At 42.0% G+C, this 72,089-nt stretch overlaps 1 protein-coding gene across 1 annotated transcript; it reads left to right on the forward strand.

Moving 5' to 3' along the window:
• Window positions 1-46,126: 46,126 nt before the first annotated feature.
• LOC107120750 (vomeronasal type-2 receptor 26-like) lies at window positions 46,127-60,118 on the forward strand. The gene is made up of 6 exons (XM_015423521.1): window positions 46,127-46,278; window positions 46,760-47,051; window positions 50,018-50,872; window positions 52,390-52,617; window positions 56,226-56,352; window positions 59,217-60,118. Exons 1-6 carry the CDS (start codon window positions 46,127-46,129, stop codon window positions 60,116-60,118), a joined length of 2,556 nt encoding a protein of 851 aa, XP_015279007.1.
• The last annotated feature ends 11,971 nt before the right edge of the window (window positions 60,119-72,089 follow it).

Raw genomic sequence — 72,089 nt, forward strand, 5'->3', positions numbered from 1 at the left:
GGATGCCAGAAGAAAAGAAGATTAATTTTACCTGAATACATTCAGTAGTTCTAGGTCTATGAGTAAATGTCTGTCTGTCTATTCACATTCAAATGTGATACTGAGGTTGGGAAGCAGGATGTAATTGAAAGAGATAAAGCCCATTATTTCTGGGCTCTGGACCATAACAATGATGCCATTCATTCTTACCACATAGATCAATCATATCCCAGTATTACACACAGAGAAGAGCCTTGAATAATAATAACCACACAAAATAGTGTGTAGAGATTTACAAAGTGATAGCAGTAAAACAAGCCATATAGTTAGTGCTGTTAATTTTGCAAACTAAATAATATATGTGTGATGCAAAATATAAATCTTAATTGTAGGTTGATGCCTCAAAACTACCAGCACATCCTGGCTCTGGTCTTTGCTATCAAGGAGATCAATGAAAATCCAAGGATTTTGCCAAATACCAGTCTAGGATTCCATATCTATGACAGCTATCTGAATCCAAGATTGACCTATCGTGCAGCTCTGCAACTTATTTCTCCAAGGAACAGATTTGTCCCCAACTACAGGTGTGATATCCAGGACAATGTACAAGCAGTTATTGAGGACATTCATTCAGATAATTCACAACTTATCCATGATCTTTTGAACATCTACAAGATTCCACAGGTAGGCTATCTGTGTGGGATAGTTAATTTTGCCAAATATTTACTTGCAGCATTCCAATCCAGATACTAGTTTCTTCTTACATTATCATGATCTTACTTAATCTTCTTTATGTGAAAAGACAAAATGGCATAAGCATTTCTTTAAAGATTCTTTCCTGGCTATATACTTCGCCATGATAGTATTCAGTTTGTAAAAAAAACACCTTAAGTTCATTATCCCATATCATTTGCGTACTGTATGCTGTTCATACTCCCTCATACTCCCTCATACTCCTATGAAACCTTTTTGGATGGTTCACTGCTAGTTCAGTAGCTTCTCAGATTTAAATCATGCAACTTTGCTAAACAATGAATAGTAGAAACAGGGACATAGAGCTGGAAGGGACCTCAGGGGTCATCATCTCCAACCCCTGATTCCACTGTGCATTAATGTCACCCTTTTCTGGGGATAAGTACCATTTGAGAAAGAAAGAAAGAAAACAGTATTTTCTTTGTACGCTACTACAGATGTTACAGAAGAAGCATCACATCCAAGCATGAGCTCCCATATCAATAAACCAAGCCATGAAGTAGAATTATATTGCAGAATACTTTGAACTCTTCTTGCCTTCATTCAAACCCCAGAGGAGGGGAAGTAGGAGCTACATAATGCTAGCAATGTCATAGTCATAGTTTATTATAACAGTCATAGACCAGCAATGTATATGTGTCCACATGCCTCATTGGCATGCTTTTCCTAGCTTGTTCTGGTTGATAAAACAACTAAGCAGCAAGAAGCTGCTAATGGTTCTGGGAGCCAGTGGGACTCCTTTGCCCTGCCCCCCTCCCTATTGCTACTGGGAACATCTTTGATGCTACTCAACTACACAATCAGGCATGCTTTCAACTAGGCAGCTCACTGGGTAGGGGGACCGGCACCACCTCACATACAGCCCTCCCCAAGTGGGAATGTGGTCCCGAGTTCAAGGGTAGTATATGGAAATAGCAGTGAGTTAGGCTGGTTCTGTTGATGTTGAGAGAAATGATTGTCATTTGTTGGTATTTTTGTTGTAAAAAACTTGAAAATAAATGTGTTTAAAAAAAAGAAAAAAGAAATGATTGTCATTTACAGGCTTAAAGAAAAGCTACCTCCACTTTTGACGGCAATGAGAAAAATAAATTAGATTTACAAATAAGTATATTAAGGTAACATGAACGGGTTCTTACAGTATTGTGTATTAATCTCAGGTCATGATTTAGCAAGCTCAGCAGATGACTAGATCCTTTCCCCCTCTTATTAGAATATGTTCTTACGTACGTCTTATGGTCCTTATGAGAAATCATGAAATTATCATCACAGACCCACATGCAATTTATTCATTTTGAAAATCTAGCTCTTGTATGGTCCTGCTCCAATGATGATGGATAACACCCAAGTACCATTGCTCTACAGTATGATCCCAAATGAAATACATCAATACATGGGAATTCTCCGATTACTCCTCCATTTCAACTGGACATGGATTGGATTCTTTGCGATGACTGGTGTGAATTTAGAATGGTTCACACAGATGATGTTTCCAGTCTTCTCCCAGCATGGCATTTGCTTTGCCTTCATGTATTCACAATCCAATATAGGAGGCTATGATTATAAGACAGACTATATGAAAAGATTTTCAGAATTGTATGAAAAAATGATGGCGAGCACTGCAAATGTAATTCTCTTCAAAGGACAAGCTCGTTGTATGATGGCCTTCAGACTCACACAAAGTAGATACAAGATGCCAAAATCAAAAGGTAAAGTCTGGATTGTGGCAGCCCAGATGGAATTAAAAACCTATGACAAGGAAAGAGACCGGAATGTGCAAATGTTCCATGGCATGATCTCAGTTGCAATTCAGTCCAATGAACTTCAGGGATTCCAACAGTTTTTTAAGAGCAGAAAGCCATCCAATGCGGAAGGAGATAGTTTTCTCAGGGAGTTCTGGGCATACACATTTCGTTGTGCATTCCCAAATTCTGTTCTGGGCAATGTGAATCAGGTTAACTGCACTGAAAATGAGACACTAGAGGACCTTCCTGCATATGAAATGAGCATGACTGGCCATAGCTACAGCATCTACAATGCGATCTATGCTGTTGCTTTTGCTTTGCAAGCAATGCAGTCTTCCAAAGCTACAACAAAGATGCAAGGAGAGAAAAAGAATCTTAAAAAACATCAACCCTGGCAGGTAGTCCATCCCCTTTGTAATCTGGAGAGCCTTATGTTGTCACCGGGTGAAAGTAATCAAAACACATGTTTACCTTCATCACTGCCTGAAGGAACTTTATTATATGCATAATGCTGGAGATGTGGTTGTTTCCCCACTAGCATTTCATCCCTGTAACCTTGGGAATGATGTAGGAATCTCTTATGAAAGAGTTAAAACTCTGTGCCGATTGGAGCCAACACTTCAAATTAGAGGGAAATCTGTTTAAGCATTGCTATAAAGGATGGATACCTGTGGCTGTTTTGGCACAGTACAAAACACATGGCGGCAGAGAACAAGATCACTTAGTGCTACTGCAGTACGCATCAGATTAGGGATGGGCTCGGCCAGTCCACAAACCTAATTTCATTATGAACTGGGGTCTGGTTCATGGTTCATTTGCTTGGTCTGTGCAGCACCCATGGACCATAATTTTTTTTTTTACAGTCCCTTTGGTTCATTGAGGTGGTCTGTTGGGGCTTTGCAAGGGAGCTCAGGAGGCATTTAAATGCCCCCTGAGCCCACTTCTGGATAGTGCTGCCACTGCCTTCTGAGCCCACTTCCAGGTTGCACCCATCATGGACCTCACAAAGTATGAAGTTGTTCATAAACCGGGAAGGTCTGTGGAAGTTTGTGGTTCATAAAATTCTTGAACCATGGACTTCCACGTACCTCCATTTTTCTGGTCTGTGCCCATCACTACACCTGATCAGGATCGGACTCTTACAGTAGTAATTTTTGAACATTGAAGTCTCCCACTAAAATAGAATTGCCTAACATGGGCCATACTTTTATCCACCAAAAATGTGTTTTCATAACAGAAGCTTCATTTTTGTGAAACAACAATCCAAAGGAAATAAGAAAATCTCAAGTAACTATTCCAGAAAGTTTATTAATTAAATTGTCTAAGATACTTCATCACATGTATTGGAGGCAACTTTTTTTAAAAAAGGTAACTTTTTCCTAATCTTCCTTTCTCAATGAGACTTTAGACAGATTGTACAGTGTACGTCAACGCAATCAGAAACACAAGAAATCTAATATGCAGTGTGATAGAGCTGTTGGGTATAGAAATCTGGAACACATCATGAAGTACTAGTGATGATATTTATTTTATTTATTTATTTTATTCAATTTATACCCTGCCCTCCCCGCAATGATTCATTACACGTACAGAAAATAGTATGTCTTAAGTATTAAATGATACACTGAGAGCAGTAACGCATGTAGCAAACGGATAATACATACTGTATGAAGTTTACATTCACCACAGCAGCACAACCGAAGGGCAGGAGCTGGGACAGGTCCCAGTCCTCCTGCCCTGCTCACAGAGGAAAAGTGGCAGTGGCAAACCTGGCCTCAGTAGGGTGAGCAGGGGGCAGAGGTGCTGGCATAGACATCATTCCTCTTTGGGGGAATTCAACATCCTTCCATGTTTGGTCTTTTTGTTTTTCTGCAAACCTTGGAGGTCTCCCAGGTTTAAAGAATTTATTAAAAAAAACAAAAAACTTTTCCCTAAAACTACATGGCCCTGATTCATGGATGTAACTATTCACAGTTGGACCACATTGAACATTACATATATTGATAACCTCAAGGAGGCCAATCTTAACTCCTTTTCCTGCTTTTTTCATTATTAACGGTCAGCTACCATCTAAATTCCATTATTCATTTATTTATTTTTGTGGGAAATAATTATACCAGCTTCCTATGCTAGTCTCAAATCGTATTCCAATCATACTCTAATGAAAACTAGATGCAATAAAATCTCATTACAAATAGGATATGAGAGAAACAGAGAAATGGTGCAGTACTAACTGGTGCTCACATACAGCCACTAGAGCTTGCTGAAAGAGTGCTACCATGGATGCCTTTGGAGGCATCATGATCAATGGAGCTGTCTGCATAATGTATGACGTGCAAGATGGGTGCTAGGAAGTTTTGGTAGGTGGGACTGCCATCCAGAATATCCACTTTTTCCATTAAGGCTTTGCCCTGTGCTTAGAATCCTACCTGTATTGAAACTTTCATCAGATTGGAGGGAGGTGTCCAGTTGGGTGCCTCAGGGCTCAGTTTTGGGCCTGGTACTTTTCAATATTTTTATCAGTGATCTGGATGAAGGGGTAGAAGGGCTAATTAAATTTGCTGATGATACCAAATTGGGAGGAGTAGCAAACACCCAAGAAGATAGAGTTAAAATTCAACAAGACCTGAATACTCTGGAGAAGTGGGCAGTTGCGAACAGGATGGAATTCAACAAAGATAAATGCACAGTATTACATCTGGGCCACAAAAATGTCAAGCACAAATACTGGATGGGGGATACGTTTCTGGGGAGTAGTGTATGCAACAGAGATCTTGGGGTAAGAGTGGACTGTAAACTAAATATGAGCAGTCAGTGTGATGCGGTAGCAAAAAAGGCAAATTCAGTCTTGGGATGTATTAAAAGGGCCATAGCATCAAAATCTTAGGAAGTCATAGCCCCTCTGTATACTGCCTTGGTCAGGCTGCACCTTGAGTGCAGTTCTGGAGGTCTCACTTCAAAAAGGATGTGGGCAAAATCGAGAGGGTGCAGAAGAGAGCGACGAGGATGATCAGGGGTCTGGAGACTGAGCCCTAGAAGGAAAGCCTAAGGGTCTTGGGAATGCTTAGTTTGGAGAAGAGGATATTGAGGGGGGACATGATTGCTCTCTTTAAATATTTGAAAGGATGTCATTTGGAGGAGGGCAAGGAGCTGTTCCAGTTGGCAACAGAGGATAGGTCCCAAAGCAACCAGTTTAAATTAAATTAAATGCAGAAAGGTATCGGCTGGATATTAGGGGGGGGGGAATTCATGGTCAGAGGGGTTCAACGGGGGAATCAGCTGCCTAAGAACATAAGAACATAAGAGAAGCCAATGTTAGATCAGGCCAATGGCCCATCCAGTCCAACTCTCTGTCACACAGTGGCCAAAAATACCATATGATATCAGGAGGTCCAGCAGTGGAGCCAGGACACTAGGAGCCCTCACACTATTGACCCCCCCAAGCACCAAAAATACAGAGCATCACTTGCCCCGGAGTTTCTATCTATACTTTGTGGCTAATAGCCACTTATGGACCTCTGCCCCATGCCTAGGGAGGTGGTAAGCTCCCCTTCACTGGCAGCTTTCAAGAAGAGGCTGGATGAATATTTGTCAGAGATGCCTTAGGCTGGTCCTGCATTGGGCAGGGGGCTGGACTAGATGATCTGTATGGCCCCTTCCAACTCTATGATTCTATTATTCTATAAGCAAACATTTTAATTTAAGCACTGGGAGTGAAGCAACATATATCCTTCCATACATCCACTGCTCTCTCTATCTTTTCTATCCTTATTTGTTCTACTGTTTGTGAGCGGAAAAGTCTCTGAGTGGGCCTCTGTCACCTTTACAACTCAGTGTAGAATAATTGTGTGAAATGTTATTTATTTATGGGACAACATCAAAATATATACACTTGTCACAATATGTATCACTCAGCCTCTTGGAATTCACTGCTCATGGCCATATTCAAATGTAATCTTTCAATGCCATCTGACAAAAGGGTTTTGGTCTAATCAAAAATACAAGTCTGTTGACTAATCAGATGTAAACTTGCATCCACCAAGTGAAAAATAATGAATGACATTTCCAGCCCATTAAAAAGCCTACTTAACCACTTATAATCACTAGTTCATTTTAGATAGACGTAGGATTCTTTCTTTCTTTCTTTCTTTCTTTCTTTCTTTCTTTCTTTCTTTCTTTCTTTCTTTCTTTCTTTCTTTCTTTCTTTCTTTCTTTCTTTCTTTCTTTCTTTCTTGTTGCAGAACTGTTTCTCTTTTTTCAATTTAGCTCCATCACTTTCTGAGACATGTCTCATTTAACAACAACGTGGGAGACCAGATTTCCTTTGACCAGAATGGAGAGTTGATAGCAGGATTTGATGTGATCAACTGGGTAACATTTCCGAACCAATCTTTTGTTCGAGTGAAAGTTGGAAAGATCCATCCCCAGGCTCTTTCAGACCTAACACTTCAGATAGATGAAGAATCCATGGTATGGCACCCCCAATTTAACCAGGTAGGACTGGAAAGCAGCCTTTTAATGAAGTGTGCTAATGCAGAATGAGGGTGTGTTCAGGGAGGATTTTTTTGTCACTGTTTGGAAATCAGAAACAACAACCTTTGGACTTTCAAGCCATTCTCCACCCCAAGATAAATACTCTGTTCTTTTTATTTAGGTACAGCCTCTTTCTTTATGCAGTAAGAATTGCAATCCTGGGTATAGAATGATAAAGAGGGAAGGGGAGCCATTCTGCTGCTATAATTGTAGCCTATGTCCAGAAGGGACAATCTCTGATCATCAAGGTAAGAGTTGTACAGTACAGAGTAATCAAATGGGTGGGCTGTGGCCTAGATGAATGTGCCTGTAAGATATAACAAGATATATAAAGAACAGAAAGGGTTTAGGATTAGATGACAAGTTACAGAGAACCCGAAAGATGGTAGCAAACATTGTTGCCCTGTATCAAGTACAATACTAATTCCCTACAAAAAAGAAAAATCCAAATGTAAATATACATGCAAAAGTGTTTGCAGCTCAATTTACAACCTGTTCAAATAACTGGAAAAGAGCAATTTTTAAAAGATCATTGATGAAACATCTTATTATTAGTAACCAACTTAGAAACTTATTGAATGAATGAATTTATTATTACAGCGCATAGCCAGCAATATAAAACCATACATGCAAATATTTATCATATAAATAAATTACAATGTCAAAAGTATCCAGATGGTGAATCTATTAATATAAAACAAGGTTAAATAGAAATAAAAAAACAGTCCTAACCCAAGTGGCTGCCTGGACGCTGATGAGCTTTTACAACCAAAAAACAAAATTTCGCTATCTGATGTAGCGCTATATGGTCAGAATTTGAAACCAATTTCTCTATCTTATCCTGATCTGAGGAGCCAACCAAGAGAGGGCCAATACGTTTTGTGCGAGCTTCGTTATATAATGGGCATCTCAGGAACACATGTTCCTGGGATTCGATCTCCCCAGACGCACACAAACATAGCCTCTCATTTCGGGGAGTTTTCTTGAATTTGCCCTCAAGAACTGCAGAAGGTAAGGCAGAGCATCTAGCCAGAGTATACGCCCTCCTAAGTTTATTTGACTCCAAAACAGATAAGTATGGGGCTTGAGCAACAATATATTTACTACTGTATGGCGCTAAAAAGGCAGGGGTCGCCTGTACATCCAGTTGGAGTTCGATGTCTTTAATCCTCTGCCTGACCATTAGCTTAGCTTGATCGCCACCCCTTTCCAAAAAGCTCTTGGGGGGAAAACCCTAGTAGCTTAATTTTCCGAATAGTATAGGTCAGCCATTCAGATTGGTAATCGTCAGTCAGGATTAAAGGCACAAGGCCACATGGATTTAGATTTATCTTTAACCAGAAAAAATAGAGTGCAAGGTGATCTTGGCTTCAACTTTCATCATGCCAGTCTCTAGCCGTACCATTGCATTGGTGACACACCTTGGAACTTGGAGCACTGATCTCAAAAATTTCGATTGAACCAACTCTAATGGGGCATAACAAGAAGATGACGCTCCAAGTAGCGTCCCATAGAGCATCTGGGCTAATGTTTTAGCCTTAAAGAGTTTCAGTGCTGCTGGCATGAAATAGCCCCCTGTAGAGCAAAAAAATTTGAGTATACCTTGGGCGGATTTATCACCCGTGCATGCTGCTGCCTGACTATGAGCGAACTTAGAGCCCGAGGCTCGGATAATCATGACAAGGTAGCGATAGTTACCTGTTCAAGATTCTGGTCATTTACACTCCACTTTCTTAACTTAAGTCTCCTGCCAAAGGCCATCACCTTCGTCTTCTGATAGTTAATAATCAATTAGAAACTTATTGATGTTCACCCACCATTAAATGCTAGTTATGTGAGAGGAAATATTTTAGCATGTTTGTTTAGTTTATGAATTGATTTATGTTTCTACAGAAGTGAGTTCACAAACAAAGTAACAAGGTAACCAATCTGCTTGACTTTTCTCCTTTTTGCAGACATGCCTGAATGTTCCCGATGCTCAGCTGGTTATTTTCCAAACAAGAACCAGAATTATTGCATTCCCAAGACTGTAATATTCCTGTCTTATCAAGACCCTTTGGGAATTAGTTTTCTACTTACTACTCTGTCCTTTTTTTTCATCACAGTCCTAGTGCTTGGAGTGTTTATAAAGCACCACAGCACCCCCATTGTGAAAGCCAACAATCGTAACCTCACATACATTCTTCTCATCTCCCTTCTGCTCTGTTTCCTGTGTCCCTTGCTGTTCATTGGCAAACCTGAGAAAGTAATGTGTCTCCTTCGTCAAACTGTTTTTGGTATCATTTTCTCAACTGCTGTTTCTTCTGTGATAGCAAAAACCATTACAGTGATAGTGGCTTTCATGGCCACCAAGCCTGGAAGCAGGATGAGGAAATGGGTGGGGACAAGACTGTCCATTTCCATTGTTGTTTTCTGCTCCTTTATTCAAGTAGGCATTTGTATCATTTGGCTAGTAAACTTCCCCCCATTTACAGACATTGACATGCTTTTAATGATTGAGGAAGCTGTATTAGAATGTAATGATGGATCTCCTATCATGTTTTACTGTGTCTTGGGCTATATAGACCTCTTGGCTAATGTAAGCTTCATCATCACATTCTTTGCTAGGAAACTACCTGACAGTTTCAATGAAGCCAAGTTTATCATTTTCAGCATGCTGATCTTTTGCTCTGTTTGGTTATCCTTTGTTCCGGCCTACCTTAGTATTAAAGGAAAATATGCGGTGGCTGTGGAGATCTTCTCTATCCTAGCCTCCAGTGCTGGCTTACTAAGCTGTATCTTTTTGCCCAAATGCTACATTATTGTACTGAGACCTGAGCTGAATAACAGAGAACAGCTAAGAATTAAAAATCAGTGAAGTTCTATCCACCTCAGTAAATGAGCTATATACTAGTTTCATAACAATAAAATCATTCCACAATATTGACACTCATTACCATCACTGTTATTAAGCAACTTCTCACAGCTCAAGATGCTTTCATTTTAACAGTACAAACTTGAAAGGTCACCAGGCATTTCTGCTTCTGGTGGTTTAAATGCGTGGATATGAAAATTTATATATACTGTTCCTCTGTGGTACTTTGACAGAGAGCAGCCGACAAGGAAAAATATCAGTGAAGAAGCCACATCCACATCAGTAACTGGGCTCTAAAATAGCTTCATGAAAATGGTTCCTCAGGAATGTAAATATTACCACTTCCATATTGCTCGAACTAAAATTAAATCACTGACCTTTCTAAAATAGGATTCTTTTCCCTTTCATGGATACTTAGTGGAGAGGTTGCAATATATTTCTGCTTCCAATAGTTTAAATTCACAGATATCTAAATCTATAGACACTGTTCCTCCTTGTTGCCCCTCTCATCATGAATTGTGAATTTATATAAAGTGAATTTCAAAAATCCTTTAGCAGTGAGACTGGCTGAAATGACCTGTTTCCATAGTCTCCTTGGTAAAATGTTGTAAAGTGATCTTGAATAGCCTTCTTTCCTAGCTTGGGTTATTTCTGTAAGGGGGATGAAAAATAATGCCAATAGTTATCTTTTTTAAAAAAAGTTCAAGGGCTGCTATATAATTTTATGGCTATATTCATAACCTAAAGACACTGCTATGCATACTGTATCAAAGTCTAATTTAATGGAAAGTTAATTATGAAGAGTTAGAATTAAATGGCTGTTCTGTTTCTTGTTCATAAGAATGGTTAGCACTAAAAATAAAACAAAATAATTTTAAACTCACCCCCATACACACACAAATACAAACAAACATGCATGCAAACACTGGTCAGGAAGCAAAGGAAAGACACAATTCAAATAGATCCAGGTGTCATGTTCAGTGAAATAGCAATGCTGAGCATGTGCTTAACATTCTCATTCATCAATCAGATAATTTTTACTGATGATGGTTTAGATTTGTTGAGTTGTCCAGAAAAAGAAAAAGACCTCCTGATGCCATGATAACTAGGAATGTCCAGTCAGAAATTTGCTAATCCAGATCAGATCCTAAAAAACCAAATCAGATCCTAAAAAAGCCTCCAGACTATACTATTTTTGACATTTTTGAATGGCCAAAAGACATTCAGTCTGGTGGTTGTACTACCATGTCCTTTGACTGAATCCACCAGAATATTTCTTCAGATGGAAGGATATCCACTGACAGACCATGTTTTTCTCACCTCCCCCAAGAGCATGGGGTTTTATTTATTTTATTTATCATTCGATTTCTAGGCCGCCCTCCCCGCAAGTGGGCTCAGGGCAGCTAACATCAGGGCACACATGCGAAATACATAAAAACAAGATAAAAACACGGTTTCAATAGTACAAAGTAAAGTGCTTCAAGATGGTCACAGATGATAGTCTTCAATTTCAGATGGTATACGAAGGATATTCAGTCAGATCTCCTCAGTGGTATCCACACACCATACTGCTGCAGTTCGATCATCACAGGGTCGCTCCCATACCCCACTGTTTCGAAACTCGTTGTTGTCGTGGGTAGTGGCGGCTCCTACTCAAAAGCCTGGCGGAAGAGCTCCATCTTGCAGGCCCTTAGGAACTGTGCAAGGTCCCACAAGGCCCTGATCTCCTCTGAGAGCTCATTCCACCAGGTAGGAGCTGCCACTGAAAAGACCTTGGCCTTAGTCACAGCAAGCCTGGCTTCCTTGGGGCCTGGAGTCACCAGCAGATGTTGCATCCCTGACCGTAGTGCCCTTTGGGGTATATATGAGGAAAGGCGGTCCCTCAGATATGTCAGATCTTGGCCATATAGGGCTTTAAAGGTAAGAACCAGCACCTTGAAGCGAATCCGGTACGCTATAGGGAGCCAGTGCAGCACTTTCAGCACAGGACGGATGTGCTCCCACCTGGGGAGACACATCAAAAGCCTGGCTGCAGCATTCGGCACTAGCTGTAGCCCCACATAGAGAGCATTACAGTAGTCTAGCCTCAAGGTGACCATCGCATGGATCACTGTGGCCAGGTCATTGTGGTCAAAGAAAGGAACCAACTGCCGCCAGCCTAAGATGGGAAAAAGCCGAACTGGCAGTGGCTGCAACCTCGGCCTCCATAGTTAGAGAGGAGTCCAAGAGCACTCCCAAACTCCTAACCTCCAACATAGGCATCAGCAATGTCCCATCGAAGGTCAGGAGAGGGATCCCCAGACCAGCACGACTCAAGCCCAGGACCTCCATCTTTGCCGGGTTTAGCTTCAGCCGGCTCAGCCTGAGCCAACCAGCCACGGCCTGCAATGCCAAGTGTAGATCTTCTGGGGTGGAGTCCAAATGGCCACCCAGCATCAAATAGAGCTGGTTGTCATCTGCATATTGGTGACACCCAAGCCCATACCTCTGGGCAATCTGGGCAAGGAGGCGCATATAGATGTTAAACAACATCGGGGAAAGCACTGACCCCTGAGGCACCCCGCATTCAAGCGGGTGTCTCTGGGACTGCTGTTCCCCTAGCACCACCCTCTGTCCCCAACCCTGGAGAAAAGAGGCAAGCCATTGAAGGGCAAGCCCCTGTATCCCCACACTGGCAAGGCGGCAGGTCAGCAACTGGTGGTTGACCATGTCAAACGTGGCCAACAGATCTAACAGATTCACTCCTGACCTGGAGAGTGCTCAGCAAGCACAATTAGCAATGTTCCCTCATAACCTGATTACCCCAAATTAGGTTTTTGCAAATCATTGCACCATCTCACCTTCTTTGGAAGTCCATTCTGATTCTGAATACACATGGCTCCTGTATGTCATTCTTTGGGACTCTGTTGCCCCCAAGGCATGCTTACAAATGTTTTAAAAGCGGGGGATAGAGATGGAGACTGGGTTTTATGGTGCATCCCCCACAAACAGCCATGGTGATAGGAAGTCAACCTGCAGTGTCAAGGAGAGGCTCGACTTCTACAGGCTGCAAGGAAAACACTGGCATGCAACAGACTGCACAGTGGAAGCACTAATGGCAGAAATTCAAATAATAGACCGCTTGCTTGCTCACCGGACTAAGGATGATGGATTTAAGGATATTTCCTATACACATACACACACTGTGATAGAAAAGAGCAAGCATACACAACTACACTTAGGAAACATGGTAGATCAGTGATGTCACAGAAGAGTCAAACACATCTACATGAGAGAGCACAGCTGATTCATGGTCTGGCATCTCTTGGATGTTTTAATTGCCTTTAAAGGCACTATAGCATAGTGGGATCTAATATGCACAAGTATACCCATTTACATATAAAACGAGTACTTCCATTCACACATTAAACCCAAGTATACAGATGACAGGAGACAATTCTTCTACCAACCCACTTTATTTCACTGTGTTTCACTTTCAGAAGCATATTTTCTTTCAGACTGTGCAAATCAGCCAGTCTAGGAGAAAAAATTCTGACACTGCAGTATGTGAGGGGGCAGTATTTTACTAAGGAGTGTTCACCAAGGAAAAAAAAAGTGTTATACTTTTGTATTCAGGATTTGGGGGGATTTCCCCCTGTAATTACTTATGTTCATGTAGGACATTGCCAGTTTGGGATTTAAGGCCTTGTGGATTTTGGGGAAGGGGGATTCTGGTGCTTCAGAACCATTATTTTCAATGGGGAATCTGTTGGATGATCTAGGACAGGTATTTATAAAAATTATAGCAGGCAGGGGTCATTTCGTAGAAAAAGAGCTAGGGGGACTCATTAGCATAACTCATTATCATATGCCACACACCCTGACATCACCGGAAGTGTGTCCTCCCCACAGCCGGCGGCGACCTCCAGCGGGCACCAGCAGGGAGCTCCAGGCCCCGCCCTCCCGCACCTCACCCGGGGGGATGGCGTCCCCCCGCGTCCCCCCCCAAATGACCCCTGATAGCAGAGGATGTGAAACATGCAGCCTGGGGGCTGGATCAGGCCCCTGGTGGGCTTCTATCAGGCCTACAATGGAACTGTCTGTCTTCTGCTTCTTCTTCCAGTGCTGCTGCTGCTGCTATGTCATTGTAGGTTTGCAACTTACAGATACACACCTGAACAGCATAGTCAAGATTGCAACAGTTTTGATGCAATAATTCAGAGCAAGAGGTGTCAGCTATCAAACACTGTTAAATTAAAAAAATATTGCAAGAGTGTTGGTGTTTTAAGCATGTTTTTATTTTAAGTTAAAAAAAAACCCGTTTGTGTTTGTGTCCTTTATAAAGTTTATATCTGCGTTCCCTGGCATTACATTTTATGACACATGGACCAGCCCAACAAGGTCTCATTTATGTCAGATCTGGCCCTCATAACAATTGTTCAAAACCCTTGGATTATAGCATCAAATTAGCACAGAACATAGTCCTCCCTCTAAGCTAAAGAGTTTCAAGCAAACTGAAGAAAGGGGTTCACTTTTATAGTCCACCAAAGTAAATGCCTCTAACTTGAACCTAACTTTTTAAAATTTATTTTGAATTTTTAAAAGGGACACAGAGAGAAAATAGGAATAGGTAAAAACTTCTTCAATGGTTCCTCTTTATCAATTATTCCCTGTTATTCAGGTCAAGGCTCAATAAGCGAATGTAACATTTTTTGGGGAAAGATGGCACCCAACAGGCCAACACTGCTCTAAGTATGTTTATGTTTCTGCTTCTGCATCACTGGATCCAAGTGGAAATGATTGACACACTAATGGGATGGAGGAAAAAGTAGAAAAGAGGGCAGAAAGAACTTCACTGTGTTTACAAGGACATAAAATTAGGAAATTATTAATCTGAAAGGGAGTGTTCATCTAACTCTGAAAGTTGTAATGCGGTGAATTAAAACAATTTAAGTGCTGCTGCTTCTTTCTGTACCACCATGCCTTGCTTTAACCTTCTGGTTGAACTTTTCTGGATGAAGAACCACTTTGATGAGCTTCTATCTGGTATCATTTCTACACAGGTTATTGTTTCATGGTCCAGACTAAGAATGCCTTAGTTATAGTAGCAGGCAACGATTCAAGAACTAGGAAAAACATACTCTGCGAAAAATGAAGTTTTGACTTCCTGATGTTTGGAAGAATGTGCGGAGTAGACATAACCACTTTGTACATAGGGATGGATTCCAGAATATAATCTTATCTCAGTGATGTCATTAAAAAAGGCCGATTATTTCAATGTTATTGACCACAGCTAGAACATTATTAGCGTCAAAATGGAAACGCTCACATATCCCCTTGCTGTCAGCATGGAGAGAGAAATTATGGGAATATTTCATTCTAAGTAAGATTTCAATGTACTCCAACCCTCACACTCTAGACAACACCTACATGAAAATGGTGGAGATTTGGTACCCCATAGTTCAGTATTTAATGGAAAACAACACCTTGCCAAAAAATCCATGCTATCATGATTTGATCTACTTTTAACATAACTTGAGGATACTATACATAATTGCTGAAACCCTTACTATTCTGAGTCATAGCCTTTGATTTTACTTAGGATTGAACCATTGTACATTAAATGGAGTTTGATTTATAAGTGATTAATTTTATACATTTGACACTGTGTTGTGTAATTGTGCTCTGTAACTGGAATGGATCCGTGTTTATTATATTCACATATTGTATTTCTGCAAACCAAATAAATTTATTTATATTAAAAATTATATTATTTATATTTAAAAAAATATTTATATTAAAAAATAACATTTGGATGCAGTGCAAAATTTCTACTTGCATTAAAAGCCTTGCCCATGTGGAAAAGCAAGAAAAAGACTGTGGTACTCACTAGTGCTAAGTCAGACTTGCTGTATCTCCGCTTGTGTTTCTGCTTGTGCAAGATCTAGTGCAACCAATTTCTGGGCACTATAACATAGAAGGGAAGAAAAACACTAGATGTAGCATGAGATCTTGAACAAGCAGAACTGCATGATCCATTGATTTTCTACTTGTGTATTCATGGATCCAAGCCATTATTTAGAGCCTTGTATTCAATGGGCACTCCCTATAAGATGCACATTTGTTGCTGTCTGTCTATCTATCATCATCCAACTATCTTCTGCTTTTTTACAGATTGTCTACCAAAGAAATTTACAGTTAAAATCATGGTTGCCATGGTTGCAGAGCTCCAAATGACTGATAAAAGTCATGTAGAAGTAGTGTAGATTGTCTTTTAGAAAGAAGACAACCTTGCCCAGAAGTGGAGAGATTCCAACTGTTGGTACACCAGGAAAAGGGATCTCATGACACAAAAAGTGGTGCTTTCACTTTCTGTCCAAAGCAGAAACCAAAAGTTCTAGGCTGATTTCGCACTAGGGCTGCCTCGATGTTGTGCCGCCGTTTGCCCCGATACTATTGGTCAATTTCACACCCGAAGCTGCGGGGCTGCATTTTGACTCGAGGCTTTGCCCGATTTTCCCTGCAGTTTTGTGATCCTGTTTTTTTGAGGATCACGAAACTGCAGAGGAAAATGGGCGAAGCCGTGGGTCAAATGCAGCCCAGCGGCTTCGGGTGTGAAATTGACCAATAGTATTGGGGCAAACGGCGGTGCAACATCGAGGCAGCTCTAGTGCGAAATCAGCCCTAGTGTTGGACCCACTGCTGTTGCCTGTGCCACTGTCCCACAGATGCTGGCAATTAAAATTTATATTTTGGATTTTATTATTGATAAAAAAATACAAATTTCTAGTTATAAAATTGTAGTTGGGTTTTCAGCCCAAGTTGTTAATGTGGGGAGGCGTTCTCTCCTCTCCAGTCCTTCTGTATCTCAACAACAAGAAGGAGACTTGGCAGTGTATGTGTGTTGTATGTGCTCCCTAACTACTTTGCCACAGAGAGGGAAACCAGAGTAATAGAAAACAATGCTTCACAACACTGGGAAGCAGAAGTGATTGTTTAAATACTTCACAGATTTTTGTTGATTAAAACAAGCAGATTTTTGACATGTTTAAACCAATTATAATAGTAAGGCAACATTAGCATAGGAAATTACTAGAATCTGGATTTCTGGGGGGGGGAGAATTCAGAGAGGGATAAACAGCCCCCTCTTTAACTAATGAAGGTTTGGTTAGCCCTACTATTCTTGCTGTAGGAAATGGGTATCCAGTTAACAGGATGACAACACTTCTGTTCAGATTTCACAAAACTGTTTTTCAGCTATACTCCAGAGAATATACAGCATCAAGCTGAGTCCCCAGCAATTACTAAATGTTCTGCAAATAATTCTGTTGTTTGCTAACCCCCTTAGGGAGTTCCAAGGGTCAATAATAAAATTGATGACACAGACAGTGAAGAGGGATATAAACATATCTCCATGTTTTCACAAAACTGCAGCTAGTGACGAGGGACAGACAAGGTTTTGCTATTTCATATTCCATATTGTAAGCATATTACCAGACTGAGCAGTGGTTCAAATGACATTATTGTATTCTTAAGATGCTAAGAATTGTTTTAAGCATTCTAGCTGCAAATATTGAACTGTGTGCAGAGAGATTTGCATTCATGGTACTGGTGCTGCTGCTTCTATTGCCTCATGTACTGTGCAGGGGTCATGGTGTTAAATACAGCATAGAGAATCCCCATCTTCCTTTTCACAAATATTTTCATTCAGGAGATCTGAACCTTGGTTGCATCACTTCTCAGATTAGTCTTTTTTACAGTTCACTGCATTTTATGGAAAAACAAGAAATATCTGGTTACAAGTAAGGAATTTTTTTTTTCTTTCTTTCTTGTATACCTCCATCCAGGCTTCAGCTTTGGGAATACATGCAGCCTTCGCCATTGTTAGACTTTGAGCTAGATACCACGTCTGCACCCAAGTTTACTCCTCTCCTCAACATGCCTTTCAAAGGGGGCCATACATACTATGAGCCTTCAGTATTTTGACCACAACTCAACAAGGTTGTTGTATTTTGAATGCACCTGTTAAGCAGTGCAGGATCAGAGGTTAGGCCTGGACACAGATCCCCTGGTTTCAGCGGGGATGAGTCTTTAAATAGAGACTTATAATAATCCATGTTCCAAGTAACTGTCATAAATTGAACTGAAATGTTAAGTCATTGAGAGTGCATTAAGGATGTGGAAATGTTTAGTGCATTTTTGTGTGGAGGGGGGACTATGGCTCAGTGGTAGAGCATCTGCTTTACATGCAAAAGGTCCCCAGTCAAAGATCAAGCCCTGGCATCTCAAGTTGAAAGTATCAGGTCATAGATCATGTGAAAGATCCTGAAATCTTAGAGCACCACTGCCAGTTAAAGTACACAGTACTGTCCTCAGTAGACAAATAGTCTGATCCAGTGTAGGGCTACTTTCTTGTGATTTAGGACTTTTTATTGTTGATAACTTTACATTTTTATTCTCTTTCCACTTCTGGCTCCCCTCACCAAATTCTCTTCTATACTATATCTGCATAAAAACACTGGCAATTTCATGTTACCTTATGTCTCATCCCTTGCTCATTCTCATGTGCCACCCCCCCAAAAAACCCCTCTCCTCTCTAATTTCAAAGTGTGATTTCATACACCAGTTCCATGTGGAACAAGGGCTGCAGTAAGAATGAAATGGAAGAGAGTTGGAGTGGATAAACTGGTAAATCACACACACTAAATAATACACTTTCAATGTACTTTCAGTCCACTTTCCAACTGGATTTTATTGTGTGAACTGGCAAAATCCACTTGGAAAGTGGATTGAAAGTGCATTGAAAGTGGATTATTTAGTGTGCTCGATCAACAGCCATTGTCATGTTCCTTCAGTATATGAGACCTGTCTCCATGTAAAGACTGGGGATGGGGGAGGGAGATTAATTCCTTCTTTCTATTTTTCAATATATTGTAAGCACCAGTAAAATTTAGAACAGCAGCACAAAAAGGGTGTTGATAGTGGGGGGAAACTGTGAGCTTCATCCAGGTTTTTCATTCAATCATTCCCAATTCCCATCCTCAGGACAGCCCCATCTCACAGGCTTTTGTACATAAGATCCCATGATCCACATAATAGCTTTCTTGTGATCAAAGGAAACCTCTGTTTCTTTTTTCACCAACAGAAAAGCTGGTTGCATCCAACCTTTTTTTTTTTTTTTGCCTCAGAGGCATTATTTCACTTTGCATAGTCTTTGAATCACACTTCACTTTTCAGACCCAATCAGTGCCCCGGGAGAGATGCTTGGAGAGCATGCCTATTTAAACTAAATAGCTGCATTTGTCCTTTGTGATCCCATAAATGCTTGTAGCTGGTGTGCTCTGTCAATGAGGCAAATAGATCTTCTTTTTGAATTTCAAATTTAAAACTGCAAATGGTGTTGCCTACAATTGAAAGTTAGGTAAAAAACAAACAAACAATAGGTTTTGATTCTGAATGTGAGCTCATATAAACAAGGTTAGCAGCACTCTCTGATGCAGCATTATAGAAAGGGATTACTAGAGGAATTTAAAGAATGTAGTTTAGAACATTCATCCAGTTATAGACAGGGTCTCCGAAACATGTGTCTTACTTTAGATTGATTCTGGTTGGTTTATTCCTAGCTAATCCCTTCTTGACTGTAGGTTGTCTCATAAAAATATAGCTATTAATTAAAATCAGTGGGAAAATGCTCATCAGTATCCAAGTACAAACGGAGCTGCGGTGGCTCAAGTGGTTAAGATGCTGAACTGCAGGCTGTGGAAGGTCAGTAGTTCAGCAGTTCGAGACCTGGGTGCCGCATGATGGAGTGAGCTCCCATCTCTAGTTCCAGCTCCTGCCAACCTAGCAGTTCGAAAGCAAGAAATTGCAAGTAGATAAATAGGTACCACTTCGGTGGGAAGGTAACAGCGTTCCGTGCGCCTTGGCGTTTAGTCATGCCGGCCACATGATGATGAGATGAGATTGGATTTATACCCCGCCCTTCACTACCCAAAGGTGTCTCAGAGCGGCTTACAAACTCCTTTCCCTTCCCCTCCCCACAACAGACACCCTGTGAGGTGGGTGGGGCTGAGAGAGCTCTGACACAAACTGCTCTTTTTCAAGGACAGCTGTGCCAGAGCTTGTGACTGACCCAAGGTCACATCAGCAGGTGCAAGTGGAGGAGTGGGGAATCAAACCCAGTTCTCCCAGATTAGAGTCCGCACACTTAACCACTACACCAAACATGACCACGGAAACGTCTTCGGACAGTGCTGGCTCTTCGGCTTTGAAACGGAGATGAGCACCGCAACCCTAGAGTCGGATTCGACTGGCTTTTGAGCAAGGGAACCTTTACCTTTACTTATCCAAGTACAAAATGTAAGCCAGTGTGGTGTAGCAGAGTGCTGGAGTAGAATATGGGAAACCTAGATTCAAAGCCCTGCTCGGCCATGGAAGCTTGCTGGGTTACCTTGGCCAAGTCACACATTCCCTGCCTAACTTACCTCACAAATTTATTATGTGAATCGAATGGAAGAGAGGAGAACAATATAAGCTACTTCACAGCCCACTAGGGAGAAAGGTGGGGTGGGATAAGAATGAAAAATAAAATAAATGCACTTGTGACACTAATATGAATTTTATTTTATTTCAGTCTCATTACAAATAATTACCAGCATGTCTTGGCGTTGGAATTTGCTATCAAGGAGATTAATGAAAATCCCCATATTTTACCCAACATCACTCTGGGATTCCATATCTATGACAACAAGATGGATGCTAGGGAGACTTATTATGTCACAATGCAACTTATTTCCACAAAGAATAAATTTGTCCCCAACTACAAGTGTGACACTGAGGATAATCTAATCACTGTCATTGGGGGACTTAACTGGGAAACTTCCTATCAAATCTCAGACATTTTGGGGACCTATAATATACCACAGGTAGGATGTGTTTATATGGAATATAGAACTGTGTATCTCCGCCCCCCAGATGTACTTTGTGGTGTAGAGAAAAAGATCGGCCCATTTTTATACGAATAGGAAATCCAGGGAAATAATTGTTATAATGTTTTACATAGCTAAGGGGAAAATATACACTGGTTGTTAATTTATTCATGTTGGTGTCTATTGATCTCTGGGCGGGGGGAATACCATATTTGCAGCAACTCAGACCATGACCTGTTAAGAATTGTTTCTGTTTTTCAAACATTCTTTACACCCCTGTTACATTTCTGTACTATTGACAATGACCACCAAATCATACATTGGCACAATAGTTCTTCATAGCTTAATCACATGACACTCTGGTGGCATTTCTGAAAAAGAACTCTGTGAGTTTATTGAAGGACAGAAGCAGGCAATAATAAACAACCTCGCCTTGAAAATCCTACCGTTTCATCTTAAATCAGCTGTAACTTGATGACACTTTCTACCATCACCATGGTTGCACATATTAACACACTGAAATTATCTCTCACAAAAGCTAATGTTTATTTTTGAACTTTCCATGTCTTCCTCTCCAAATGTTTCTTTAGCTCTTGTATGGATTTGCCTCGGGGATGGTTGAAAAAGCCCAAGAGTTTTCCTTCTATGGGATGATCCCAAATGAAGTTCTTCAGTACATGGGGATTCTTCAATTACTCCTTCATTTTAAATGGACATGGGTGGGGTTGATTGCTGTCAAAGAGAATGGAGACAGGTTTGTTCAGATGATGCTTCCATTCTTTTCCAGGAAGGGCATATGTTTTGCCTTTATAGAAATGTATCCTAAATTCTATTCTATTGAAAGGACACTGGATTTATGTGATAATGTCATGAACAGCAAAGCCAATGCTTTGGTCTTCTATGGAGAAACTAATTCCATGGTATTTTTCCTAAACCTACTAAAATTTGCAGATATTATACAAAACTTGAGAGGTAAGGTGTGGGTTTTGACAGCACAGATGGAGTTCACATCATTTAGTTTTCAAAGTGAATGGGATATTCAAGTCATCCATGGAGCTATATCTTTTGCAATTCACTCTGATGATGTGCCAGGATTTCAACAATTTCTTCAGAGCAGAAACCCTTACAGCAGCAAAGATGATGGCTTCTTCAGGGACTTTTGGGAGCAGGCATTCAAGTGTGTGTTCCCAAATTCTGGCTGGGACACCATGTATGAAAATATTTGTACTGGAATAGAGAAACTAGAGGACCTTCCTAGGTCTGCTTTTCAAATGAGTATGACTGGCCACAGCTATAATATCTATAATGCTGTCTATGCTGTAGCATATGCTTTACATGCCATGTATTCATCCCACTCCAAAAGAACAGCAATGACCATGGGAGAGAAAAGGCATCTTCTGAATCTGCAGCCATGGCAGGTAATGGCATAAACATTAAAGTCTTGCTAATCAAGAGAGCAGTAGCAGACCAACTCTAGGTCTTCCTGGATAACTCACAAGTTCCAGACCATTTTCAGTTTGGTTTCAGGCTGGGCTATGGGACAGAGATGACTGTGGTGGCTTTAGCTGATAATCTCCTGAATGTAGACAAAGGTCATGTGTCTCTGTTGCTCTTCCTGAATCTATCTGCAGCCTTTGATACAGTAGGTTATGCCATTCTATTGATGTATTTGGAATCAGAAGTAGGTAGCAGGGGACTTGCCTTGGATTGGTCTAAATCATTCCACATGGATCAGACACAAAAGGTTGTTATTGGACATCAGTTACCTTCAGTGTGGGAGTTGTTAAATTCCCCATGGTGTTTGAACTCTATGCACAACCTTTAGGAGGAATAATTTGTAGCTTTGGAATTGGATGTCATCAATATGTGGATGACAGTCAGCTTTACATCTCTCTAACCAAATCAACACAACACATTGGATCCACTTGGAGTTTTAGTGTGAAAGGTAGACTGTAAATCATGTAAATAACTAAATAAACGTTTTCAGAAAGTGGGTGGGGCCAGGTGGGCCTTTTGTGCACAAGAGTTTCTCATTGGCCATCAGAGATTTGATTGGCTGTGCACATTTTTTTTAAAAGTGCTTCAGCAACAGCTCCCACTACAGCACAAGTATCTTTATTGCATGACTGAAGATAAGTAACACATAAAGAAGAGCATACTTCTAAATAATGTGTTCATATTGAAAAGGAACTCAGTTAAGCAGAAGTTCTGCTGAAAATGGTGAACAGTTACTGCTACAGTTACATATAACCTCACTCCCTAACATTTTGTGGTTGACTCCACCTCCCATGGCAGCCATTATGTGGTTGTGCCCACCACCTTGTCTCACAATTCCAAGGGTGCTCACAGGTTGAAGAAGGTTCTGGCCCCACATTCTATAGAATTAGTGGATTCCCTGTCTCCTGTTGTTTTATGGTTATGTCATTTCACTGCTCTTGATCCACTCTTCCTGAGCTTTAACCAAGAGAATGAATAAAATCAGTTTCAGAACTAAAACACACCATTTCGCACAAGTTTTTTTCTTTTTTTTAATGTTTTATTGAGTTTTTAACAGCTTTACAATAAGCAACATATTGTAACATAATAACATAATATGACAATAAATTGACCGTATACCATGGTCTAACTAACTAGTAACTATATAACATGAAGCACTTATATATGTCATTTAGGAGGGATTGTACCCTTGGGTAGTCTTGTGCGTTTGGTGTGTTTTCATGTGTTTGTTCTGTTATTTTCTGTATTGTGGGTAGCCTATAAGTGTAACCTTTATTTTTGTTGGTAGTATGTCATTTGTAGCCATAAACATCCTTTCTCCTCTCTGTGGGCTGGATACTATCAAGCTACCCAGCTAGTTGTGACACCTTCCTCCAGCACTGATGGAAGACAACACATTAGCTGAATAAAGTGAAGGAATTGAATCCCACTTACCTGTTCAAATCATAGAATCATAGAATTGGAAGGGACCTCCAGGGTCATCTAGTCCAACCCCCTGCACAATGCAGGAAATTCACAACTACCTCCCCCTCCACACCCTCAGTGACCACTGTTCCATACCCAGAAGATGACAAAAAACCTGCAGGATCCCTGGCCAAACCGGCCTGGAGAAAAATTGAACATACTTCCAATTGTGCACATAGATGAAATCTTGGGTTTTCTGAAGTGCCTTTGCATGTTTCCCTCCTCTCAGCTAACAGTATGCTAGTGCTCTTTAATAAAAGTTCATACAAGCTACCTTAATGTGATTGTACATAAGATTGCTTTGTTCACTTCATAGTCCTGTGACATTACCTTAGTCAAAGAAAAAGATCTACAGCTCAACAGGAAAGCTTCAGTTCACAAATGTATATTTTAATATTTCCTATCTGCCTTTTCATTCTAGCTCCACCACTACCTGAGACGTGTCACTTTTAACAACACTGCTGGACTCCTAATTTCTTTTGATGAAAATGGGGAATTAATAGGAGGATTGGATGTGATCAACTGGGTCATTTTCCCAAACCAAACTTTTGTTAGAGTGAATGTTGGAAGGATGGTTCCCCAGATTTCTTCAGATCAAGCACTGACTATTAATAAGGATGCCATTGTGTGGCACAGCTGGTTTAATCAGGTAGGATTTGAACACTGGTATTTTGAAAACTCTGCTGGTATGGAATGCACACTAAGTTACTGAAAGATTAGCAAAGACCTTTGAAAAGTAATTGGGTTCAATGCATGGAGAACTCAGACTACGACATGCATTCAGATGCATTTATTGTACTTCACAACAAGACAAGAAAAAATGGCCCTGCAAGGCCAACCATATACACTCCACCTGGCACACCTCTGTCCCCATAAGGAGGGTTTGAATTTCCCGCCAAGGGTGCTATTGGTGGACTTGAGGTGGACTAGAATCCTAGGTCCCCTTTGTGTTTGGGGACCAAGCTCCTGCATTAGCTGCGGACCCCTAGCAGCAGTCCACATACATGACACCCCTTCCCCCTTAGTTCCGACTCAACCTATGTTACACAGTCCTGCAGACAGGTGAGGGGTCTGCACTCTCGGTGGGAATGCCGGGGCACTGGAACGGGGTTGCTTACAGCTGCCTCTGGCTGGCTGGCCGTGTCTGGCTGCGGCGAGGGTGGTGGCAGCTCTTTGGGTTCTGGCGGTGTGGCCGGGGGCTTGGCTGGCAGGGGCTCACCTGTGCAGGGAAGTTTGGGCTGGGCGCTGGCCTGTGGTGCATAGAGTCCTGGTCCCTCGAGCTGGGGTTACTCTTCAGCCTCTGGGAGCTGTCATCGCCTAAGTTGGTTGATATGCTTTTTCAGGAGTTGGCCATCCTCTGTAGAGACCTCATAGGATACCAGGGCCAGTGACTCAGACTACCTGTCTGGCAATCCAAGCGGGCCCTCTCCCAAAGTTCCAGATGAACACTGGGTCGCCCGGAAAGAACCCCTGGGGAGCGTTCCTTTGTTCTGTCAGTCTCCTTGAGTCTGGTGCCCAGTCTGGATGTAGGCGGTCCAACAGGATAGTGGGGCACCGGTCCATCAGCAGTTCCGCGGGGCAGCACCCGGTGATGGGGTTGGGTGTCATCTGCTGTGTCAGTATGAAGTGAGTGAGCCAGAAGTCCCAGTCTCCAGCCGTGATCCGGCTGAGGCTTTCTTTGCTGTACGAACCATCCTCTCTGCTTGGCCATTGGTCGTGGGGTGGAAGGGGGCCGATCTTACGTGCCGGATTAGGTTCCACTGGAGGAAGTCCTGGAACTCTGCCAATGTGAAGGCAGTCCCGTTGTCGGAGACTATCGTGTCTGGCAGCCCATGGGTGGAGAAGATCCATCGGAGTGAGCGTATGATGGCCTTCGTGGAGGTGGTGGACATGGGGCTGATCTCCAACCATTTGGAGTACTAGTCTACTGTTACTAGGAATATCACCCCCTGGAAGGGCCCGGCAAAGTCAATATGTAGCCGGGACCAAGGTTTGTGTGTTGACTCCCATGACTGGGTTGGCATGGTTCGCGGGTTTGGGCAGACCACCTGGCAGGTTTGGCATCTTCTCACCCAGGCCTCGATCTCGGCATCGATTCCTGGCCTCCAAATATAGCGCCGGGCCATAGCCTTCATCCTTACAATTCCCAGATGCACCTCGTGGAGAGCGTTGAGGACTCATTGTCACAGGGCGTGGGGGACTATGACCCTGTCACCCCACAAGAGACAACCCTTGAGTGCAGACAGCTCATCCCTTTGGGTTGTTAATTCCGTGAACTCGGGGCCAGCAGAAGATGTGGGCTACCCCCTCACCACCCAGCCCAAAACCTGGGAGATTATGGGGTTGCGGGCCAATTGGGCAGCTATATCCACGGCCTGAAGGGGCGGCTCAGGGAGGCCTTCTAGCATCAGGACCCGGGGGGCAGGGGGCGGGTCAGTGTCCCCATATGGGAGGGGCAGTCTGCTGAGGGCATCGGCGTGCCCCATCGCCTTGTCCAGGTGGTGTTCCAGGCAGTAAGTGTAGCCAGCCAGGAAGAGGGACCAACGGAGAACCCTGGGTGAGAGCACCTGGGGGGTCTGCATGTCTGCTGCAAATAAGCCAAGGAGAGGCTTGTGGTCTATTACAATAGTGAAGGGGCACCCGTACACAAAGTTATGAAGCTTTTTTACCCCTGTCACAATCACCAACCCCTCCCGGTCTATCTGTGTGTAATTGCGCTCAGTGGCCATCAAAGTCTGTGAGTAGTATGTCACGGGGACCTCCCGGCTGTCAGGAAGAAGGTGTCCCAGAACTGCACCAATGCCATAGGGGGAGGTGTTGCATGCAAGGACTACAGGAAGGGACTCATCAAAGTGCACCAACACCTCATTTGAGATGAGTAGCGCCTTGTCCCCCTTGAACGCCACCACCTCCCTCGGACCCCACAACCAGGGCACTGATTTGTCCAGGAGGCAGTGAAGAGGCTCCAGAACCACAGCCTTGTGTGGCAGGAAGGTGTGATAAAAGTTCAGGAGCCCTAAGAACTCCTGAAGTTCGGCCTTGCTGGTGGGCATAGGGGCCACCTCCTGAACCACAAGGAGGCACTTTTCCCATTTGACTTTGAGGCCCGCTGCATTGAAATGGTGAAGGATGGTGTGGAGGTGAGAGGCAAAGTCATCTGGAGTGGCCGCAGCAATGAGGATGTCATTGAAGAATGGTATCACCCCAGGGACCCTTTTCAACAAAGAGTCCATTAGTTGCTGAAATATCCTTGGGGCCATACTCACGCCAAACTGCAGCCGCCTAACTTTAAAAGCCCCCCGGTACGTTACAATAGTCTGTGCCGTGGCCGTGGCCTCATCTATTGGCAGCTGTTGGTATGCCTGCACGAGATCCAACTTGCCAAAAATCTTAGCCCCCCTATGGAAGCCAACACATGACTCACGACTGGGACTGGGTAGGCATGGTCATGGAGGGCCTTGTTCAATGTCCGTGCCGATGCGGATGTCGCCCTTGTGCTTTACAGGGGTCACAATGGGTGCCTCCCACGTCGTATGGGAGACCGGTTCGAGGACCTCTTGTGCCATTAAATGGTCTAGCTCCGCATTGATCTTAGGCTGCAAAGCGAGTGGGGCGGTGTGGAACCACATGTGGATGGGGGCAATTTGGGGGTCGAGTTGCAATGAATCGGGGGCCCTTGTAACAACCCAGAGCCCCATCAAAAAACCGCATGGAATTCCCCGCAAACCTCAGCAAAATCCTGTGGCGCACATTTATTTACCCCCCACTGTGATGCCCAACGGTGCAAACCACGCCCGCCCCAATAAGCCAACCAAATTCCCCTCCACTACAATCAAGTCCAGGAAACCCTCAAAGTCCCGGTACTTCACCCGGAAAGTCCCCACACCCCGTATTGGAATTGGGTTCCTCTGGAAGTCCACCAGCCTCAAGGGCGAAGGCTGCAGGTGGGGCCCGCCATTCGGGCAACGTCTGTTCAGCATTTCCACATATATGATGGAAGCCGCTGACCCTGAGTCCACTTCCATTGGGCAGGGGGACCCCTCGATCATGACCTGGAGCTGGATCTTCGGGGCTGTGAGCAAGTTGGGGAGGTGTAGTACCTGTAGTGAGGGCTGACTGGTCAGGAGGTAGAGATCATCTGTGCCCTCAGTGGCCTCATAGTGTGTGGAGGCCTGGCGGTGTGGTTGCAGCTGTGGTGAATGGTTCCGGTTGCCCTTGGATCTGCAGATGTGGGTGAGGTGTCCTTATTTTCCACATGTGTGGCAGTTGGCATCATGGAACCAACATGACTTGCGCTTGTGCGCCTCTCTGCAGCTGGTCCATGGGGAATGTCCAGCAGGCTTACCGGGGTGTCCAGAGGCTCCAGCGGATCCCGTCAGCTTCTGGCGGTGGGGTGTGTGTACAAGACAGACATTGTCCTCATCTGAGGTCTTGGGCACCAAGCCTTCGGGGCCAGGAGGCTCTTCACAAGCCAGATGGTGTTCAGGCCACAAGAGCTGAGGAGGAGAGCCCTTCTCTTGCCCGCATTGGTTATCTCATGGAAGGCTAGATGGCATGTTAGCTGGTCTGTCCACGAATCCCAGAGCTCAGGATGAGTGGGGTCGAAAACCTCGAGGTGTCCTGGAGTGGAGGCCATGACTCTAGTGCAAAGTGGAGGAGCGGTGTTCAGCAATGCCAGGCACAGTGCGATGCTGCTTGGGAGTGGTGCGGGCGTGGTGGTGTTTTCTGGAATGATGCTTGGTGCTGCGCTGGAAAGTGAGCCTGGCCTGCTCATTGGGATCCCATCCTCTTCACCACTGAAAAGTACTGGGTTCGATGCATGGAGAACTCAGACTATGACATGCGTTCAGATGCATTTATTGTACTTCACAACAAGACAAGGAAAAACGGCCCGGCAAGGCCAACTATATACACTCCACCCAGCAAACCTCTGTCCCCATAGGAGGGTTTGAATTTCCCACCAAGGGTGCTATTGGTGGACCCTTGGAGGTCCCACCAAGGGTGCTATTGGTGGACTCAAGGTTGACTAGGATCTTAGGTCTCCTTTGTGTTTGGGGACAAAGCTTCTGCTTTAGCCGTGGACCCCTGGTGGCGGTCTGTGTACATAATGACCTTGGAGCAGAAACCTCTTTGTAAACATGTATTATTACCAGCATTAGTTCTTAGGCTGCAATTCCATTTAGAATAGCTTAAAAAAATAAGAACATAAGAAAAGTGCTGCTAGCACAAAGTAGTGGTACATTTAGTTCAGTATCCTGTTTCAGACAAGGCCTATAGAAATTTTGGGGATTTATGTCTGTTGAAACATACATAGGAGTCAATTGCATTTATGAACTCCATTCATGCATCCAAAAATAGGCATCATTCACACAATGCTTTGACAAGGTGGAGGTTTCTGTTAGCCTTCCAGACTCCAGTTGTTAGAGCAAATCCTACATGCCCTTTGACCAACTGTGTGCATTACCTTTGAAAACCACCATCCGTTTCCTTGTGATGTACACTTTTCTCATTTCAAGTTATAGTATGTTGGTAGAAGTTTCCTTTTGTGAGATAAGACAAAACATTATTTTTATTTAAGTGTTTATGCCCCACTTTTCTCCCTAGAGGGATTCAGAGGAACTTGCAATAGAAAAAAAAACACACAATAGAAACAAGTAAGCAAACAGACAGACCCTGCCTAAGATGTAGTGGTTGGATTCATTGGCTGGCACATCTAAAGACATGTAGAAAAATTATTCTATGGGAATGCTTAGGAAACTAGCAAAACGCCATAATTTCTTCAGGCCTTTGGAAATTCCAAGAATCTTGTGCTAAATGTTTTAAAATTCCTGTTTTAATTGGTTTGTTAGGTACAGCCTCTTTCTGTGTGCAATGATAACTGCCATCCTGGTTATAGAAAAGAAATGAAGGACTCGGAACCATTTTGCTGCTATGACTGCATTCAGTGTCCAGAAGGAAAAATAGCTGATCGTGAAGGTGAGAGTTGTACAATACAATACAAAAGCCTTTATTGGCATATATCTAGTTATCCATACACACAGTAAGCAAATACAGAGGCAACAAGGATAATTTAAATATAAGCAGTTAAAAAACTTTTAATCAGTCCTTAATTACCAACTTTTAATCAGTCCTTAATTACCAGATATTTCAGGTGTCAAGTCATTAAGAAGATGGTACACCATCAGGGCATCCGAATGGCCTGACAAATTGAATAAAATTGACTCTAAAAGATTAGAATGTGTATCAGCATACTGGGCACAATAAAGAAGGATATGGGAAACTGAGTCGACTGATTCTAAATTACAAGCACAGAGTCTTGCAGAGTATGTGATCTTATTATATCTGCCGTAAGTGACTGCAGATGGATTAGAATTGCACCTAGCAAGTGCAAATGCGCTGTGCATTTGTGGAGCACAGGGGGCAGATAAATAGGGTGTCAGTCTGCTGGTAATTAAGGGAATTTCAAAATTCAGAGGGTAACAGGATTTTTTTTTTTTTTTGCAAAGCTGGTTAACTTTTGCAGTTCAGTGTCTAAGATTCTGTGCTTGATTGACTGGTATGCATTGGGAAATAATGAATCTGAAGATTGTGGGGTTTTTTTCCCCCTATGTGGGCAGTCCAGCTGGAGATGTTAGATTCTGACAGCATTTGATGTAAAAAGCTTCTGGGGCCAGCATTGTAGTGCACTCGTAGCCAATATTTGATTGACATGAGCCATGCTCGTGTTTCTACCAAGTTTAGGCCTGTTTCTAAACAAAGAACAGCATTTGGAACACAGCATGGCAGACCCATGATTTTCCACACAAACTTGGATTGAACTCTTTCAGTACCAGCCTCAAAGGTGCTGATCCATACTGGAATACCATACAGTAATTGAGCAATAACTTTAGCCTTAAATACTTTTAGTGTGGCTGGAATGAACTGGTTGCCTCAATTAAAAAAGAAACGTAAAATGGCTGATGCAGTAACAGTAGCCATATTAATTGCTGATTTGCACTGGGTTGACCAAGACATATTATAACTGAAATGAAGACCCAAATATTTGAAGCCCTTGGCCTGCTCTATTTCTTTTACATCAAATATCCATTTTTGGATTCTACAAGACTTAGCAATTACTAGTATTTTAGATTTCTCATAATTCAGATGTAATCTATTTATAGAGAAGAAGCTGAAACATCTATTTAGCAGATGTCTGAGCCCCACCCTTGTACAGGAAAGTAGTACTGTATCGCCTGCATAAAGTAAGATGGGAACATGAATTGAACCCAATTTAGGGAAATGACAATCTTCTTCTACTAAAAAGGGGGCAAGGTAATTGAGAAATAGATGAAATAGAGAAGGAACAAGTATACATCCCTGTTCAACTCCTTTACAAAAAGGAATTTTAGATGTTAATTCCCCTGTAGTTGAGCATTTAATTTGACAGGTGGTAGAAGTGTGTAACATTATGATTAGTTTAAGGAGTCTCTTATCTATACCTGATTGGTACAGTTTGGCCCATAATAGGTCTCTGTCAATTGAGTCGAATGCTCCTTTGAGATCTAAAAAAGCTGCATATAGTTTGGAATTTCTAAATTCAGTATACTTGTCGGCCAAATGCACTAAAGTGATACAATGGTCTAGTGTGGATTTACCCTTGCAGAATCCAAGTTGTTCCGGGCCTAAAACTCCTTGCTGGGTGGATTTACCCTTGCTGTGTGGATTTACCCTTGCAGAATCCAAGTTGTTCCGGGCCTAAAACTCCTTGCTGGGTCATCAAAAAAGTTGGTTTGGATAATAGATGCTTGGCATATAGCTTGCCTAGAATGGAAGGAAGGCAGATTGGACTATAATTAGAAGGCATAGTATGGTCACCTTTCTTATAGATAGGGACTACAATTGCGTTCCACCAGGCATCTGGAATAAGTCCTGTTCGATCAATCATAGTAAAAAAATTGGCAAGAGGGACAACCCACCATTCTGGGTCCATCTTTAAAAGCTCTGGGGGAATCAAATCCAGAAAGAAAAATAGCTGATCATGAAGGTGAGAGTTATAGTCTGCAGTGTTATACAGAAATTTGGCACATGTTCCAGAGGAACATGAGCAGTTTGTTCACAAGTGGGTCTTTTTATAGCAGGAACTCCTTTGCATATTAGGTGACACACCCCTAATGTAGCCAATCCTCCAAAAGCTTACAGTAGCCCCTGTAAGAAGAGCTCTCTAAGCTCTCGGAGGACTGGCTACATTAGGGGTGTGTCACCTAATATGCAAAGGAGTCCCTGCTACAAAAGAGCCCTGCATGTGGCTTCTATGTGGCTATATCAGAAACAGAAATCGTAAGACAAATTAATGTGAAACAGAATTTCTTAACCTCAAAAACTTCTATCATACAGAACAATACAAGGAGGAAAAACACATAGGTATTACAGTGAAGAGAAACTTGCAACAGATGATCTCTCTGAATTCAATTAAGCAACTGGTACTTGCTCACAAAATACCTTTTGTGGTAACAAAGTCCTGTTTCTCCAATTCATTGAAGTGCTAGATTCTCTCAAAGCACTCCCATTGCAAAGACAATTAATTTCCAACACATTAGACAACACAGAAACTAGGTTACAATGTACAGCTTGAATGATATAGTCCAGCAATATCAATATAATTGTAATAATAATGCCAGTCACACTAAATGTAATTCTTCCTTTACTAATTAATTCTGCACAATGTGATAAGAGCCCACAAAATTTTATTTAGTAACACAGGAACCCCATGTTGGCTGACATCTATTTGCTAACTCCACCTGGGTTGTCTAAACCATCCAACTCATATATATATATAATGAGTCTTGCAGAAACAGATTAAAGGTCCATTTTCCATCATGTACAGACAGATAACTTTCTGAAGGTCTGTGGTTGCCAGGCGGTGCCAGGTAGCTGAAAGGAGCTTTGGGAGTTGGGACTTGAAGGGCCATGTTATTATCATGTGTACCATTATGTTATTTCTGGTGAAAACCTGGAAATGATGTAGGTTTCCTCTAGGAGTTACCAGCAACTCAGTGGGAAAATCTAGAGCTACCCTAAGTCACTTCCAGGTTTTTCCTAGGAGTGACATAGCAGTGCACATGACAATGCCTTTAAAACAAAATTCTCGTTGCTCAGAGCAGCAGCAGACAATAAGGGCTACTGGCAGGAGGCCTCCCACTATGGCAGGAGGCCTGGCATACCTTGGAAGTCCACAAGTAGGAATTGAAGCCAATACCCTGTTCTGCTACTTTACCTTAGCAACTGGTATTCAGTGGCATATTGCCTGTAAATCTGGAAGTTGAATTTAATTGTCATGTTTAACAAACACTAACAGTGCAATCCTAAATGGAGTTACATCTTCCTAAACCCACTGACATCAATTGATTTAGAAGGGTACAACACTGTTTGAGATTGCACTATGGGACTCAATTAATTTGTTTAATAAACTTAAATATGAAAAGGCATGAGGTTAAAATTCTGCAAGTCTCTTCAGTTCTCAACACTGGATTATACTGTCCTTGACTGTTACTAAATGTAGTGAAAAGGCTAGAAGGATGTGTGTTTTGTTTGAAAACTTGCAGCTATTATTAAGGAATTTGTGACGCTGACAATAAATTATTAAAATACATTTTAGATTATATAAATCTGAAACCTTGTATCAGAACTTAAAGTGGCCACTCCCTCATCGACGATAGGGCACTAGAGACACATCACATGACTCCTGAATCTTCAAGATCTGCAGTCCTAAACTATGGAGATACTTGTACTTTAAAGCACACTCAAGTTGAAACTACATAATTTGAGAACTGTTAGTACTGCTCTGAGTGTATCACCATGGGGAACACTCATTATCATCATGTGCACAGAATGACACTTTTCACATCAACATAAAATGGATTATCTTTTTCTGATGAACACTTATAGCATGCTTGTGAGTTTTATTAGCCAATATTCCCATTAAGTTACTTTTCAAAGAGATTTACAGTATGAAATATTTTCTTTTTGCAGACATGGATAAATGTTTTCAATGTCCATATGATTATTATCCCAACAAAGACAAGAATTCATGCATTCCCAAAGTTGTCATCTACTTGTCCTATGAAGAACCCTTAGGAATCAGTTTAGCCATTGTTGCTATTTTGTTTTCTCTGAGCACAGCTCTGGTGCTAAGAACATTTATGAAGCACCACAATACTCCCATTGTCAAAGCCAACAATCAGAACATCACTTACACTCTTCTCATCTCCCTCCTGCTCTGCTTCCTTTGTGTATTATTGTTCATTGGACGCCCAGAAAAGATTACCTGTTTCCTTCGCCAGACTGCCTTTGCCATCACTTTCTCAGTGGCTGTTTCTTCTGTGTTGGCAAAAACAATCACTGTGATTCTAGCTTTTGTGGCCACCAAGCCAGAATCCAAGACCAAGAAGTGGCTGGGGAAAGGACTGGCCAACTCCATTGTTATTTTCTGCTCCTTTGTTCAAGTAGTCATTTGTATTCTTTGGTTAGGAACCTGTCCCCCATTCCCAGATCTTGATATGCATTCAATGCTGGAAGAAATCATATTAGAATGTAATGAGGGCCCAGCTACCATGTTTTACTGTGCCCTAGGCTACATGGGCTTTCTGGCCATTGCCAGCTTTACTGTTGCTTTCCAAGCGAGGAAGCTGCCTGATAGATTCAATGAAGCCAAACTGATCTCTTTCAGCATGCTGGTGTTTTGCAGTGTTTGGTTATCCTTTATACCAACATACTTGAGCTCCAAGGGGAAATACATGGTGGCTGTGGAGATTTTCTCTATGTTAGCCTCCAGTGCTGGACTTCTGGGTTGCATCTTTTTTCCCAAATGCTATATTATTGTTTTGAGGCCGGAACTGAACAGCAAAGAACAACTAGTGAGGGGGAAAAGGTTTAAATGACTGACATGATTAAGATGGATATCAACTAAAAATATATTTTAAAAGAACTTTCCTGAACATTTTTTTGTTAATTTGTTCTGTTTTTTTAGGTTTGTACCACAGTGAAGGGACTAGCACTATCTCCCCCCCCACTTTCCCTAACAAGCTAAAACCCTTTTGATTTGTTATAGTAATTTATTACCATGCTATTCTAACCTATACAATGTGCCACAAATATAAATTCTGTATTATGTATTCTGTAATATGTGCCAGTATTTTTTCCTCAAAACACATTACACTTTCACTAAGCAAATAATTTTGTTTCCTTTTCCTTTCCTTTTTATGATACAGCTCTTTTGGCCACAGCCTTTAGCCTAATCATACATGGGGGGAATCTCATTGCAGTCACAAAAGGTTTCTTTTTAATTGAAAAGAAGAAATAAATTAAAAGTTAAACTCTTTGAGGGGAAGAATACAAAGAAGAAGTATCTTTTGTACAAGGCAGCATACACCCCCCCCCAAAATCAGGCTTTATAGCCAGCTCTCAAAGCTAGATACTTAGGCAATTGCATCAGCATCAACCTTGCTCAGGTAGCCAAAACCGGAAGTACAAATAACTAAGTCCTTTAAAAAAATTTTGAACACTTTATTGAATTCAAAATGGTTACAAAATGAAAAGGATATTAGAATAACATTTAACAATTAATATTCATTCTCAAGGTTGGCATATCAAAAACTAACTCCCTTCTTAACAATGTGGATAGCAGCCAGCAAAACACCTGACAGAGATAATAAAACAAAAAATTAAATAAGAAAAAACACTCCAGGCAGTGGAGGACTGCCACAGCATTGTTCTCAGCTCAAAGGAATCCCAGTGTCTTATCTATGGACACATAGAAAACACCCTGAAAAGGGGAAAAAAGCCAAAACAGCTGCCTTGAACAAAACAAAGCAGCAAGTCCAAAATATCAGCAGATAATAAAAGTGAAAAAGAAAACTTAGCTCTTCACGGAGCACAACAGAATACCACTGCCCAGCCAGCTGGAGCCTGTTTTTATTTTTCTTAATGAACTTTATAGCAACAGCTAAGTATGCCAATTTAAGAAAAAAGAGTATGCTTTCTTTCTCAGGATACTTCAGTGGAAATGACTGAAGTCTGAATTTGGGAAGCCAGATTTGGACATGAATAGGAAGGGGAGTGTCTGTGTACTACAGTGATTTAGAAGAAACTAAAGGGAAGATGGTTGTTTCTTTATACTGAACTTCATGGCTCCCTCAGTGAGATAAAAGCATAGACCACTTTTTACTTTTGATCAGGCAGATCAGGGCAGGCATCATAAAGCTGACATCACCATCTCCTTTACTCACCTCACATCAAGCAATGTTGGCTTATTAATGAGCTGAACATCAGTGGGTGTTCACTGCCGTGGAGCCTACAGTCATATTAGACATCTGAGACAGCCAATAATCCTGCAGGAGTTACCATTGCTGATTATTTTATACTGAGCTGAAAGAGGTTCTCCAGCCCATGTGGAGCTTGTTCATAGAATCCAAGTCAATGGCTGAGTTCAGACTGGCAGTTTGAAGTGGGAGGGAGTCGTGGCAAAAAAGATCTGGAACAAACTGTTCTGGGTTTTCCTGGTCACACTGCACCGACTGATGCGGGAGCATACCGGGAAGGAGGCGCAAGGGAGCGTTCACACTGTTGGCCCAGAGGCACAGCTGTAAGCAGCTTTTTCTGGTAATCCAGTTGTGTACTCTTATGCGCATGAGCATCCCTATCAGATTGTGGCTTTTCACGTTCACACTTCTGGGAAGCAGGATGGACATGGGATAATCGCACTTTCCAGGGTTTGATACCACTTTCACCTGGTATCTTTTAAATTCGGAAGGGAAGTGTTATAAGATGGGTTGAGTATGGCTGGGGAACACCTGACAGATGTGCCTGTGTGAATGGCCCCTTTAATCCATTTGTGAAACGTTTCTGGCTCATGCCTATATCGGGGTAAATTGCCAATCTGAACTCGACCAATATTTCCTCCAAAAGGGCATCCTACCTATACACTTTTTCCTAGGCCATTTCTCTCAATACCTTGTCATATCTTCACTTCAGTTCCATGTTTGTATGATCTATGCCTTCTTTGGGACCCTGGGGTTTGAACCCTCTACCCATGTAAGATTGTAATTAGTTGGTGTTCAGACTCAGTTCTGTTCAAGAGGCAATAATATGAGACACTGGATCCATGCATTGCATTTATTTATTATTTTATTTATTATTATTTATTTATTTATTACATTTTTACCCCGCCCTCCCTGCAAACGGGCTCAAAACCCAATATATTTATGTATTTACTTCTTGGAAAAGTGATTTATTGCTGTCACAAAGAATGAACAGCTTTGTATAAGGTTTCTCATTTTTTTAAAGGGAATTGTGGGTTTATGGTGTTACTGCAAAACAAACAAACAAACAAAAAGGAAAACCCAAGCTCCTTCAGGACTGTTTTTGATTTTACCCATGCAGATAGGTTCAGCTGGGTAGCTGCTCTGGTATGCAGTAGAAGAGCAATATTTCAGTCCAGTGGCGGCTTAAAGACCACAACATTTCCAGGGTATAAGCTCCCTTCACCAGATAACTCATGCAGCATTACAATTAGAGAAGTGTCTGAGTTCGAAAGATCTCTTACTTACAGGAAGTACAAAAGCTTTCATCTGAGCTGCCTTCCCGCAGTTCCTGTGGGAAGCTGCTGCTAAAAGATCTTGCTAATGAATTTCTAGCTGTACCTCTCAACCATCCTTCTGGTACACATCCCCCCCCCATACTCTGGAAGGTTATAGCTCCTTCCATGGATTTCATATCCTCACATTACTAAGATCTGGGACCAACTGTACTCCAAGAACCATAAACATGTGATCACATGTGAATGATATCCTCATTCACAACCTCATCCCAGAGCTATTATAAGAAATCAGATGTACTTGTGTGCTTCTTGCTGGCTCTCCAGGTGGATTACAAAGTTAAAAATATATATAATAAAAAAGGCTTACAAATTTAGAAAACACAGCAATAAAACTATAATATGTACAATGCAATTAACAATGCAATATGGACAACACAGATAATAAACAATGCTATAAAAACACCTAAAATTTTAACATACATTAAAACTACAACTACCCTTAAGAACATAAGCTCAGAACAGTTGTTCATTTAGTTCAGCATCTTGTCTCACACACTGGCCAAGTAGTTCCTCTGGAGAACCAACAACAGAGTACAGAGGTCAAAGCCTTCCTCCTGGTGTTGCCTCCTGGAACTAGGATTCAGAGGTTTACTGCCTCTGAATGTGGAAATTCTTTAGTCACTATGACTAATAGTCACTGATAGACCTATCTTCCATTAATCCATTGTTAGCCAGCAAGGAGCTTTTTGCTCTTCTATGAACTATGAACTGTGCATAATGCGTGTAAAAGGACTATGATGCCAAGTGACCAGATTGAGATGCCAGACATGCGCCAGCAGAAGCCTGAGATGTTGTGCCAATGGTCTTCAAGGTTGCCCTGTTCCAGATATGGTTATACACACACACCAAGCACTACACCAGCAGCCATTTGCCATGGCTGTTTAAAACCAACGACTCACAATGCCATTAAGTGACTCTGTTTCTATCATGCTGGCACATCCCCCACACACAGAGCCTTCCCTTGACAAAGGAATTGGCTCTCCTGTCCACCTGGAAGAACTGGTTTTGCAGACTTGAGACAAAGGGAGCAATCAACTCTAGCCGATGACTCATCATGCCAGGCCAGTGTCAGAACCCACAGCCAACAACGTAGTACACACTTTTCAGGAAAGGTAATACTTTATTGAAGAGCTATAGATGCATTAACATAGGCACTGTTAAGAATGACGGCTGCCCATGGGCATAATAGGATATAGGGTATTTGTATGCACCCCCCACTGCCCTGGCCAATTAGCCACCCTCCACCCTTCTAAAGGCTAATGCTTTTAGAAGACAACCAAACCTCCCCACCCCCATGGTGGCATAGCTGATAGCCAGGTGTCTCTGCTTCCAGCTTAAATAGCATCTAATATTGCCCAACCTAAACCCCTTTCATCTATTGCCTACATGACTGTTTGGAACGAACCACAAGGGGTTGTCCCAAAGGAGGTGTCCAGCAAGCCCTCCCTCTGATGACACCCCAAGGAAGGTGACTAGCTAAGACCTCCCCCTTAAGACCACCCCATAAAAGAGGGTACACAGCAACACGCCCGCTCTACTCTCTCTACACCCCCTCCACGACCCCTATACTCGCTGACTCTTATCTTCAGCTACCTTGCCACTCCCCTTACCCCAAGGCTCTCGGACTGCAGCCAGAGTCTTTCCACGTGTGTCTGCCGGTTCAGTCACGTTTCCCATTTTCTTAGTTTAAATCCCCATTTTCTTATAGTTCCCTTAATTTTTCATTTGGAAGCTTCATCATCATCGGATCAGGTAATTATTGCCCACCAACAATCACCTTGCTAATGCGAAAGTGCTATCCAATCTCTCCAATTTTCTTAGCTCTGTACAATTTTGTGCGTGCTTGTGTATTGTTTGAATGTGACAAAGACTACAGTAAAGACATTTTAATTTGACTTCAGCCTCCGTGTCTGTTACTGGTATCTCTGGAGAGGTGGGACCTCTGTATACACTGGTTGCTTCCTATTGCCGATTACTATTTTATGATATCATAAATCCCCAATATTAAATAATAACTCAGAGCAGTCATGCTAACATCCATCTAATCCCTTTTTAATGTTGACTATAGCTGTAGACCTCACTAAATCCTAAGGCAGCAAATTCCACATTTTAATCACTCATTGTGTAAAGTAGTATTTCCTTTTATCCATCCTGAATATCACTTTTATTGGCTGCTTGAAGGTTCACAACTGTGTTGAAAATAAAACTGTAGGCTTCCAAGGGGGGGGGGATGCAACCATCATCTTCTTGTCAATCACTATGATTCCAACTGTTTCATTCTCAGCAGCTACTCACTTTGAATTGCAAATATTATTTGTAAGTACAAAAAGTGTTTTGGAAAAGTTGTGTGTGTACTCACACAAGGATCACCTACAGCTCACAACTCAGTCCAATACATTATTAATGACCTACAAGCCATGCTGGATAGTGACACTTCCCTCACTCAGGCACTGGGTGGGGTGGTCTTTTCTTGTTTATAGACAGCCTACTAACATAAAACAACTTCTCATATGCAATGATAAACTGCTTAACAATAACATGGAATCTAATACCAAGACCTGCAACAAACCAAGATGCCAACTTTGCTCTAATATAGATCCTACCAATACTATCAGTCGACCCAACAATATCAGCCATACCTTCTCAGGCTCATACTCCTGCACATCCTCTAATGTGATTTATGCCCTTCCATCCTCTACACTGGACAAACAGGCCAGTCCCTTTGACAAAGAATTAATGGACATAAGTCAGATATTTGAAACCACAGCATTTAAAAACCAGTTGGGGGTCATTTTAACCTTCCAGGACATTCAGTTTCTGACCTAAGAATAGCAGTTCTCTTACAAAGTAATTTCAAAGGGAGTTTAGAAAGTGAGACTGCTGAATTGCAACTGATAACAAAGCTCAAGACAATACATCCACCTGGACCAAATCAAGACCTAGGTTTCCTGTCTCATTACCAAAGCTGATTTCTCCATGCCTACTACCCCTCTGCATATTACACCTAATCTAATCACACCTGCTATTATCATTTGCCTGCTAATGTCATTCAGTATCTGAAATCACTCCACTTTCCAATATATAGGACATATGGATTCACATTCTAGCTGTATCTTAAGAAGGAAGCAGTGACTCATGAAGGCTCATATCCTTCTACAAATTTTGTTAGTCTTTTAGGTGCTACTGGACTCTTACTCTTTTCTAATATTATGCAGCTGTTGATACAAACTGATCCCATCACCAAAAAATGTTTCAGATGGAAGAAACTTGGAAGGGAAGAAGTACTAATGAGAGCCCTTACTGAGAAAGGATATGGAACTTCTTCAAGGTGTTTTTATTAATTGTTCCATGCTGTTCAGATCAGCATAATGATGTAAAATCTGGGCCCAAAAATGCAACCAAAAAGCCCAGTTTGGTGAAGTGGTTAAGTGCACGGACTCTAATATGGGAAAACCGGGTTTGATTCCCCACTCCCCCACTTGTACCTGGCTGGATGACCTTGGGCAAGCCACAGTTCTGATAAGAGCTGTCCTTGAAAGGGCTCTCTCAGTTCCACCTACCTCACAGGGTGTCTGTTGTGGGGAGGGGAAGGGGAAGGAGTTTGTAAGCCACTCTGAGCCTTTGAGTGAAGGGCGAGTTATAAATCCAATCTCCTCCTCCTCCTCCTCTTCTATAAATTATCTCCTTAGCCACCATGTACTTTTCTTCGGGGCTCACGTAGTTTGGAACAAAGGACAACAAAACAATGGAAAATGCCAACAGGCTGAAACTTGGCTTCATTGAAACTGTCAGGTAACTTCCTGGCAAGGAAAGCCACAGTAAAGCTGGCAATGGCCAGGAAACCTATGTAGGCCAAACCACAGTAAAACTTGGTGGGGGACACCTCATTACATCCCAGTATACTTTCTTGAATCATTAGATGCATGCCAGTATTTGGAAAGGTGGAGAAAGTTAGTCACACAGCACAAATGCATCATTTGCATCTATCCTAGTACCTTTCTTCCCCCACCCCCCAAAAACCCCTCTTCATGAAGACTCCATCATGAATGCCTGAATCCATCTCTTTTAGACTCACACTTCCAGCACACATTTTCATCAGTGTGGTATATGTGAAGTTCAAGAACTAGTTGTATATGATCTTATAAGTAACTTTGTTTTAGACTGACACTAATGGCTGAGGCACAGAATTAAGAAAAACATAGCTGCCAGTTTTTATCAGACACTGCTGTCTATACATATGATTTTGTCGTTTATTATTATAATCAAAGTTAGATCCTGAAAGCCCTTTAGTTAAAATTGCATACATTTCTGATATTAAACCTGATATGCTACTTCTTGTACATATTAGCTTTTCAAAGGATGTTAGCTCAATTCATAACTAAACTATTTGCTATTTCTCCCCCCCTCCCCCGTGGTTTCACCATAGGATACTGATCAGCAACTAGTGTTTCATTCAGGGGCATGCCCAGCATGGATATCCTACCACTGTCAGGAATTTAGGATGAGGCTGACTGCTCACCAACTGTACTTAAAATGAAATTTCCAGAGCAACCAAAGGAGGATCTGACAATCATCTTCATGTACATCACAACAAATGCAGCTGTTTCTCTCTCAGCTTCTACACACCGTGAATCACAATTATTATTTGTAAACTTTTAATGTCACCTACAGCCCCCCCAACCAACCCCCAAGTGGCTAGTCATACAGCCCCATCCCACCAAAAACAGATATGTCATTTATAAGAATTTTTGAAGGGTGCAAGTGACAGCTTTTATTGACATGTATACACAACATCTTTATCGTGTTCTTTTTAGGCACGGACAATTAAAACCTTGTTCTAGGGTCAGAGTATTATTTACTTGGATACTTATACACTAGTTTTCTTCCCAATGGGGAGTCAAGTGGTTTACAAAAGCATTCTTCCTTCTCTATTTCATCTATGTAACCCTATGAGGTAACTTATGAGGTACCCTATGAGGTAACTACATCTAGCATTTGTTTCACATTTTCTCAGCTGGGAGGAAAAGGTGCAGCTCAAAATCACATTCAAATACCTCAGGGCAACACTGTACTGACTGCAAAGTTACCCCCGAACGGCCATAAATCTATGCATAGGGTGCCATAAAACCCGATGATCAAAGAAAGGGTACCATAAAATCCGATGAACAAAGAAAGTGAACATGGCATGCAGTGTAGAGGGTACCATAAAATCTGATGATCAAAGAAAGTGAAAGCAGCATGCAATGCAGAGGGGAATTTCTGTTCCAATGTGGGTTTCATAAAACAATGGAGGGAAAAACCAATGCAGAATCACGCTTAGACTGAGACATGACTGCCCCAAGTTCACCAAGCAAACTTCCATGTCAGATTGAGGATTGGAGCCTGGGCATCCCAGATCCTAGTTTGATACTGTAAGAACTACACTGTAATAATATTATGCAGTTTTTTTAAAAAAACAAGACAAAAGGCTTTTATTAGTTAAAATTAGCCTTCATTCCAGAGAGCTGGAAAGAAGTAAAACAAAAGCAATTTTGAGACAAATTGGGGTGGGAGTTTGGAAATTACTGGCATTAACCTTTTCTATGTTGGGAAAGGATATGAAAGACAAATGGAACTCCATGATGAATCATGGGAATGGGGGCAATCTGAGGCTGAGGTCACATGAGCAGTTTGTGCCAATATCATTGCAGTACCTTTGCAGACTTAAAGAGCATGAGCAGACAGCAACATTTGCCTTCCATGCCCCAGTTGTTGCCACCCTATTCTTCCCCATTTTGGAAGCAGAGTAATTAGGCACCAGGGGAAGTCCGGTGTTTATGGATGTCAATGCTTTCACCCCATATTTCTGGATGCCTGAACTCCCTTGATACAAGCTCAACCCGATCGGAAAGTCTGATTGCTCTGTTTTCTTTTCAGTCCTTGTTGTTGTTGTTTTAGTCAATTAGTGATGTGTGGATAACCACATCTTCATGCACAACAAGCTTACAGCTGTCCTCTGAGGCAAGAAGGGAAGGAAGAGCAAGCTGAAAAACCTTCTTTGTTTTTTTCATGCTAGTTCCTCTGCCTACAGCTTTGCAACATACAGGGTGGGGAAGGGATTAATTGAAAAGATGAGTTTATTCAGAGGGGGAAGTAGCCAGCTGCCAAAATGGAGTGGTGCTTCAAATAAGTGGCTATGCACATATGTGAAAGGCGCATTTAAAAAAAGAAGCCACCTAAGCACCGACTCCTGTTCCACAGCAATAATCTGAAGAGTCGACCATGGGGTGAGTGCACAGTGAGGCTGCTTCAGGGTGTGTTGTCTGGTCACCCCTTCCCATGCCACAAATAGAGGCACCACCAGACCGTGCCAAGCCTCCAGTGCGACCAGAGCCTGAATTTGGAAAGTCTCCTCTTCAGTCTCCCATTAAAAGCTCTTATAAGCTTCCAGTGCCTTGAAAAGGCAATGGGTTCTCCAAAAGAATACCTAAAATAGTAAATTAGGTTTAATGTAATTAAATATTAAGTGCAATATTAGATGAGGTTTTTTTTAAAAAAAACCCTCCTAATTATCCCTGAAAATGATAATGGACAAGCTGGGAAAGGTGCAGAAACAGCAAGAAAAATGATCATGACCCCCCCCCCCCCCCCTCTACAGGTTTTAAGTCGTTTGAAGCTTTTCAGTTCAGAAGAATAAGGAGGATCCAACAACAACAAAAGTAGCAGCAGCAAGCAAGCAGAGCCATGCCATTCAGCTGAGTCACCTGGTTCATACCACAAAGAGGTTACTAAAAGGATGGGATCCATCATTTATAAAAGTTGCTCTAAGTTACTTTGGCAGAGTGTATGTTGACTCTAGTGCTGGCTCTGTGTAAATTCAAAGAAGAAGAAGGAGGAGAAGGAAAAGAAGAAGGAGAATGAGGAGGAGGAAGAGATTGGATTTATACCCTGACCCCGCCCTTCACTACCCAAAGGAGTCTCAGAGCGGCTTACAAATTCCTTTCCCTTCCCCTCCCCTCAACAGACACCCTGTGAGGTAGGTGGGGCTGAGAGACCTCTGACAGAAACTGTGTAGTTTGGTGTAGTGGTTAAGTGCGCGGACTCTAATCTGGGAGAACCGGGTTTGATTCCCCACTCCTCCACTTGCACCTGCTGATGTGACCTTGGGTCAGTCGCAAGCTTTGGCACAGCTGCCCTTGAAAAAGAGCAGTTTGTGCCAGAGTTCTCTCAGCCCCACCCACCTCACAGGGTGTCTGTTGTGGGGAGGGGAAGGGAGAGGAGTTTGTAAGCCGCTCTGAGACTCCAAGTGAAGGGTGGGGTATAAATCCAATCTCTTCTTCTTCTCTTCTTCTCTTTTTCAAGAACAGCTGTGCCAGAACTATGGCTTGCCCAAGGTCATCCAGCCACTGCAAGTGGAGGAGTGGGGAATCAAACCCGGTTCTCCCAGATTAGAGTCCGCTCACTTAACCACTACACCAAAAGCAAAGTTTCAATTTTGATTTCGCACTTCATGAGATATTCTCAGTCTGGTGCTGTCCTAAACCCCATTTTTTTAGGGGGGGGGGAACACAGGATAAAAATCTAATAAAAGCTAAAACTACAGTCAGGAAATATTTTCTCTGGAGTTGTTCTTCACTCAAATACTGTATGAACATAAATTCTGCCTGATTGTGTGTCAGCACACCAGAAAGTGGACAGGAAAAGTACATGTGAATATTTTAAAAAATTCCATATGCCATAGCTAGCCTACCCATGGAAACTTGTAGGTGCCCAAAATTTCTGGTGTCGTTTGGGAGGCTTCTGAATAAAGGTTCAATAAATGGAATCAGGTTATCCTGAATGGGACTCTTGTAGTTGTGGGGAAATCTGTTTCTTGGGAAAATAAGTTGCATTGCAGCAAGAAAGGTCCACTTTGACTCCACGCAGCTGTAATAAATATGGAATCCCAGAGTGACATTGGACAAGATCTGGGGATTTTCATTGATCCCTTTTACAGCAAATGCAAAGGCCAGGATGTGCTGGTCATTCTAAGTCAATACACTGCAAAGAGATTTTTATTTTATTTATTTTGGTCACAAACTTATTGCATATTTTGTAATGTTACTAACATTATGCTCTGCATCTTTTCATTGTTTGTACTCATTATAATATAGTGACACTATATTTCATGAAACAATCCTTAATCCAGGATTGTTTACTTAAGAGGAAGGTGGTTAAACTACATGAGGGTATTGAGCTATCAGTCTTCAAAACATGGTACATCATTGTTGCAAAGTTAATATTTAAAGGAGAGTACTTGTGTGGACTGTGTGTGCACCTGGAAGTCATGGCAGCCTCTGGTGACTGACCCCTACTGGAGATGATACAGACTATTATCTGGAGCACTCCCTCACTGACCCAGATAAAAGATTTGTGATGAAATTATAACAAATATGTTTTCTTCAGATGTGTCACAGAAAACTACCTGGAGGAGCAGACAGTTTGCTTTGTAATTATCGGAATACCTATGATTAATCCTACTGCTCATTGAAATCCACAAGGGAATCAATAGGCTATTTCCAAAACTGATAATGTAGAGTATAAAATTTGCTATGAATTTACCATATTCAGTTCAGATACTGGCATAGGGGCAAGAGATAGAAGTGCTATTTAGATATTTTTTTTAAATCTAATGACTGTAGTCCTACATAAACAGAGGGTCGGAGAAGGACCATCCAGTATGTTGCTATTAGAGGCAATGTTGCCAATGCTGCTCCCGCTCACCCTTTGCAAGACACATAATGCTATGTGCACAATCAGTGATCCAGTCCCTATATTTCACAAGTATTACCAAGAAGGAGATGCCATGATTGGGTCAATTGGTTTTCGTATTTATGTCCCTTCAGAAATGATGTCCTTCAAGGATCAGCCCAATTTCACATCATATAGCATTCCCTTGTAAGGTTCTTCTTCTTCTTCTTCTTCTTCTTCTTCTTCTTCTTCTTCTTCTTCTTCTTCTTCTTCTTCCTCCTCCTCCTCCTCCTCCTCCTCCTCTTCCTCTTCTCCTTCTCCTTCTACCAGTTCTATGGATTGTCTAGAATTCCAGCCGGAACCAATCTCCAATATATTTCAATATTATATTTCTCGAAGGAACAGACGGAGACCTTATTTCCAATTTAGAAGGTGCTTCACTTTCTTTTGAGTTTTTTTTTTTTTGAAGCTATTGGACATGCACCACATTTTCTGCAAGTTTCTATGTAGTAGGATTTTAAAACAGCTTTACAATATTAAATATCTAACTGAACCCAAACTTAGTGAGATGGTATAGTGATTGTTGTGTTTTGAAGGAGGGACACCTTCTGGAGCACAGTATCATGTCAAAAATTTTACTTAGGGTTGAATATTTCTATATTCTATATTTCTATAACTCTCATTGTAGTGTACTGACTAAGAATTATCAGCATATCATGGCCTTGGTGTTTGCTGTGACAGAGATCAATGGAAATCACGAGATCTTACCCAACATCACTCTGGGCTTCAACATCTATGACAGCTATTACAATGCAAGACAGACATACCATGCAACAATGGAACTTCTGTCCACAAAGAACAGATTTATCCCCAACTACAGGCATAACAGCCACAACAATCTGATAGCAGTCATTGGGGGACTTGAACCTGAAATCTCCCTCCACATAGCAACCATGCTAAGCATCTACAATATTCCACAGGTAGTGTGTATTTGTGAAGCGGGATGGGAGTTTATGAAGTAATTTTGTGCTCTGAAGACTGGGATGTAGTATAAGAGATACTTGAAAGTCATATCCAGGATATGAGAATCAAACCATAGCAATTGTTAGTAACTCAGGGATACGTTTCTTCTCTATAAATGTATTCGCACAAGCACCCATAGATGCCAAAGTAAGAGAATTCCCATTGTGTTTCAGTCCATGTTCTCATGTCAATTTGCAGAACTAGTCATTCAGTTTAATTTCTAAATGGAATTTAACTACAGTACCAAAGAGTTTACATACAGATGACCGCAATTTCAAGTAGTGACTTGTATGTATAAGTGTATCATCAGAGCTGTAAGGACACCTTTTGTTCTTGTGAAGGTGAGACAAAGCGTGGGCTTAGACATGCAGAGATTCACTTCATTCCTTTATCCTTGAGGATTCACAACTTAAATGCATGTTTTTAGGGACCATTGAGAAGTATCTCTTTTGAGGTGACATTAGGTGCTATTTTCCAGACATGGATTTGGATCTCAAGCAGCACAAGAGCAGTCATACTTAAGGAAGGCTTCTTTCTCTCCCTTTTGGTTCTCCCCAAACTTGTGCTGCTGCAGCTCAGTGGACTGTGTAGGTCAGTGTAAGGGGCACTTTGTAGCACAAGGGAAGAATCAGCAAAAAAAAAACCCTTTCCCTCTTGTCCAAATGGAAAGGCCATTCCATCAGAGGAATTGTTGTTGTGCTGATAGAATGGCACGTTAGGATCCAGCCTTTGGTATTATGGCAGTGTTCCCTCTAAGCTGAGTTAGTGTGAGCTAGCTCACATTTTTTTTATCCTCTGGCTCACACATTCTTGTCTTCGCTCAGGAAGGATGGCTCCTGAGCAAACTAATTTATGCAGTAGCCAAATCGCTCACTCACAACTTTAATGCCAGTGGCTCATGAAATAGAATTTTTGTTCACAAGATCCCACCATTTAGAGGGAGCGTTCATGGATTATATTGTTGGATTTTATAATGATCAAGAATAAAATATGTGTGTGTAAACTATTTCACAGGGCTGGCACTTCCTGTTTTAGGGTACCCTTGCCCTCCTTTGTGCGTGTGCATGCACATATCCTCATATGAATACTATGATTATGATGATACTAGATAGAAATATAGCATTATATAATAATTTTCTCAAACTATGTGCGCACAGAAGTAAACCAGTCCATCCTGAACAGTCCAACAAATAGAAAATACTGTTTTGTTATTTTGTTTAAGAGATGTGCCATATGCTAGTACGAGAAAATAAAACAGAAGTTGAGGGGATCTTTATATTTATTCCGGCATAAATGTATGTGAGTCAGAGCCCAGTTCATCAGAGGCATCTGATAAATTGAATTCTGACCCACAAAAGCTTTCATGCTGAATAAATCTCAATAGTCTTTAAGATGCCACTGGACTTTAGCTTCATTAAGCTATTATAGGTACATATTAAACTTTTAGCATATCTCTGTTTCCATCATATAATGTATAATGATTTGTATTGTATATTGTACAAAAGCATAAGGTATACATTTTTAAAGGATCGACTTGAAGTAGGACACTGCAATTGATTGTGGCTACTAGATATATGTGTACCCAGCATGAACATATTGGGAAAAGATACAGTCAATAGAACACTTTTTGTGGAGAAATTGGTACATGCCATATTTTAAATATATATCTGGTTCTAGTTCACTGCATGAAGTATCCTTCATTTTCCTCTTTGTGAAGATCATTTTTAAAGGAAGCTTGTATTCATCCATCTGTCTAAAAGCAGGCTTAAGGCCATAGCAAAGATGAGATCAAGAAAAAGCTGATGTTACGTTACTGTGAGCAAGCTGTGGTTAGTTTAGCAAAGCCAACATACATGCACACACCTATATTTATATCGGCTGAATAACACAGAAAGCCACTACAGTTCAGTTCTTATGGAGATGGCAAACTTGTCCCGGACTTTAGTTCATTAGATTCGAGTCAGGGGCTCACATCACTGAATGATCTTCTGAACAAAAACAACAACAAAATCCCAACACATGGCAAACTAACTGTATATGTCAGGGTTTATCTAGAATGCTTTCTGCAATTTTGATATGAAGGATTTTTGTTCTGGCTTGTAAAAGTATTCAGTTCTGAGAACCAGGATGTGGTGATAAGTAGCACCACACTAGGACTGGGCTTAAACCCAACTCAGTATGAAGATAATTTGGGCCAGTCACTCTCTCTCAGACAAACCTAACACAAAGGTTTATTGGGAAAATGAAAAAGAGGAAGAGAAAGCTAGGTATGCCATTTTGTGCTCCTTGAAGGAGGGGTAGAAAAAATATGATAGAAATATAGATAGATATAAGTTGCTGTTGCTGATCTCATGTAGTATAGGCAAGATACAAGTTGCCACCTCTGTGACATTTGGCCCTAATATGTGTGTTCGTGTGAATGTGTGTGAACTGATAAATAATGTGAATGTTAAAGAACTTTACCAGAGAACGACACTTAGAGATGTGTAATACAGAAAACTGATGTCAAGTTACCATAGTGAAACTTTAAACAGTCTTTCATTCACAGTATCGTAGTTGTGAAAAGCGTACCAACATTTTCTATGAAGAAAACGAAAGTGAGTTGTGTCCAGTCCAATCAACTTTTCCATTGGTGAAAAAAGAGGAGATGTCCTCTTTGACTATCTCAAAGGTCTTAGATTCATAGAACACATATAGACAATGCCATGTGGAATGCAATAAGGGGGATAATTGGGTGACACAGAGTGAAGAAAGCTGGCTGGATCCATCCCAGATTCTTGCCATTAAGATACAGTCCCTCTAATCTAGTTGCAGAATTGCTCTTCATATTACAAGCAAATGAAAACATTGTCATCGTTTTTCCATAAACCTTATTATTCTGTTTCATCACCTCCTTCTCCTCCCAAATGTTAACTACTTTTAGCTCTCTTATGGTCCCACTCCAGTGATGCATCATACAATGCCAGGCCTTTCCTTCTACCAGATGGTCCCCAATGAAGCCCATCAGTACATGGGGATTATTCAGTTGCTTCTGCATTTTAAGTGGACGTGGGTTGGAATAATTGCTGTGGATGATGATAATGGAGAAAGGTTTGTGAGGACCCTGATTCCAGAGTTTTCCCTGAGTGGCATCTGCATTGCTTTCATAGAGAAGATCCCTCAAGTAACATATCTTAATCTACACATTGCTGATATCTTAGTAAAAGGGTGGATAATATATGAAATTATTATGACCAGTGAAACCAATGTACTGGTCTGTTTTGGAGATACAGAGTCCATAGCAAAACTTAGATGTTGGATGCATCTATCACATATGGCTTATATAACAGATGCAAAAGGTAAAGTGTGGATTATGACTGCCCAGATGGATTTCACGTCCTATTTTTTTCAAAGGAGTTGGGATCAACAAGTCTTCCATGGCGCTCTCTCCCTCACAATTCATACAAATGAACTATTAGGATTCCAACAGTTTCTTCAGAGCAGAAGTCCTATCTGGACAAAGGATGATGGCTTCCTCCAGGACTTCTGGGAACAAGTATTCTTGTGCCAGTTTTCTGACTCACTGTTAGGGAAGAAGTTTGAGGAAAACTGTACAGGGGAGGAGAAGCTGGATAACCTTCCTGGAGATGTTTTTGAAATGAGCATGACTGGCCACAGCTACAGTATCTACAATGCTGTCTTTGCAGTGGCACATGCTTTGCATGACATGTATGCATCTTACAAACACAGAATGATGAGTGGAAAGAGACATAAACCTCTGGAACAACAGCCATGGCAGGTAATATTTCAAGGTAATGAGTGTAGGAGATAAGCATTTCTGTAGGTACAAATATAGGGCCCCATCTCTACAACAAACTCTCTCTCCATAAACTTTTCACACAGTCCCTTCCTCTCAAAACTGACTAGAAACTGACTTGTTTACTTCTGGGTGTGGCCTGTAAGATAAGTGACCTACCATCTGACCCATTATTCCGCTTTTCTGAATCACCCCAAGAGAAGTCTTTGTAATCTTTTCTTGGTATTTTCTATGGGAGAACATTCCATCTATAGCCTCAATCTCTGACCTAGAGTAAGAATTCAAAATGATCAACTGCAGCTGAATTTTTTAAAAGGTAGATGGGCATAGGTTCCATATATTGTGATAGAATCTCCAAGCCACCAAAAAGGAAAAAAAGCTCACCTCTTCCATGAATTTAATAATAGTGAAATAACAGTATGCTCATTTTCTACTTCACATTTTTCCTTGCATTGGCATTGTGGACTCTTGAATGTGTAAGGGAGGTTTGTTGCTGCTGCTGCTAGTATTTATATTTATTCCTGTCCTAAAGTTTGTACTGGTAAAGCAGATTCTGATTTAGAAGAATATATTGCAGAAAGAGAGAGAGCGAAATAGCTTTTTTTTTTTTTGCTCCTGTTCCCTCTTGGCTTTTCTATCTCTTATTCTCATAACTCAGCAAGTTTATGACAAAGAGGGAAGTGGACAGAGGTAGGAAAAGGGAGATAAAAGGGCCATGTGTTCCAAGATTATTATCACACCACCCTAAAAATTCTACAGCAAGTCTCAGGGGAAAAACAGCTTCATTCTACATCAAGAGATTTGTGCAATTATGGAGTATGCCATTACAGTTAGTGTGCCATAGTGGTTGGAATACTGGATTAGGATGGGGCAGACTAGGATTCAGATCCCCACTAAATTATGGAGTTACCAGGGGACAATCTATCTCTCAGTCTAATCTACTGGGTCACTGTGAGGATAAAATAGAGGAGGAGAGAACCACATGTGCCATGTTAGGGTCCTTGAAGGCCAGCAGTGGATAAACATGTAAAAGACATGACAGTTTAATAGATAAGTAGCCCTTTCCCAACGCTAGACTCCTAGGGAATCACTACTGATTCCTTATTTCTATCCCTGCAGTTCTTTTCTGCCTCCTTATCTGGATTTCCATAAAAATGGAAAGAAAGAATAGAACCAGGAAAAAGAAAAGAACAGCATGAAACACCCGAGTCCCTTGGTATAGATATACATGGCTTCTCTAATGAGATTGGTTCTGCAGCATTCCAAACAATTTGCTATCTGTCTTTTAAATGAAACACCCAAGTCCCTTGGTATAGATATACAAGGCTTCTCTAATGAGATTGGTTTTCTGATCTGAACCTGCACCATTCCAAACAATTTGCTATCTGTCTTTTAAGTGATTCTTCACTTAGAAGCCAGAATTATCCTGCAGAACTTAGACATAAACAGCTACTCCCTTTGAATTTTATGACATGTTTGTGTTTTCTTTGTTAATTTAGCTCCACTCCTTTCTGCGAAGTGTCATGTTTAACAACAATGCTGGGGAGATGATTTTCTTTGATCCCAATGGAGAATTAGTAACTGTATATGACATTATCAACTGGGTCACTTTCCCAAACCAATCCTTTCGTAGGGTGAAAGTTGGGAGGCTAGATCCCAAGGCAGCTGCACACCTAGCCCTCTCCATTAATGAAGATGCCATCACGTGGCACAACAGTTTTCACCAGGTGGGCTTCCAATGTGGTTAGGTAGGAAAATCTTTTCAGTTTGAATGAGTACTGAGGGACAAAGTAGATGTGCCATATTAATGCATGTTAGACTGTACTGTTGCCATTTAAAAATGGGATTCAATAAGTTTTTCCTCTGATTAAAAACAAAAGAGGAAGGGTCCTCTTTTGACAATCCTTTTGACCACACTGTGCCAGGAATCACAGGATCTGCATCAGGAAAAGCCGGGGGGGGGTACAGTAAGGATGGGAATTGGTGAAGACTGAGTAAAAAAGCTGGATCCATCCCACATAGCTTAATTCCCCTGAGGGTGGGGTATCAATACAGTGAAATTTGGAACTTGGAAATTAAATTTTGAGGAAACCTTCTCAAACTTACCTTTCCTCAGGTGCTCTTCCCAAGTAAAACCTGACTTAACCATGACATAAGCAAAAGCATTTACCCCAGAGACCTTTCACTTGCAGAGGGTCTTGTTTAAAATGGGCCGCTATATGTCTTTGCCAAAGGTCTATAATGCCAGCTGGTACTGTGTTGAACAGAACACAAGAACACATAACTTCTTTGCACCTGAGCCCCTTTGAAAACTGACATTTTGGTTTGAGGAAGATGCAATAGGTTGAGTTGCTGAGCTGTTCATTTTTGTCTAGGCAAAGAAAATAGAAGGGACACTTCTGAAAGTTACCATACCATGCAGTCATATCAGATAAAAACAGGGAGAGCAAAGCAAAATAAACATGCTAAATCGAATGGTCAGACCAGCTTTTTTGTCTTATATTTTGCCTAGCTCCCCTCTTTATTAAAGACTCTGTCACATATGGCTTTTATTCATGTAGGTCTCATCCCATGATCCTCAGCACCTGGGCTGCTATTCACTGGGGTGGGAAGCAGTAGGGAATGACAGCAACATCCTGATACTCTGAGGTCATCCCGTGTGAACCAGAAAATGATGTCAGCATATCACCTAGGGATGCCAAGGATGCTCTGGCATTTTGGCAAAATGGCAGAGCATTCACAACACCACCCAGTGAAACACTGACAAAAATTCTGGTTGCCGGGGGGTGGAAGTGATATCATTGCATAGCCGGTGATGTCATTATGTGGCTGGTGAGGCACTGCTTGGCAACCCCACTTAGCAACATTTGTGTTGACCAAAGAAGACTCTTTCCTCCATTTGCCATTAGTGTCAAAGTTCGCTGGATCCAGCCCACTGTTCTGAAGTTCACAAAATGTCTGGTAAATATCTCTTAAGGTAATAGTGCTATGGGCTATGATGTTCAGGGATGATGGCATCATATTGCAGGTCAATCCTGACACTTTGTCAGGTTCCTTAGCACGATCACACCACACACCTCACACCACACACCAAGGCTTCTTAATAAGATAAGTGTTTAATGATAGTCCATTACTAAGAACAAGTATACAGCTTGTGTCAGGATTGACCTGCAATATGATGACCACTGAGTTATAGTAAAATCAAATGTCCCCCCTCCATAAGCTAAAGCCAATGATTACATTTCGTGTATGCAGACAAGCAAGCGGTTGCACACCCAAACTGTTAAGATTCCCAGGCTGGGTAATTCTGCAGCTGTGATAACAAGGTCAGGGCAGAGATAAGCAGTGAAAAGCTAGACAGGATGAGCTGGCGTGGAGAGGGAGATGCCTCCTCCACATTCCAACACCATGACAGGGCTACCTGATACATAGTCAGTAGCATAGCACATTTGTTGTAGGAATTCTAATGGAGAAGATTGTAGTGTAAGAAATGAGACATACACACTTTTCCTCTCTCTACTGAAGGACCTCGTCTCTAGACCACATTGGTGGTTCTGCCCTCAGGTGCTAGGATCACCAGGCTGCTTGGTGAGCTCACTCTGGAGCAGGCCACATAGAACTGTCTATTTAAGAAGCAGTCGTCTGTTAAGTCAACTCCTGCTGCCTTCCACGAAAGTGATGGCCTCTCTACTTGTGTTCTTGGACTGTTTTGCTCATATGGAGGCTGTGTTGTTCTGAGCACCTCAGGGTGATCTTGCTGGTACTTGGCCTGTGCAGCTCAGTGCATTGCAGGAGTACTATGTGCAAATGTCTTTGCCGCATTCCTAGGTTGCCTCCTCCATGTAGCATTGGCGTATTTATTTATTTATTTATTTCAATTTCTATCCCGCCTTGCCTGACAAGGCTTGACGTTTGCCAGGAGCTTTCTTGGGGGAAGTAAGAGGTGAGAGGTGTGAGGGGGAGTTGGTGTGAGGGAGTGGTGATGTGGTGGACATTTCTTCAGGTTCATGAGGGAGGTATGCATCGAAATGGCTCCTAGAAATGTCCTTTACTATCTCCCCATAAACATTCATACCCTGGCCCTGCTCTTACACCTGACAGACACCGGTCTGTCTGGTGTTGGGGGGGATTGTATGTAAAGGCATCAAGGAGGCTGGGCCAGCAGCAGTGCTAAGGCAATCCTGCTGAGCAAACCTCACTGGTGGCTGTAAGCATCCCACCTCTTCTCCTACACCTGACAGGCAGCTGCCTGTCCAGTGTAGGAGGGGGAGGAATATTAGAAGCCACTGTGGAGGCAGGGCCGGCAGGATCACTAAGGCATTACTGCTAGGGCGGGCTCCCTCATGGCTTTAAGCACTCTGCAACCACTGCTGCACCTGACAGACAACCACCTCTTAGGTGTAGGAGGTGGGGGGAGTGTGTTGGAAGCTATCCCATCTCCTCTCTTACACCTGACAGGCAGCTGCCCGTCCAGTGTAGGAGGGGGAGGGGGAGGAGTATTCAAAGCCACTGTGGAGGTGAGGCTGCACCTGACAGACAACCACTTGTTAGGTGTAGGAGTTGGGGGGAGTGTGTTGGAAGCCATCAGAGAGGCTGGGCCAGCAGCTTTGCTTCACCTCACAGGTGATTGTTGGCCACTCCTGATTTCCTCAACTGTCATTAGCTCTCTGCAGTCCCCTATAACTGTTTTTTAACCTCAGAACACTGAGCTCTGCAGCTGACCAATCAGAGAGTGGGGGGTGCAGGGAGGTAGTTGCCTGGCAGCCGCATAGAAATCAATGGGGGGAGCACATATTACCCCCTTTGACCCACTTAGGGGTTGAATTTCTAAAAATCCCTTCTTAGTGAGCACCTACACGAAGGTAGGAGTGCTCTTCCCGAATTTGGTGTCTCTAGGTCCAGCAGTTTGGCCTGGGCGTTAATTTTATGGTGAGGGGACTTTCTTTTATATATATAGAAGAACAAACTATTATAGAACACAGAAGAAAGAAAGAGACTTAACGCTCTAACCTAACTGCTGAAGGAAGTACAACAACAACAAAAAGGAAGCTCTTCAGGAGCTGGAAGTCTCCAGAAGAGCCAATCAGGAGACAGCAAGGACACAATTTGAAAAAGTGGGAAGTCCCTAGTCTAGCTATGCTAATTACAAGTCCTTCAGATGTACCCCTATAGGATGATCTTGAGATCTTCTTCATAAGGCTACACTATAGACCTTGCATATTTCAACACCAAGAATATTGGCTGTTGTACTTAGGAAAGTGCCAGCACACTTCTGAATACAAACTGCTGTCTGGATTCTCAAAGTAACATTGTCTTGCTTTTCATTGTGGATCAGGTATTGCCCACTTCTTTTTGTTCTGACAACTGCCATCCAGGATTTAGCAAACAAAGGAGAGAGGGGGAGACATTTTGCTGCTATGACTGCATTCCATGCCCTGAAGGAAAGGTTTCCAGTCAGAAGGGTAAGAGATGTTTTGTAATGAGAAATATGATGCCAGCTTCCTGCACAAATCAGGATACCTGTTATGAGCACATTTCTAAATTAAGCTAGTCACGGCTTAAACGGTCAAAAGATCAGGCCTGACAGCACCACAACTCAACAGAATAATGTGGAGAAGGTGAAAGAAGACCACATTCTGAGCCAGTTTGAAGGAGGCCGAAAAAAAATCCTGCTTGGCCCAAGGGAAATCAACTAATCTCTGGATATGAGACAGCAGAGCCTGGTGTAAGTGCAAAGTTGCTTAAATCTCTTAATTGTTATTGGTTGGTCTGCAGGAGGCAGCCAACAATTGCCACGGCCAATGACTTTCCTGTGGGGAGTGGGAAGTTCGAGGAGAGAAGGACTTCAGTGGGGTATAATACCATAAAGTCCACCCTCCAGAACTGCCTTTTTTATCCAGGGGATCTGATCTCTGTTGTTTGGAGATGAGTAAGGAGATCCCCAGGCCCGATCTGGATGTTGGCAAAACTACCTTTGCTTCATTCGAAATAGAGTCTGGGAGAAAACAATGTATTTACAGAGGATTTTTCATTAATCTGATGAGCTGACTAAATATTTATGTTATTTCCAATGTGCAAACTGTTGCCAACTCCAGCCTGTCCAAGATTTTGGGGTTGGAGTCTAGGGAGGGTGGGATGTGGGTTATAATGCGGGTTATAATGCCATAGACTCCACCCTCCAAAGCAGCCATATTTTTTACAGATGAACCTATCTCTGTGGTCTGGCACCACCTAGAGGTTGGCAGCTGAAAATATGAGGGTTGGATGCTGAAGTGTAAACTTGGGCTTCAGAGCCAAAAAGAAGAGAGTGGGATAATGAATCTATTTTTTTCTTCTTCCACAATATAAAACACAGACAGGATTGAGGGGGGGGGAATAATTTCAGTATTCCTGGGAACGAAGGGTATTATCTATACTGCACATTAAGACTGATTTAATACCAATCCCTTTCTCCAGGAAACCCTGGGGAAAGGGAATTCATCTCTTTAAACCAGGTGTACATATAGGGATTCATTACTCCTTGGATAAAACAGCCAACAACACTTCCTCAGAAGCGGGCACTGCTCTATTTACTGTCAAGTAAATTCACTGCCACAGGAAGTGGTGGGTGCTACAAGCATGGACGGCTTCAAAAGGGAACTAGATAAGCATATGGAGCAGAGGTCCATCGGTGGCTATTAGCCACAAGGTATAGATAGGGACTCTGGGTTATGTTCTTATGTTAAGTAGATGGTGAACTGCGTGAGAGATGTGGCAGTTTTTCTCTTTATACTGTCAAGGGGGAACAGACTTTCCCCTCACTTTTCCTCACTCGAGATCTTCTCCGTCTTAGCATCTGCAGGTGGCTTGCTGGCTTGCATCTTCTTTCCCAAATGCTATATGATGTTGCTGAAGCCTGAGCTGAACCAGAGAGAACACTTCATTAGGAGAAAAACATAAAGGATCTAAATGCCTGTGTCAAGAGGGAACTGACTCTTCTGTCACTTTTCCTCACTTTTTTTCTTTTTAAAAACTGTATATGAATAGATTATGGCTGTTAAATCTAAAAAAAGGAAGGAAAAGGGACTGGGTATATGATAGGTCTATATTTATTAGACTATGGGACAGGATGTCCAAGTAAGCCTCCATGTTCTATGGCAGGATGCTTCTCAATGCCTGCTGCTAGGGGCATACAGCTGGGGGGCTGTTGCCTTCATGCCCTTCTTGTGGACTTCCTGGAAACACTTGTATGCTGTATTAGAAGGACCTTTGGTTTGTTCAAGCAGGGATTTTACAGCATATTAGTAGCCAATCAGCAGAATCCTCAGAATGATGGATTTGTGAGGGTGAATTATATTATCTGAGTTCTTTGGAGGCCTTAAATTAATGAAAGTAAATCATATTTACATCACATTTAGACTGGTTTTCATATATTTCAAATTCATTTCTGTTTCCGGTGGAACAATTTCACTCTCCAAACACACACACACACAAAGTCCTCTCAGCTGCTTTAGCACATGCTTTTCAAATATTTTCACGTCTCATCAAGGCATATTTTGAAGTTGGTTTTTCCCTATTTTCCTTTCGATTAATTTACATACTTAACGTTTTTCTGTATTCATGAAGGATACCCAGTTACGTAGAAATCCCTACTCAGTATGCAAGTGGGTTAGTTTCATTCACATGTAAACCAACCAATTTACTATTGGTAAATTGGTAAATTGGTAAATTTACTTTAATCAAAAGAAAACTATACCAACATGAGAGCCAATGCATTGCTATGTTGATAGATACTATCTGGAAATTCCATTATGCTCCTCAGTTAAGATATTTTCTTGCATCTGCACAGCAAGAATTCTCAGTTTTGCATTTATTGGAGCTGTGAATGAAAATGAATGCACATTGGTGTAAGAGCATTCACATGACATTTTTCTTTGCAGTTCAGTCCATCAGCTACCATTTCTCTGAACTGCTGCCTCATTGTATCACTAAAGGGCTTTTTGGTTTGCTTGTTGTTGTTTTTTTAAAATCAGTATACTGTATTGTGCTACGGCAACCAAGTTATTGATTTTTTAAAATAAAAAACCTCAAAAAGTCTTCCAGTAGTGCATCACAGAAAACAATGGTCCCATGATTATTTCCCCCCACCTTCCAGGCCTTTTCTTTTAATCTCTTTAATCTTTAATCTCATATGACTGTTTCATGTCTTATAATCCAATCCTAAACTGATTGACTCCAGCCTAAACTCACTGTTTGCAATGTGACAGATATTGTCACATTGCTAGATGTAGTAATTGTTATGGAATGTGAGAATCAACTGAAACTGTGTCTCTTCTCTGCTTTACAGATATGGATGACTGTGTCACATGCAGTCTGGAATTCTATTCCAGTGCAAATCAAACTCAGTGCATTCCCAAGGTCATAACCTTCCTGTCCTATGAAGAACCTTTAGGCATCTCCTTAGTCATCATCAGTCTTTCTTTTTCTTTGGTCACAGTATCTGTTCTAGCAACCTTTGTGGAACATTGTGACACACCCATAGTCAAAGCCAACAACCAGAACATCACCTATGCTCTTCTGATATTTCTCCTGCTTTGTTTTCTTTCTGCATTACTATTTATTGGTCAACCTGGGAAGGAGACTTGTCTCCTCCGACAAACTGTTTTTGGCATCCTCTTCTCAGGGGCCATTTCTTGTGTGTTGGCCAAAACTATCACAGTGGTTTTGGCTTTTTTAGCTACCAGGCCAGGAAGCAGAATAAAGAAATGGGTGGGGAAGAGGTTGGCCAACTCTCTCGTTCTTTCCTGCTCCCTTATCCAAGCAGGCATTTGTGCTGTGTGGCTGGCAACCTCTCCTCCATTTCCAGATATTGACATGCACTCAAAGAATGAAGAAATGATACTAGAATGTAATGAAGCATCAACTACCATGTTTTACTGTGTCCTGGGCTATATGGGCTTCCTGGCCATGGTCAGTTTCATGATAGCTTTCCTTGCCAGGAAGTTACCTGACAATTTCAATGAAGCCAAGTTTATCACATTCAGCATGCTGGTCTTCTGCAGTGTTTGGATGTCCTTTGTTCCAACCTACCTTGGCACCAAAGGAAAATCCACAGTAGCTGTTGAGATCTTCTCCATCTCAGCATCTGCAGGTGGCTTGCTGGCTTGCATCTTCTTTCCCAAATGCTATATGATTTTGCTGAAGCCTGAGATGAACAAGAGAGAACACTTGATTAGGAGAAAAATATAAAGAATTTAAATGTCTGTGTTTTCTCATATAAATTGTACTTGAATGTTTATAGTGGAATTGTTCAAAGAGTTTACTTCAAAACTGGTGAGCAGCTTCAGGATGATAGCAGGAAATGCAGTGCCAAAAATGAAGGGAATTGGATGATCCTGGCACAGATTAGCTACACAATATCCTTCTTCTAGGAGCTGCGGTGGCTCAAGTGGTTAAGACGCTGAACTGCAGGCTGTGGAAGGTCAGTAGGTCAGCAGTTCGAGACCCGAGTGTGCCGCATGATGGAGTGAGCTCCCATCTCCAGTTCCAGCTCCTGCCAACCTAGCAGTTCGAAAGCAAGAAATTGCAAGTAGATAAATAGGTACCACTTCGGTGGGAAGGTAACAGCGTTCCGTGCACCTCGGGGTTTAGTCATGCTGGCCACATGACCACGGAAACGTCTTCGGACAGCGCTGGCTCTTCGGCTTTGAAACAGAGATGAGCACCGCAACCCTAGAGTCGGATTCGACTGGCTTTCAGGCAAGGGAACCTATACCTTTACCTATCCTTCTATTTGCAATGGAAGCAAAGGTTTACTCATGAGAAGCCAGGAAAGTGCAGGCAGCACAAACAGCACAGCACAGATAGAGAGGATGGAACACATTCCTTCCTTTACAATACAAAGGGTGTTTAAGAACCTCTCTGATCTATCCGAGCCTATGTGGGGTAGTCCTACGAGAATCTGGCAAGGATATAGGAGACCCATGATGGAATCCCACCTCAGCCATGGAAGTAGGTTGGGTGGATTTGAAACAGTCATATCATTTCACTCTTACTTACTTCACAATGTTGTTGTTGTGAGGATAAAGTGAAGGACAGGAAAACAATGGTTGGAAGAGATGATAAGCAAGGAATTGCAGACTTTGTGACATATCCAAATACTTTTTATAAGTGATATCTATGCATGCTTTACTACCAAATTTACATGTGGGGCAATGAAGGTGACCTACATTAAATTTATGTTCCAGTGTAAATATAGGCTAGCCAGACTGTGCATGTGGCTCAAGAATACAAGACATTATTATGAAAATCATCTTGGCCAAACACCCAGCGACATACAGAAATCTTCTGCCTTGGTTTCTCTGATGAGAGCAAAAGGGCAAAGCATGCATTTTGTAAAGAGGTTTTGTCTTGTTTAATGAAGTTGTTGGACCATGAAATAAACATTTTCAAAAACCATATCACTGAACAGCTGAAGGGAAAATAAGGTGTGATACTTTTGTATGAAGACACAATGAAGTGTTTTTTTTTTATAGTAAAATTGTTTTCATTCAAAAGACTGGTACTTTAAGTCATTCCTATTTATTTGATTAAAACCCCTCATCGCCACAATACCTTCAAAGCAACTTGCATTTAAGCAAAGTGAAAAACTGCATAACTTAAATAAATAAATAAATATATTCCTACCATACAACATCACTGAAGATGCTAGCCAACCTTATATGCATTAAGCTAACATTTGTCCATTATCTGTTACTGAACTGCACTTTATTAACTTCAATTTAAATAGAGTGGGTTTATTCATTTTTTAAATTTATTTAACAAAATTTATATCCTGTCTTTATGCCCTCACAACAGCCACCCAGGTGGCTAACAAATTTAAACACACATAATAAAATCACATTTTAAAACCAACCCCCCCACAAAAACACACATCATTAGAAATTAAAAACATTAAAAATCATACAAAGACATTAAAAACCAGCAACTAAGATTTGGTCAGGAAGGAAGTCTTACTGAAGGAAGGACACATTTTTTTTTAAAAAAAGTTTTCACTTTCTGGTGAAAGATGGCAACAGAAAGGGGCAGATTAACCTCCATGAGGAAGGAGTTCCAGAGTTTTGGTACCATGATGACAAGGCCCTCTCCCAGGTTGCAACGGGTGTAATCTCAGAATATGGGGTACCTAGTGTTATGCCTAGACCACTCCTCCCTCAGAAAGATGAGCGTGGTACCTAGAAAAAAAGGTGACAAAGGCAACCTTCTTTCTCAGAATCTCACAGGGTCACTAACTCTTCCCTGGTCTGCAAATAGGATCAAAATAGGTCCTACAGTCACATGGAATGTGACTTGTCAGATACTGACCAGTGGCTTGTCTAGAAAAACATCCTAAAAGGTAACACTAACCAAAACTGATCAGAAAAGGCAGTAACACTAACCAAGTCCCTACCTTGCCTGACCTTTCCTCACCTGGTTATCCCAAGTAAGTACCTAGTGGGAACAGATATATTTTGACTTACATTGATGATTTCTCTAAATACACAGTTCCTTACTTTATCAGGGAAAAGAGTGAAGTATTTTAAAAACTCAAGGCATATATTACAATGATTAGCAGCCGGTTCCAGAGGAACTGCTGGCAATCCAAACTGAAAATGGAGGAGAATACGTGGGACATGATATAGAAGGTATTTAACTGAACAAAGTATTGAACATCAGCTCACTATCCCATACACACCAGAACAAAATAGCATAGCTGAGAGGAAAAACTGCTCCCTGACAGAAATGTGCAGATGCATGTTACTAGAAGTGGATCTACCAGTGAAATACCAGGGAGAAGTAATCAACACAGTCACTTGGACACTCACAAATCTACCTCTGGGAAAGAAGGCAGTAGGATGCAAATGGGTCTTCAAGACCAAATATGATGCTGAAGGAGAAGTACAAAGTTGCAAAGTGAGATTAGTTGCCAAAGGGTATGCTCAGGAATATGGTAAGGATTATGATGAGACATTTGCGCCTGTAGTAGGACACACTTCAATAAGGATGCTATTAATTATAGCAGCAACAAAGAAAATGAATGTAAAAACAGCCTTCCTAAATGGGGAAATAAAAGAAAATGTTTATATGGAACAACCACCAGTATTTGAACAGTCCACAGACAGAGAACTAGTATGCAAACTATAGCAGACCATATATGGGCTCAAACAAGCTGGAATGAAAAAACCCTCAGATGCTGACAAAAGAAGGATTTGAACAAGGAAAAGCAGAGCAATGTCTATATTTAAGCTGAAGAAACAGCAGGTGTACTTACATCCTTACCTACGTGGATGACTTGATTGTTTGCTGTAAGGATGAGAAAGTCTATAGTGAAATAGTTAAACATCTAATTGAAGAAGTAGAAATAAAAGAAATGGATGACATCGGCCCTGGTCAAACGGAAGGTTTTGCCCCACAAGAGGGATGGATCGGGGCGCATCAAACAGGCGCGATCACACCGCAACATCTGGGAAGCAGAGTGCACCCATCCCCAATCCGTCCTTTCCGGGCAAAACCGCACATTAAAAAAAACCCTAGAAAAAAGTACTACCTACCTGAAGATCCGCAGCAAGGGCGGCCATGGGATCGCCGGTGCGCCTGTCTTCCGCAGCATTCAAGGCTCCCAGCCAAACTGCGCATAAGCACACATGTGCAGCCGGCAGCCTTGCTCTCCGTTCTGTGCCCCCCCCCGGCATCTGATTGTGCCAGTTTGGTGTAGTGGTTAAGTGCGCAGACTCTAATCTGGGAGAACCGGGTTTGATTCCCCACTCCTCCACTTGCACCTGGCTGTATGACCTTGGGCAAGCCATAACTCTGGCACAGCTGTTCTTGAAAAAGAGCAGTTTCTGTTAAGAGTTCTCTCAGCCCCACCTACCTCACAGGGTGTCTGTTGTGGGGACGGGAAGGGAAAGGAGTTTGTAAGCCACTCTGAGACACCTTTGGGTAGTGAAGGGCGGGGTATAAATCCAATCTCTTCTCTTCTTGTTCTTCTACTATGCAGAAAGGTAGAAATCACCAAGTAAAATAGACTAGAATGAAGTGAACAGACTTTCCAGGTATCTCTGTGGTACAATCTAAAATTGAAGTTATCAGTAGATGACAGACCCAAACTGGTAGGATACATGGATGCAAATTGGGCAGAAGATATCACAGACAGGAAGTCAACCAGCAGATACCTATTATTTTATGGAAATGGAGCAATCAGCTGGACTAGCAGAAAACAAGGGACTGTCCCTGCATCAAACACAGAAGCAGAATTTAGATCTGCTGCAGAAGCATGTAAACAATTAGTGGATATTACAATTAATGAAAGTCTTTGGCACTGAAAAATGCCAAGCAGCATGAAGCAGGTGAGAAAAAAGTAACTTCTCCCAGCCAATAACAGAATAATGCAGAAAATTCCTGCTTAACCCCAAAGTGTCCTGGAGATTCATCCCAAAGCAGGACAGGGAACACATTGTACACAGAACTGCATCTTACATCAAAAAGAAAGGAATCAGCTACTGATTGGGTAAGCTAATTCAAAAACGGTTATGATATTCAGGGCTACAAGCAAAATTCAACAGACAAATCAAGGACATAAATCACATCCTAAACTAAATAAATATCTGTGTGCATTCCTACAGATCTTGCTAATCTGAGTCTACACATTTCAGCATAGTAGCAAAGAAATGTTAATATGAGCCATATTTGCCAAATAAGCTTTGCCAAACAAGAATGAGACTTAATATGTTAATTGACATAGCAGAAGGGTTTTGAACATTTGTGAAGGCATCAAAAACTCACAATTTGTCCAAAAGTACTTTGATCCCTCCCTGACTGAGATGGCCCAGGTTAGTACTTAGATGGGAGATCACCAGGGGAAATCAAGGATGCTATGTAGAGGCAGGCAATGGCAAACCACCTGTGCAACCCTAAGGAGTTGCCATAAGTCAGTTACTTAAGAGCACTTTACATACACAGAGAGAGACTTCAGTCCAAAGTTTGTCCTGATTTCCATCTTTTTTTATGGTGCCTTTTTGTGGCTTATTGTCATCCAAAAAACCCTGTGCCTAGTCTTCCCACTAAACAGTCAAGCTTTTGCCTATTCTGTTTTTTGTGTGTGCCTATTCTGCAGAGTTTTTGCCTATTCTGCAGAGAACATGTAAACTCAACTTGGACAATGTTATTATCTCCTCTGTAATTATCACCTATGATTAATTCAGTTGCTTGTCAAAGCTCCAAAGGAACTACAATGGCTGTTAGAAAAATTAGTAATTAAGACAGTAAAGTCTGCTATAAATACATCATTTGCCATTCAGAGGTACGATCAGGGATGGTGGATAGATACTGCCTGATCAGTCTGGTCATGAGGCTGTCGACTCAAAGTCACCTAATTTTTTATGATGCTGACTCTAATAGAAATGAGGAAAGAGGGAAGTCTTTATCCAGATGGAAATTTTTTAGTCATGATGCAGTTTCTCATGCTGTTCACACTGCTAAATGCACTACCAGGGATCCCTATTCTTTACAAATGTGTTCAAACAGGAGACTTTATGATTGGGGGAATTGCTTCTCCAATATATGTGCCGTCAGAAATGGTATCCTTTGAAGCTCTGCCAAATAATATATTAAATAAAATGGCTGTGTAAGTAAGGGTTCATTTTTTAAAAACCACAATTGTTATCTGTACTGAGTTGTATTCATAGTAGGCAAGACATAGAGGCTGCACTGAATTTTAGGAATGTATATTGATTTTCATATCTGTTTTAGAAGCTCAACTTAATTCACTGCATACCTTATGTTTCCATTCTTCTCTGAAGAATCAATGGGATTTTGTCAATTTCCTACTCTAGGAAGATAGTATACTGCACACTGGTATCAAACCTCCACAAATACCTACATGTGGGATGCAGGTGTTTTCATAAGGGAAGAATTTTCCAGTGAAACAATTAATATTCCTTCCAGTCTTCATCAAATGTCAGATTCCTCACTTAGCAAAAGGAACCTTGAGCAGTATTCGGGATTAATAATGTATCTTATTAGATTGCATTTTGCAGTCTATGTTCTTGCCCCATCCCTGCTACTCAGGCTGCTTAATGGATCTAACCCCAATCAATTGCATTTCCTATGGATAACCTTGGACATTCCCAAAAAGCAACTGGGGTGGGTGTCACACATGTCAAACCATGTGCCACTTTCATGAAGCTTAATAATTATATTACATTATAGAACCACATAGCTTTTGACTGAGGGGCATTTCACATGAAACAAAGTCATTGACCATCATGAGGACTTCTTATCAGACATGCAAACTATATCTATGGTGAGCATACAAGCAAAGCCACTTCATAGAGCACAATGCCATAACTACTGTTTTGTTAAGTGATGAATATCTCTGTGACTCTTGCCCTAGTGCACAGACTAAAAATTATCAGCATGTCTTGGCCTTCGTTTTTGCTGTGAAGGAGATCAATGAACACTTGCATATCTTACAAAACATCACCATGGGCTACCACATCTCTAACAGCTACTTCGATGCAATACGAATTTATCATGCCACAATGGAGCTTCTGTCTACAAGGAGCAGATTTGTCCCCAACTACAAATGTGACAGAGAGAACAGTCCAATAGCAGTCATAGGAGGACTTAAATCTGAAACTTCTTTCTACATGGAAACTATTCTAAGCATCTACAGAATTCCACAGGTAAGCTGTATATGCAGAGCATAATGGGAGTTTAACAGGAAGGGTGTAATTATTATAGAAAGACAGACTTCACCACTTCCCAAGAAATCTAAACCAAAAGATACCTTATAGTTCAGTGAAATACTTCTTTTGTGTAATTTCAACCATGTGGGAATCTAACATTCTCAAAATGCATAGCATTTGTGCTGTGTCTTAGTCCATGTTCAAATGTCTGTTTAGAGAATGCTATATGTAACTGAATGTCTTCCATACCAAGGACTGGTTCAGTCATGCATGTTCCTACCCAGAGGTCATTTCGGGGGGTATTGCGGGGGATCGCAGTTCCCCCGGGTGAGGTGTGTGGGGGCAAAACACACGACGAAGCCACACCCCCTGCTTCCGGCCGCCCTGCTTCCGGCCTTCATTCAGCCAGGAGGAGGCAGGAAAAGAGGGAGGGTAAGTTGCTTCCTCCCCGCCTCTCCCCACCCCTGCCTGCCTGGGGCCAGGGAGGGCCTTGGCAGGGCTTCCTCACACTCCCGCCGGCCTTGCAGGTCCACTGCCGGGCCTTATGATGTCAGGGGGTGTGGCATATGCTAATGAGTTATGCTAATGAGTCCCCCTAGCTCTTTTTCTACAAAACGACCCCTGTTCCTACCTTGATTACGAATCACTTCATTATCCTTTAATTAAGGGTTTTTCTGTTGCTATCACTGACTATAGAGAGAACTGTGGGCTATGGGAGAGGCTAGGGTTCTGTAGTATACTATATTTTATTTATGTTTCAATTTCTATACTGCCCCTTCCCTCAAAGTGGGGCTCAGAGAAGTTCACAACAGTATAAAAGCAGTGGTAATAAATATAGTTACAAGGGTATAAAATTCAGAATATAAAAGCAAACCATTTACAACTGATAGCAGTGGATCCAGCATTAGTCCCCAAAGTACACTTAACTGGGAAAGGCCTGACCGAAAAGCTCAACCTTGCAGGCCCTGCAGAACCTGGGGGGGGGGGGCACAGGGCTTGTGTCACATCTGAGAGAGCATTTCACCAAGACAGGGCTACAATTGAAAAAGCCCTTGCCTTGGTGGACACCAAATATGCTACCTGAGGGCCTGGCACAATCAGTAGGTTGCAAGGTGAGGACTGCAGCTGCTGAGGGGTGTTATAAAAGGAGAGAAGGCCCCTCAAGTATGATGGTCCCAGGTCATTCTGGAGTTTTAAAGGTCAAAAACAGCACCTTGAATTTGACCCAGAAAACAATCAGTAGCCAATGCAGCTGTATATGTAATGACCAAGTTGTTCCAGTCAGAAACCTGGCAGCTGCATTTTGGACAACCCGAAATCTCCAAAGTGCCTTCAATTGTAGTCCTGCATAGAGCAAATTGCAAGAGTGTATTCTGGAGGTGACTGTGGCATGAAGCACTGTGGCCAGGTCTGGCTGAGACAGAAAGGGGGCCAGCTGATGGGCCTAGCATAGATAGAAAAAAAGCCTGCCTTGCAACTGTGGACGCCTGCTCATCTAAGGTAAGAGAGGCATCCAGCCAGACCCCAAGAACTTTCACAGAGTGCACCAATGAGAGCTGGACCCCATGTAGAGATTGAAGCTTCAATCCCCCCCAAGGCCTAGTCTTACCCAGATATTAAAGGAATTGGACTAGCATCCCAGAAATGAAGGCATTGTGTTAAATTATCTAATTGGTTGATATACATCAAAGATAAGTGAGTTTTATAACATTTAAAGGTGTGCCCTTCAGCTGGAGAGCCAAGCAGTTCTTAGTGTTTAGGGTAACTCCACCCTGGCTCCAAACTTGGCCAGTGGGGGCCACAAGCCTTGATTATCCTTTCATACAGGGCCGTAAACTAAGGGCTCAAGCCTCCCATTCTAGAATTTTCCAGGGGGCAGTGCCTCCCCCAGGCTTCCAGGTAGTATCATGAAGCTGTTTAGGCTTAAACTGTACAGTCTCATCCTTTCCACTTAATTTCTGTGGGACTTTGGGACATTTACTTGCCACAAAGCAGCAGCAGCAGCAGAAGAGGAGGAGGAGGAGGAGATTGGATTTATACCCTGTCCTTCACTTGGAGTCTTAAAGCAGCTTACAAAGTCCTTTCCCTTCCCTTCCCCTCCCCACAACAGACACCCTGTGAGGTAGGTGGGGCTGAGAGGACTCTGACACAAACTGCTCTTTTCGAGAACAGCTCTTGTCAGAATGATGGCTTGCCCAAGGTTATCCAGCAGCTGCGAGTGGAGGAGTGGGGAATCAAAAAACCCAGTTCTCCCAGATTAGTCATGCCGGCTACATAACCACGGAAATGTCTTTGGACAGCGCTGGCTCTTCGGCTTTGAGATGGAGATGAGCACTGCAACCCTAGAGTCGGATTCGACTGGCTTTCAAGCAAGGGAACCTTTACCTTTTTTTTACTTAACCACTACACAAACTGTGATCTTGGGCCAGCCACATACTCAGCCTAAGTTGTGAGGAAAAGAGAGAGGGGGAGGAAGTATTTTCTTTCATATGCAAATGAAATATTTACTAAAATTGTCTCAGTGAAGGAGTTCATAACATCTTCCCTCTCAGAGTTCACTTTCTTAGACTGAGGTTGAGACTTTTATGATTTTTTAAAACCACATTAGTAACTGTTGGTGGCATATATTTTGTGGAAATATATATCTTCATATTTAAATAATATAATTGTGACCTTGAGAGTAGCTTCAGACCAGGGTACCTGCCAAATCTGAAGAACCACCAGCCCAGGTCCCTCCTCGCCCACTCTAGTGCAGGTCTGATATTCTTCACCTTCATTTTACAGCAGACTTATAACATACATTCAGCTGCTACATGACACAACTCTACATATAATTTCTCTCACACACAATGTTCTCATCGGTCCATCCCCCCAGTCCTTTTCTCGCCTTCTGCTCAGTCATTTTACCTTTACCACACCAGTCTTGTCTTTCCTTCACAGTCCTCTCACTCCCTGCTTCATCTATCTACAGGCCTCTCCCACCTGTCCTTAGGCAATTCCTCTGCATCCTCCTTGGCCTTGTTGTGACACCTCCAGTGTGCTCTCCACAGCTGCACTCTCCACATCGCACCTGCCAAATGCTCCTTCTGCCAGCTCTTCTGCTGCATCTTTTTCTGTGATTCCAGAAGGCTCCCCACTGCTTCCCCCACAGCCAGCCTTTAAACTCCCTGGCTGGCCAGCTGGCCTCTGCATTCCCCACAGCCATGGCATGTCACTTCTGGTCTTGTCCTCTTTAATCATGCTGTATGCCCTGACTTTACAGGGCCTACTCATCTGTCACATTAATATAGATCATTAAGTGTGGTCCTGGACCAGCTTCAGCCCTGTGTCCCACAAGTGGAAATTGAGAAGTCTATGCCCCTGCTTGCATACCCGTGAACTGTGTCAAGAGGCCAACCTAATCCCCAAAAAGACAACTAAGGATTCGGCTGATGATCCTCCGCACTGAAGGTGTCCCCTCCCAAACCAATCCATTATACAATGAATTCCTATTCCAGCACTTCATTCATCACAGAATAACTTTCCCTCCTGCTGCTATCCCTTTTGACTCGAATTTAAAGCCTTTCTGTAATCCTCCCTCCACTTTAAGTGGCTGTTCCATTGGAGGAAGAGCTATTTAAGCTGGAGGAAGGTTACTTAGAGGATGGCTGGATCCATCCTAATATAACTGAAAGAGAGTATACACTGACGTGTAGATTATGTGCTCCTACATACATATACCCAGATGTCATTTCGGGGGGGATTGCGGGGGATCACAGTTCCCCCGGGTGAGGGGTGGGGGCGGGGCACACGATGAAGCCAAACCCCCTGCTTCTGGCCCTCATTCAGCCAGGAGGAGGCAGGAGAAGAGGGAAGGTAAGTTGATTCCTCCCCGCCTCTCCCCACCCCTGCCTGCCTGGGGCCAGGGAGGGCCTTGGCGGGGCTTCTTCACACTCCCGCCGGCCTTGCAGGTCCACCACCAGGCCTTATGATGTCAGGGGGTGTGGCATATGCTAATGAGTTATGCTAATGAGTTCCCCTAGCTCTTTTTCTACAAAACGGCCCCTGCATATACCTCTTTTTAAAGATTTTCAGTCAAATTCTCTATGTCTCCTCCCCAATACTTAGCTAACCTACAGCTCTGCGTTGATGATGAATGATAAAGTCACAGCCCTTTCTGTCTATCATATGGTCCCAGATGAAGCCCAACAGTACAAGGGGATTCTTGACTTAATTCTGCATTTCAGATGGACATGGATTGGGATCATTGTAGTAGATGATGAGCATGGGGAAATATTTCTGCAAACCATGCTCCCTCTGTTTTCTGCAAATGGTATCTGTTTGGCCTTCAAGAAAGTATTCCTTCAAGCCACTATGATAGACTATTATATGGACATCCTGGAGAATGGACAGAAAATACTTAATGTTATGATGGGGAGTAAAGCCAATGTAGTTGTCTTCTTTGGAGATGCTGAGTCTGTCTCATACTTGAGATGGTTAGTAAACCTATCAAAAACAGGATTCCCAATGATAAAAGGCAAAGTGGGTATTACGACAGTTCAGATGGATTTTTCAACAAATTTTTATCAAAGGACCTGGGACCTACAAGTCATTCAGGGTTTTATATCCTTCACATTTCATGCAAATGAACCACCAGGATTCCAACAGTTTCTTCACAGCAGAACGCCTCTTCAAGATAAAGGAGATGGTTTCATCAGGGTCTTTTGGGAACAGGCTTTCCTCTGTCATTTCTCAGATTCGATGTTGGTGAAGGAGTTTGATGCATATTGCACTGGGGAGGAGAAGCTGGAGAGCCTTCCTGGAGATGTTTTTGAAATGGGCATGTCTGGTCACAGCTACAGTGTCTACAATGCTGTTTATGCTTTGGCACATGCTCTGCATGCCATGCATTCATGCAAACACCAAACAATGATGGGTGGAAAGACATGGAGGCATTTGAGTCAACAGTCATGGCAGGTGTGGTGTTTTGCTATGCAATTATTTTGTGTGTGTTTGATTTCTCTGTTTTAATATGGGGCTGTATATGTAGGTTGCTGTGGTTGAAAGCACAGATATGACAAGTTTTGCAAAAGTTCCACACTGTATTTTTTTCTAAACCTGGGGCATGAGACTAGATGAGCATGAGATTGTCATGGGTGATCACTTATGAATTTGGGTAGTACTTTATAGAGTTGATGGGGAGGTGCTAGGTAATTTTGACATTATAAATGATGCCCAGCAATTAGGCCCAGAATTGATTTTGATGCAAGAAATAGACTGATTAAGACATGCTATAGTTTATCTGATTAGCAAACTAATAGGAAGCAAAATTATTCTTCTGTGCAAAAAAAATGAATGGGTATCATGTGCACCCTCACCAAATTTTTTAAAAAACACCCTATATCAGAGGCCAACTATTCATGCTACTAACAGACCATCACTCTTTGAAATGGCTGCAAATGATGAAGAACACTAACATTGTAAAAATGGTCATGGTTTATTCAAGCATATAGTCT

The sequence above is a fragment of the Gekko japonicus genome, unplaced genomic scaffold (genome assembly GCF_001447785.1).
Source record: "Gekko japonicus isolate JY-2015 unplaced genomic scaffold, Gekko_japonicus_V1.1 scaffold2923, whole genome shotgun sequence".
NCBI classification, from domain to species: Eukaryota; Metazoa; Chordata; class Lepidosauria; order Squamata; family Gekkonidae; genus Gekko; species Gekko japonicus.

What these genes read in the sequence shown, in the direction of transcription:
- LOC107120750 (XM_015423521.1), top strand. Translation starts at nt 46,127, where the DNA reads ATGTGCACAATCAGTGATCCAGTCCCTATATTTCACAAGTATTACCAA. An exon ending in ACATCATATAGCATTCCCTT is followed by an intron (nt 46,279 to 46,759) that starts GTAAGGTTCTTC and finishes CTCTCATTGTAG; the next exon opens with TGTACTGACTAAGAATTATC. An exon ending in AAAGGTTTCCAGTCAGAAGG is followed by an intron (nt 56,353 to 59,216) that starts GTAAGAGATGTT and finishes TCTGCTTTACAG; the next exon opens with ATATGGATGACTGTGTCACA.